We start from the raw sequence: 72,089 nt of genomic DNA, 5'->3' as shown, positions 1-72,089 counted from the left end.
CCTACCCACATGGTGGGTGATTGGCATTAAGAATCCGCCGTATGGCCTATCAAATTAGAAAGCTATTCAAATTCATCAACTTTTGACTAAACTGACTGATCCATCAACTAATGAGGTAATCAACAATATTGCTCAAATATCCATGGTTTTTAAAACCGGATCGGACAGGCTGGTTCAATCGATTGAACTATAAACTGGTCGGCTAGACGGTTCGGTTTCATTACTGACCCGAGCTACCGTTCGGCTCAGCGGTCAGACCGTGGAACTGACGAACCAGCGTTTGTTTTAAAAAATTGTCTAGTTCAATTTAAACAAAATCTGAGCTATTAGAATTACATCAAGCATTTTATGAGAAAAATTTAGGAAAGAAAAAACCTAATATTCCTATTCAGCTATTTCAATCCCATTTGCCTCTTCTTTGTTCGCATGAATAGGTTTCGAAGTTCCATTCCTATTCGTCTCGGCATCCCTCTTCGTTCGCGAACTCAACGGGCGGCTAGCTATAACCGTGACCAAGGTTCCTCTCACCACAGTCTTATATTCCTTTCTAGTATCACACTCCCTTCTCCTGCTTCAAACCGTGGGATGCAAGTTTTTTAGGAACCCTAATTTTTCTAGGTTTTGTTTTGGTACTTTTTTTATGTTTGAGCTTGTGAGTTGAAGACATGTTAATTTTCTCCTGTTTTTACTATAAGTTGGTGATATATTTGTTTGGAACTTCTTGTGAATTGCAACATTGCATCTTGATGTGGAAATGCTTTTGTTTTTGAAAATTGCATTATGTTAGGTTCTTCTAAAAGATATTCCAAGTGAGATGTGTTGGTGGGATAAAAAATAGAAAATTCAGAAATTCAAGACAGTTAATAGTGAATCAAGAGAAATCACTTAAGAATTTCAATGGATTTATATGAGGAACCTTTGATCAATACAAAAGAATTTTAAAAGTTGAACTCTTAAGGCATATATTTTAATAAGAAAATGGAAATCAAATTTATAAAATGCATTTTTTAATTGAGAAGACATCATATTTGAGAAGTTAGACATAAGTTTTCAGAAGGGACAAAAGTAAATTTCTGAGTTATACACCAAAATTGTAGATTGGATATGGAATTTATCAATATTGAGTTTAAATTGAGAAACTTGCAAAAATTAATTCACTTAGGCTTTTTGAGTTTTTTAATGCAAAAACTAGAGTGAATGATTAAATGAGGACTATTATTTATTTTATAGCTTTATCTTTATAACATGAATGTGTGGTTTTATTATCTTCAGAAATTTTATAGTGTTCATGCATTTTTCGCTTATTGCACTTTACATTATATTACTTATATTAAATACTTGTTATTGGATGTAAACTTTCTTTTCTTCATTTGATTTTTAGAATTTCATCTGCTAGAGAAAAGGAAATGGATATTAAAATTAAAAAAAGAGATTATAAAGAGGTATGTTACTCAATACTTAATGCATTTATGTTTAAAAATAATACATGTTGCACTATCCTACATATTTCATAATTGTTTATGTTGTCACATATTTTAATTAATTGCATCATTATTACATCAATTATGTTATATTTAAATAAAATTAGTATTTATTACATCATCTGGTTCAACCCCGGTCATATCTTCGAACCATGAACCTCTCATTTATTCGATTCATTGGCCTGTCTGATTTTCAGAACCTTGCATCAGCTACCATAACTCTTATGTTATTTAAGGCTTTAGAATTTTTGTAATCAAGGAATATAGCTGTGAATAGTTGTGTTTTAGGAATGCACATATAGATTCCTTGTTAGGTTTGATTTAATGCTAAAATCACTCGGATATTATTTTATATTATGCTATTATTTTCTATAATGATGAGCCCTTTGTATAAGGGCTATGATTCTGATTGATTTGATATCATAGCTACATTATTATGGACAATGTTACTCGAGATTGAGGACCTCGTCTCTCTCAAGTTCCATTGATTTGTTTGTCTCGATGGCATTGACTTTAGATAGTTACTTGTCTCTCTCACTTTCACATTTTGAGTCATCTTTTTTGTTGTTTTATTGCATCGCAAACTACCTAATATATTCATAGTAGCTTGACTAATCTCTCACTTTTGCACCAGATGTTGCTTCTTTAATTTCATCTTCTTGTTGTATGGAGTAATTCCATAATTTTGCTCTCATCCTAACTATCTTAGAGCATTTGATACCAATATCTATTTGAGTTTCTTGATGTCTTTCAAATCTCCTAGTGCTTTAGATGATTTTATCTTCATCCTATATCCTTCATTCTCGACTCTTCAATGTTTTTTGAGTCTCTTAGGATCTTGACTATTCTCTTGACGCTACTTCCAAAATGGTAGTTTGCTATTTATGAAAAATCATTTTTATGATGAGCTTTGCTTCTGATATCACAATCATCTCTATCGGTTTAAGAAACTCGAAAGTGATTTTTGACACCAACTTATTTATCTAAAAAATTCTCTTGCAGTAACCATGTTAACTATATCAACTAACAATTTAAATATTTTTATTGTATGCCTCCCTGACAAAACAAAAAACTATCTAAAAACTTTAATTTTAATTATTTGACAATAGATTGGATTACATCAAGGATCAGCCTTAAGCCCATATCTTTTTGCTTTAGTCATGGATGTTCTCACTAGACATTTGCAAGAGGTTGTACCATGGTGTCTGCTTTTTGCTGATGATATTCTTCTTATTGATAAGACTAGAGAGGGAGCTGAAGGTAAATTTGAATTATGGAAATCAACCTTAGAGTCTAAAGGCTTTCGTTTGAGTAGATCTAAAACTAAATATATGGAGTATAATTTTTGTAATAATAGATCTAGTGGGGGGATTGTGACTTTTGGTGATCAAGTCATTAATAAGAGTACACATTTTTGATATATTGGGTCTATTGTTCATAGTGATAGTGAAATAGATGGGAATATTATTAGTAGAATTCAAGTTAGATGGTTGAAGTGGAGGAATGAATCGGGCTTGTTGTATGATAGAAAAGTCCCCCTCAAACTTAAGGGAAAATCTATAAGATGGTGGTTAGACCTGCAATGTTTTATGGTGCAAAATGTTGACCATTAAAAAAGAAGCATAATATTAAGTTAATTGTTGCAGAGATGAGGATGCTCAGGTGGATGAGTGGCTTTACTCTTAGAGACGGGATACGAAATGAGCATATATGTGAAAAGGTTGGAGTAGTGTCAGTGGAAGATAAGATTAGAGAGAGCCACCTTAGATGGTTTGGTCACATAAAATGACGGCCTTTTGGTGACCTGGTTAGGAAAGTAGATGTATTAGATTTAAGGTAAAGGTAGACCTAAAAGGACTTGGTTAGAAAATATTAGAAATAATCTTTCTTTATTAGATTTAAATTTGAATTTAACTCTTAAAAGGACACAATGGAGAAAAAGGATTCATGTAGCTGACTTCACATAGTGGGATAAAGGCTTCTTGTTGTTGTTGTCAATGGAAAAGAATTATGGGCATGACCTTAATGACAAATCAAAGATGTAAGAGTCTCAATATGGATCTTATGATCTGATGATCAAGTAATCTTGGATGATGTTTGATTTTGACATCGCTAGGCTTATTTGGACTGTTTCAACAAACTAGATATGATGGTGCAATTCATTTTGTAAAATAAGTTATTTTGGTTAAAACTTTATGCATTAAATGTTCACTAACATTATTTTACATATAAATCCTTTAGATCATAATGTGGTATCACTACTGAGTTATTATTTATTTGCGACAAGGTTTATGATCGATGGCATGGATCATTCACAAACTTCTAATAAGTCAACTATAATGCGCTAGGTCCCATTTCATCCTATTTCTTTCCCCTCTCATCTACTTTCTTCTTACCAATTGCAACTATGACTTCCTCCGCCCATTCAACGTCCAGGTACTTCTCAACTATCACTTCCTTCAACTCTCTACTCCCTCCTTAGCTCCTAAGCACCTTCTCTTCTTCTCCCATGCTAATGATGTCCGACTCACTCCCCATGCGCCCGATCTCTCCCGATCTTGTCATGCCAATTTATGGACTAATGGTAGTTCAATAATAATTTATAATGATTTTTGTAAAATCAAACGAGAGGTGTTTCATTATTGAGCATGGCTATATGAGAAGAGAGGACATAGAAGAGCATGGAGGTAAGGGCTTAAAAAGGTCTAAACCATCATTATTTCATTATATAAGATGTAAATTTTATTTTGTACAACATAATTTGGATTCTTCTTTTCTGTTTGAATGATGGTGAGTTTTAGGAGTTTTTAGGATTACGACTCATGAAGAATAAGAGCAATGATGAACTTATATGAAGGAAGAATTGATCTATCTGTATTATTTGGTTTTGTAGTCCAAATATGAAAAATATGTGTATTGTGATATTGTATGGGTACATTGATTTTTATATATTTGCAAGTGTAGAAAGTTAAAACAAAACATAAAAAAGCAAACAAATCTTGTCTATTTAATAGGCTTTTACCACATTATTTATGATTGATATGAGTTGTAGAAGTTCAACCTGGAGCTCCATCTTCAAGTGTTCGTTGAAGCTGTTTGCAACTTTTTTTTTTTTTGCTATATTTATGTATTTCAATCTATATTTGCAATCAGAGAACCTTGTTGCAAATGATTTGCAACCAACATATTAATGGCTGGCGAAATGTTTTGCGATTATATTATACACCGTAAATAAGCTGTATTCTAGTAGTTTTTTTACGTATGTTAGGTGCAAATCATGCCTAATGAGATTGATTGATACATATTCCAAATGTGTTTAATAGGTTCAATGGAGATAGAGTGAGAATATGCAATAGAGTGAGAATTTCTCATCTCAATGTTGCACAAAGATTTGCAGAAAAATATAGATTAAAAGAAAAGGAAAAAAAAATATGGGGTCAAACCTAGAAGAAATAATCCATTATAAAAGTAAGATTATAGAAGCTTACTTTTCTACTCAATCGAGCAAGGAGGGATTACAAAATATGAAAGACTAGCTTGGCCTCTTATGGATATAGTAGAAAATGTTGGAAATACAAGAAAGAGTGATGACAATGGTCAAAAGATGATTTCAATTAGGTAGATATTTGTGTTGTTGATGGAAAATGGCAAGCAGAGTCAGTATCTGGTGACAACGGTCGAATGATAATTATCAGGTTAGAGTTGTTAGGTAATGATGGTCGAGTGATGATGGATAGACGACAACATCCGAGTGATGGCAATCGGGTAATCAATATTAGCTTGAACGGCCGCGACGGTGGATTTTGACATCTGTTGTTGAATAAGATTTTAAAGTTATTTTATATTTCTAAGCTCTTGATTTTTATATTTTTTGTATTATTTTGATAATTTTAGTCAAAAATCTCTAACAGTCCTTTAGGCGGCTTGTATTGATTTTTATGATCATAGGTTGTTCCTTTGGCATATTAAACATGAGCAATCTTGGGTCGTTGGAGTCATCTCATTGAGACACTCATTCTATCTATAAGCATACAAAATTCAAATATCAATGAGTCCTTTAAATTATTTCATAAAGTTTTCTACTGCACTTGAATTTGTATTTCTTTGGATTCAACTCAATCAAAATTTCTGTGTTATTAGGTTTTTCATATTAAAATAATTTTTTGAGTATACATTTGCTGATATTAAGGCTTAGATGGTTCTGAATTTAATTTTGGTAGTTTTAAATTTGAATATTACATCAAAATTTTTGCTTGATCATGGATTTTCTAACCATTAAAACTCTACAACCCTCTTCCTCCACTATTTATAACTCTCTTCTTCTGAAATTTTTAACTCCTCTTTATTCCTCAATTCATAATTTCTCCTTCATAGGCTTTTATTCTCCACCTTAAAGTGGCTTAACATTATCCTATATAGGTGGAATTGATAATCCCCTTAGCATATGTTGGTTCCCCTTTATAGAGTTGTATGATAAGAAAAATTATTTTGTGCGAACGCTGGATGCAGAACGTCGTCCGAAGACCAACCAAAATGTGCCACATCAGCGTTACCAAGCCGCAGTACCAAGCAAAGGGGTGATATGACGCATTCTGATTGGTCTCCGGATGACGTTCGACATCCGCACATAATAATTAATCATATGATACAGCCTTGTACAGGTGGAACTGCAATTTCTCTTTTGTAGGCTTTGGTTCTCTTATTTAAATAATCTTGATGTTGTCCTGTATAAACAGAATTATATATGAATTGCTCTTAAGGGTTGCAATCCCTTTAGCAGAGCTATATTATTTCTCTTGAACAGGATCGAGCATCCCCATTAGGATGAGAGGTGAGAGGAATTTTTTTCTTGTTTTGAGACTCGAATTTTATGCTCTAACAGATGATTAATTATTCTGTGCGGATGCCGAACACCGTCCATAGATCAACCAGAATACATCATATGACCCCTCTGCTCGATACCGCAGCTCGGTACTATTTAGTACGACGGCTTGGTACCACTGACGTGGCGCATTCTAGTTGGTCTCCGAACGTCGTTCTGCATCCGATCTCCGTACAAAATAATTTCTCCTAACATAGACAATTATCCTCAAAATTGAGTGTACTGTACAAGAGATAATGATTGATACAATAACATGCCTTTAGAGACTTGAGTAGTGATATGAAAATGTTTTGACAAAAGGAAATTCTTCTAAAAATACCAAAAAAAATTGTTTGGTTCCTTGACTTCTCCATTTTTTAATAATTTGCATGTTTATTTTAGCACATCTCTCGTATTTTTATTCTATTTTGTATGGTCATTCAGATGTGTATGTTTCTCCTAAAATTTTGTCGCAAAACTTTGTCATTTTGATTTTTGAGAAAATTTTTGTTTTTGAATGTCTTGATACTGAAATTGTGATCTTTCTATCTTCCATGAGTTTTTGCAATCAAACCAATTGGCAAAAAATTTTAGAATATTTTATGAAGATAGATAACAACAACATATCCATCATCATGAATTTTTTCAAATCAAAACACTAGCTTTTACTAGTGGAGGAAAATCAAGAACTGCATCTTTTTTGAATGGCATTTTGCCTATTACAGAATTCAAGAATTTCATGTGAGTTATCCGCTTATTTAAATTGGCTGAAATATTTTGTATGCCTTTTTCTTGATGTGTAGTTTCTTTACAAAATTTTTTAGAATTTTTTACAAAATTATTATTAGTTCACAATTCCCACACCATAATGTTGCCGTAGAAAAATCCTTTTGAGGCTTCATAAAAGTGAACTTTTTAGCAAGTTTTGCCTTTTGAAATAGAACTCATTTATCTATGTCATTTTCAGGGGTGTCAATTTTAGGTTGCGAGTCGGGTTTGGGTTAAACCCCGAACTGACCCGAACCCAAGTTTTAACAAATGGGCCAGTTTGTTCAACCCGGGTTCAACCCGTTGGGTTTTCGGGTTGACCTGACCTGACACGAATTTACGAGATTTGGCTGAAGAAGCGTGAGCAGAGCTCCCGTCGCTACTTCCAGTTCAACACACACATTTCTTTATTTATTTATTATATAGATGGAACAAATGCTGACTCTATATATTTGTTTTAGAAGTGTGTGTTGCTTTATAGATTTATTTTAGATAAAACGAGTATGACTCTATAGGTTTATTTTAGATAGAGAGAGTGCAACTCTGTAAGTTTTTTAGATTGAGTGAGCATGACTCTATAAGTTCGTTTTAGATGGAGCGAGTGTGACTTCATAAATTTATTTTAGATGGAGCGAGTGTACCATAAGTTTCTTTTAGATAGAACGAGTATGACTTCATAGATTTATTTTAGTTATAGTGAGTGTGACTCCATAAGTTTCTTTTACATAAATACATAATTGTGTAGGAGCATTAAGATATACAATTCTATAATATGGTATAACTATAATATGATTTTTAAATATATAATTAATTTTAATTTTGAGTAAAGTAAACTAATTTAGTATCACCTCTATGACTGAAAATTTAATTATTTCTCTGATAGCAGAAGCTTTCTTAAAATAGGACTAATTACATTTCATTTGGATGTAAAAAATAAATAAATAAATTATTTTGCAAAATAATTTTGTTAGGTATTTTAAATTTGGAGCTCGGCCAAATCAATCCTACAATGAAAAATTGAAAATGCTGAGGGCTCATTTGATTATTTGAATTTAGAAATTACGTTTTATAAAAATGATAAAATTTGTTAAATATGTTATTTGATTTTATATAATTTAGGAACAAAATTGGTTTAAAATTTTACAAATCTTCTCAATTTTTGTCAAGAAAATAATTAGTTATATTTTTGAATTTTAAATTATCATAATCTGTTAACGAGTCAAAAGCTCTCTTTTGTGGCGAAGTCGGTGGATATGTAATTATTATAAATAAAATAAATAAATAAATGTTCTTCTCTGGAAAATGGAAACACGACCGTCGTCAACCCGTTCAACACTCTTTAGTTCTGCCGACATCGATGGTACTATTAAGACTCTTCCTTAATAGTTAAATAGTTATGGTTTTACTTTTTTTGTTGAAAAGTCTATGGTTTTAATACTATCTCTGGTTCTTGCTATTGACTTGACTTTCCTCCACGTTTTAAATTAACTTTTGTTAATATATATATATATATATATATATCATAAAAAAATTATCTTCATCGGGCATGAACCTCGATGCAAAATTAAGTTGGATACTTCCGAAATTAAAATTGGGACCATCTGAACTCTGATTTTGAACTCTCATTTTAGCAAACTTATAGTCGAACTGCTTCAAATTTAGCAAACTTAAATTTGAAGCATATTTAAATTGGGACCATCTGAACTCTGATTTTAGCAAACTTATAGTCGAACTGAGCGTCTCAGAATACGAACCCAACGACACTAAATTCAACACATTTCGAGCCCAAACGGGTCCAAATCAAGGGTTAGAAGCGTTGTTGGAAGGTTTAAACCAAAATTTGGATTACCAAACGGTTTTCAAACATAACGTGCTTATAATCGAATCGAGAGGGTCGACGAGACGAATCCAACGAGCCCAAGATCACCAAAATCTGATATCACTAAGACATTCAAATGTCCATCAAACAGTTCATGATCAAGTGATTGATCAACATCTGTCGTCCATCCAAGCACTCCCTATTTATCCTTGATCTCTCACCTATTTACGGGTCATGCCACTCCAGAAATCTATAACCTCTCATTTCTCTTGAAAGGGGACCCAAGCAAGAAGAGAAGAAGAGAAGGAAGAAACTCCTCCTCGACCACTGCCTGAGTTTTGCCGGACCACCGCCTGTCATCATTGTTCTGTCGGACCATCACTTGAGGTCCTCACCCTCGCCGGACCATCGCCTGAGGCCCTCAGCTTCGCTGGAACACCACCTGAGGCCCTCACCCTCACTGGACCATCACCTGAGGCCCTCATCTTCGCCGGACCACCATCTGAGGCACTCACCCTCGTCGGACCACTGCCTGAGGTCCTCACCTTTGCCAGACCACCACTTGAGACCCTCACCCTCGCCGGACCACCGCCTGAGGCCCTCACCTTCGTCGGACCACCACTTTAGGCCCTCCCATTCGCTGGACCACCACCTAAGGGCCTGAACTCCGCCATACCACCACTTGATGCCCTAAAACTCCACTAGACCATTAACTGATGCCCCAACTTCCAAGTGACGTCGGATTTAATACTAGACTTCAACCATACGGTTGACATTTGTAATATGATCGCCCTCAAGGACAAGTCAGCCCACTGTACTCAACTCAAGTTCTAGTGAAATCTTTTCAACTGGGCTAGGCCCCCGTGGTTTTTCCCTTTTAAGGGTTTTCCACGTAAAAAATCTTGTGTTCTTTATGTGTGAGCTGGATATCCATGCAATGCTAAGGCGTAGAATCACAAATCTATCGTCGTGTATATTCTAGCCCGTATATATATATATATCATTAAAAAATATTTTGATTGGACACGAATCTAGAAGCATATTTAAATTAGAAACCTTCAAAATTAAATTTGGAGCAATATGAACTCTCATTTTAATATACTTATAGTAGAATTGATCAGCTCAACGAGACAAAACCAATGATATAAAAAATTGGTTCACTCCAAGCCTTAATTAGCCCAATCAAGGACCATAAGCATAATTAAAAACTTTAAGATATCGATTGGACAAGCAAATGATATCTCAATATAGCATGCGTATAGTCGAATCAAGTGGCTCGATGAGTGAGTCCAACGAGTTCAATATCCCTAGATTCCTATATCATTTAGGCGCCTAAATGTTGAATAAATAATTTATGATCAATGCAAGCCGTTCGATGGAGTGGTTCGAATTTTCTTCATATTTATGTGGCATGTCACTCTCAATACTTATAAATAACCCCCCCACCTACCGATAAGTGGCCACTATTAAACCTCCACCTAGATGCCATCACCGAACCTACACCCTAATTCACCATAGTTGGACCTTCGCCCGACCACCACCAGCAGACTTTTGCTGGCAATAGTGCTTAGGTGGAGCTTAGGGATTCTTCAAGCCTAAGAGCTCTCTTAAATCTCTAGCCAATGGTCCTCATTCATCTAGGGAGAAAAGATTTATTTATAAATTTTTTGGAGTGTCATGTTCTATAAATATGAAGAAAATTCAGAACAAATTCGAAGCACTCCATCAAACAACTTTTATTGATTCCCTCGATCATAAATCATTTCTTCAACATTTAAGTGTCTTAAAGACTACTAAATTAAGCAATCTTGGCCTCATTGTATTCTTTTCGTCGAGCAACTCGACTCGTCTACAAGAAATCTAAATTTGGAGATCCTTTAGTCACCCAATTAATGTCCTAAAGCTTCCAACTATGCTTCAAACCCTTGATTTATGCTCATCTAGGTTCAAATAAGACCATTTTTTATGCGGCTGGGTTCCTCCCATCCAGATGCTCAATTTGACTATAAGTTTGTAAAAATCAAAGTTTAGATGTCCATGAACTTAATTTTAAATTTTCTAAATCAAATATGTCTCAAAATTCGTATTGACTAAGGATACCAAGTGGTCTTGTAGAGATCACTATATGTGGTATGTTATTAATGTACTTTTGAATTTTGAAGCCAATATTATTCCGAAGTAAAAAATCCCTGAAAAAAAGTCATCGGAATTACCCGCAGTCCAGCAAATTTTTGACCGGTAAGACCAACGGCCAGGCTTCCATAAAAACTTTCAACAAGATTTTTCCAATCATAATTGTGAGCCAAAAAAAGTCTAATTCTCCGATCAATGATTATAACACTTTAATAAATACAACATAACATGATATCAGAGGACATATTTTTTTATAAAAACTACATTAATATCTCCATATCATCAACAGATATATCTTCATATCCATCATAATTTAAGCTCCCATCACCAGATGGTCCAAATCCATCGCCATTACTGCTCTCTTCTCTCTCAAATATTTGTGACGACTGACCAATCAACTTCGCATCAAAATCCATGCCGGATTCCGACGCCACTCTCTGCACAGACCTCGGCGACAAGCTCACCCATTGCATATTAGCCGCTCGATCAGGGAAGTTCAGTCCTTTGGAAGACGGACCGCGAAGAAGAAAGAAGGCGGTGTCGTGAGCCACCGCCGCCGCCTCCGGCGATCTGTAAGTGCCAAGCCAAAGCCGGTCTCTTGATCCCGGCACTCTGATCTCCGACACCCATTTGCCCTGTTTCCTGCACCGAACGCCCTTGTAATTCCTGTCGTCGCCGAGGATGTTACCGTTAGAGCTGCTCATAGTTATTCGACCGTTGCGGATTCTGAGGAGATTTTCTTTGCAGAGAATATATAGAGGGAGGAATATGTGAATTTGTAGAGGTTTGAATGAAGGGTTTGACAAGGGCTAAAAGTCAAGAGCGTCACTGGTCAGCGCTTGGGGGTTGTGTGGGAACGTGTTATCCGGATGATTATAGCTGGGATTTTGAAGATCACGTGGTCAAAATTGAAAAAAAAAAAAAGGGGTCAAAGGGGTTTGTGAGTGACGCAGCTGCTTTGGTCAGCTAATTTGGTCTTAAGAACAATCAAAGATTCAAATTTGATTTGCAATTTTTCTTCAGTTACTAAGCTGACTTTTTTAATAGCAAATTCAGAAGAAAATAGTATTGATACGTCATTATAAAATAATCTTGATCGGGCACGAATCTCAAGGCAAAAATCAAATTGGGAACTTCAAAAATTAAATTCGGGAGCACCTGAACTCCGATTTCAACGAGCTTATAGTCAAACTGAGCGTCTCAAAAATACGAACTCAACGACACTAAATTCGACTCAATCCGAGCCCAAATGAGCCCAAATCAAGGACCCGAAGCGCTGTTGGAAGCTTCATATCACAATTTGAGTTACCAAACGGTCTCCGATTTTGACGAGCTTATACTCGAATCGAGCGGCTCGACGAGACGAATCCAACGAGCCCAAAATCACCAAATTCCTACATCACTAAGGCCCTCAAATGTCCAACGAACGGTGCATGATAGTAGGATTCAATATCGGCCGTCCATTCGACCACTCCCTATTCGCCCATGATCTCGCGCCTATTTACGAGCTATGCCACTCCAGAAAATCTATAAATAAAGCCCTCATTCTTCACAAAGGGGGATCCAAGCAAGAAGGGAAGAGAAGAAGAGAAGATGAGAAAGAAGAGAAGAAGCTACCTCCTCGGACCACCGACGGAACCTCGCCGGACCAGCACGAGAGAGCTCGCCGGGACTACCGCACGGAACCTCGCCGGGACCACCACCGCTGAGCTCCGTACCACCGTCCGAAACCTCCGGACCACCACCGAAGCTCGCTGGACCACCGCCGGACCTCGCCGGACCACCACCTCAAGCCCGGACGTTCCAGGACCCGACATTCTGGCGCCGAACGTTCTACGAAGGCCCGGACGCTCTGCGTCAAGGCCGACATTGTGCCGGAAGAGCCCGACGCTCTACTCAAGGCCCGACATTGACTGCTCAAAAGGCCGACGTTTCTGCCTAAGGCTCAAACGATCTGCTCAAGGGCCCGACATTCTGCTCAAGGCCCGACGTTCTGCCGAATACCCGACGTTCTGCCGAATGCCCAACGTTCTACTCAAGGTCCAACATTCTGCTCAAGACTCTATATTCTCCTCAAGGCCCGACGTTCTGGCCCGACGTTCTAGGCCCGACGCTTGCTCAAGGCCCGACACTCTGCTCAAGGCCCGACATTTTGCTCAAGGCCTGACGTTCTGCTAAAGGCCCGACGCTCTGCTCAAGGCCCGACATTCTGCTCAAGGCCCGACGTTCTGCCAAAGGCCCAATGTTCTGCTTAAGGCCCGAAGTTCTGTTCAAGGGCAGACTACCAACTAACACTCGAACTTCAAGGTGACGTCGGGTCTAACACCAGACTCCTATCGAACAGTTACTAGTTATAATCTGATCTCCCTTGGAGGCGATTCAGCCCTTTGTAACCGACTGCAAATTCTAGTGGAATCATTTTCAACTGGGCTAGGCCCCGTGGTTTTTCCCCCTTTTTAGGGGTTTTCCACATAAAAAATCTTGTGTTCTCTGTGTGTGTGCTGGATCTTCGTACAATGCTAAGACATTAAACTATATATTTCTCTACCGCCGCGAATATTCCAGGACACAACAAGTATTTCTTTTAAAATCCTTATGAAAAGATTAGCGAAAATATTATTTCTTCTAAAATCCTTGTGAAAATTGTATTCTTCTAAAAATAAGAAAATGTATTAGCCAGATTAACTCTAGACATAAAGATTAATATATTATTGTTGCATCCTCGAATATTCGTGGCGGTAGAGAAATATAAAGTTTAACGTCTTAGTTTTGTACGAAGATCCAATACACAATTAGATAAAACAGAGATGATGCAGCTTTCATAAGAGACACTAAAGTTTTTACTTGAAAACCCCTGAGGAGGAAAAATCAAGAGGCATGGTCTAATTTGAATGAATCCACTAGTGTTTGAAGTCAATTACAAATGAGGCCCTTCCTTTGGGGGAAGGCTTTGATTTGATGTAGCAAATATACATCATATAGAGTGCACTACACGGTGGAAATTAGAAGAACAAACAATGATATGTTCGTTTGGTTGGCGAGACCATAGTTGGCGGGCGACAAAGGTCGGAAGGAGCATAGTCGGCTGGCGACAAAGGTCAGAAGGACCATTATATGGCGACGGATGTCCGGAGGACCATAACCGGCTAGCGATGAAGATCAAAAGGACCACAGTCGGCGGACGACGAAGGTTGAAAAGACCGTTGTCTATCGATGGAGGTCTGAAGTATCGTAGTCGGCGAGCGACAAAGGTCAAAAGGACCTTGGTCGGCGGGCGACAAAGATCAAAAGGATTGTAGTCGATAGGCGATGAAGGGAAAAAAATTGTTGTTTGGATACTGAGGTCGGAAAGATAGTAGTCGCGGGCAATGAAGTTCGGAAGAACTGTAGTCGATGAGTGATGAAGGTCAAAAGGACCGTAGTTGGAGGGAGATGGAGGTTGAAAACCCCATTTTCTGGCGGCAGAGGTCGGAAGGACAGTAGTTTGCGAGCGACGAAGGTCAGAAGGACCATAGTCAGTAGGCGACAGAGGTCGAAAAGACTGTTGTCTAATGAAGGAGGTCAGAAGGATCGTAGTTGGTGGGCGACGGAGGTCTGAAAGACCATTGTCTAGCGATGAAGGTCGGAGGGATCATACTTAACAGCCAAGTGAAGGACAAACAATGGTTGGTCACGAGAGGAGTTCCAATGGCGGTTAGGTTGAAGTCCGGAGGCGGTCGGCTGTCGGGTGGAAGTCTGGAAGCTGTTTGCGGCCGGGCAGCGATCCGACGACGATCGGGCTGAAATCTGGCAGGAGTCAGCGGCCGGGCGGTGGTCCGATGATGGCTAAAGTCTGGCTGCTGGGTGGAAGTCCGGTAATGGTCGGCATCTGGGTGATTATCTGACGGTGGTCGACGGCCGGGTGGAAGTCTGATGACGATCGGCCTGAAGTCTGGGCAGTGGTCCGACGACAATCGGGTTGAAGTCTAAGGGCGGTCCGGGGCCGGGCAGTGGTGCTGGAGCTCTTAAGGCTTCAGAGCTCTCTCCAATCTTTAGCCCAGGAGTCATCTTCATGTAGAAAGTGGAGGTCTATTTATAGATTTTCATGAGTGGCACAACCCGTAAATATAGAGAAGATCTGGGGGCAGGTTCGGAGTGCTCCATCAGATGGCTCGTATTGATTCCCCCAATCATAGAGAGTTTTTCACCTGTTTAATTGCCTTAGTAGTGGTGGAATTCAGTGATCTTGTGCTCGTTGGATTTTTCTCGCCGAGCCGCTCGATTTGACTATAAGCATGCCATATTATGATATCATTTTGTCATCCAAATAATGCTTTGATTCTTCCAAATATGGTTCGCGCCCCTGATTTGGACCCATTTGGGCTTGGGTTGGACCGATTTTGGCGTCATTTGGTTCGTCTCTATGAGATGTTCAGTTTGACCATAAGTTTGCTGAAATTGGAATTCAAATGATCCCAAGTTTAATTTTGAAATTTTACAACTTGAATATGCCTTGAGATTCATGCATGATCAAAGCAATTTTTAATGACGTATCAATTATAAAACAATATTTTGTTTGTATTCCTAATAAAATTACCAAATGTAAGTACGTCCCAACGAAAAGTTAGGATCCACCAATTCCAATCAAATATGGTCTACAAACTCAGTTATGATTCTTACAACCCACCTACCCTAATGCAACACAATCATAATTAATTTAGCTTCAAGTAATATCTTAATTTATTAACACAACTACTATTAGATTTAAGATTATTTTATGGAATCTAGCTAAACACTACTTTAGGGCATGAGTTTAAATTAGGGATGCAAGGATGTGCTAGTTGATTTGGATCCTTAGATATCTCATAAGAACCATTTAAACATCAATTTGGAGTACATTAATTCACAGAGAGAGAGAGAGATAGATTGCTTCAATTCCTGAGAAAATCTCACCTCAACATATTAAGAATCATCACAGCTCACCTTAGCTTGTTCGTTGAGAGCTTAGGCTGCCAACTAAGAGGTATTGGGTTCAAGTCTTGAGTATGCGATGTGCGTATGAGTCTGACTTAATTGGCCTAAATGTCCCAAAAAATAGAACAAATTTTAAGAAGAAGCATGACCAAAGTTTAAATTGTGTGAAAGAGCAAAATTTTATAAAAAAATAAAAAGAAACAAACTAGCCAAACTATTCAGCATTTTTCATTGAAAACGACAAATAGATTGGCTAATTCTAAAAAAGTCAAACTAATTGGCTAATTTTGAATACACCAAATAGAATTAGTCAAACTATTTGGTTAGTTCTATTGAAACCCACATTTTCACAAAGCATCATTAGCAATGTCATTAGCTGATTAAAGACACATTAAAAAATTTAAACTAGGTTAACGAGACATTAGCTCTCAGATTAACTAATCGCCCATTTAATGGGCTATTAGTTATTTCACATTCATTAATTAATTGAAAATTGTTTTAATTTTAGTAAATTAAATAATGTTATTTTTTCTTTATTAGTTATTTCAAATTTATTACAGAATTTGCATAATTTTAAAAATGATAATTTGTAAATTTATAAGATACAAGGACACGCTCCTAATATTATTTACTTTAAAAAAACAACCTACCTGATTTAAGTAGTATTTTCTTTAAAAATGCCTAACATAAGTTGATCAATGAACAATTTTAAATTTTATATAAAATATGAATAACTTTATATTTAATATTAAATAAAATAAATAATAAAAAATATTAAAGTCAGGGCCAAACCGCCTGTTTGACAGGCCATTTATCCAATAATGGCCCATTAAGCGGGCGATTAGTTAATCTGAGAGCTTATCATCCGTTAACTTAGTTTTAATTTTTTAATGCATTCTTAATCAACTAATGATATTGCTAATGAGGCTTAATGAAAATGTGGGTATTCAATATATAGAATTAGCCAAATATTTTAACTAATTCTATAAAATTTGGTAGAATTAGTTGAACTATTTGGTATATTCAAAATTAGCAAAATAATTTGACTAATTTTATAGAATTAGTAAAACTATTTGGCTAATTCAATAGAAATCGTCAAATAGTTTGGCCTTTTTAGAATTAACCAAATTATTTGACGTCTTCAATGAAAAACGCCAAATAGTTTAGCTAATTTGATTCTTTTTAAATTTTATAAAATTTTGTTCCTTCACTTAATTTAAAATTTGACCATGTTTATTCCTAAAATTTGCTATAATAGCTATAAATTTTTTATCTGTTAATGAAGCTATCACATAAGTTATCAATGCATGTTATTATTGTTTTTTATTACTTAGCATTTTTCATTTGCAAATGATTACATTATTCAAAATGGATGGAGCCGTTACAGCTGACGTATAGCACTGTGCGCATCTTATCTGTCAAATCCTCAAAAAGGAAACATGCATCGGCCCCCCGCGCTTCCAGGACTTCTAGATCGGTATAACCCTTTCATCTTCAATTATTTCTTCTCCTCACCGTCTTCGATAAAAGCTTTTGCTGCTTTTTGCTAATTTTGTATAGGGTTTATGTCCTTCTCGTTACCAACCTCCTACATTTTCTCTTTTCATTTCCAGAAACGAGAGAGAAAGAAGAGAGAGATGATGATGAAGGGATCCCAACAGGGAGAAGGGATAAGCCAGTATTGAGCTAGAAACACGGGAACAAACCCTCATTCTGAAAATTTCGGCGCAAGGTGGGATTTTGATCCGATTCCGACGATCCTCGATTGGTTTCTGGCTTGGATTTTGAAGAGCTGAGGGTTCTGCTGTTGATTTTTTGAGTAATTGTATCTGCTTGGCCTTCTGTTTAGATTCTGTTTTAGGTCGTCTGCATATTGATTCATAAGTCATTTAATTCTTGCTTCAGGATTTGAGACACATATTCGAAAGGGGGCGATCTCTGATTGAAGTTCTAGGAATTAGAGGTTTTATAAGGTTCAGAAGAATGGTCTTCCGTAAGAAGGCTTGATGAATCTACATATTCAATTAGCAATTTTGATTTTTTACATTGAGAGAAGGGTGGGGCTTTCTAGTTCATATGGGCTGCATTTGTTCTAGAGGGATTGAAACAGATGAGATTGTTGAAGGTATAAAGAAGTGCTCAAGCAGATCCCTCTCACGGCTAGTTACTCCTTTGAGGAAGGATGTTTCAGCTATATTGTTTGATGCTGATGCTGCCACTAGAAGCTGCGGGAGTGGTAAAAGGCCTGCAACAAAATCACAAGAGAATGTGGTTGCTCCCATTCCTGTGCAGACAGATGAAGGAGATAGGGGTTCTTTGGCTCCTGTTGATAGGAATCAGAACTTGGCCGGGCACCATAGGAGGGCTACAGTGGATTTTAGGGTGCATGGGGCAGATACTGATCCGAAGATGGGTGACTTTGGATTGGCTATGGAAAATTTTAGTGTGCCCGATGGGTTCTCTGGTGAGCATGTGGCTGCAGGTTGGCCTGCATGGCTTACGAATGTTGCACCAGAAGCAGTGAATGGCTGGCTCCCTCGCAGAGCTGAGTCGTTTGAGAAATTAGACAAGGTGAAGTTTACAGGTCTAAACTGAGATGGATTTCGTTTTATTATTCTTGCATGATACGCTTCAAGAATCAATTTTGGATTCTATATTACCGTTAGGAAGTCTTTGTTCTTTGCTTTATGATAAGTCTTTTTTCCAATATTGATCCAGTTGTTTTTTTTTATTATTATTTTCTTTTCTTTTCTTACTGTCATAACATTGATCTTGTATTAATTGCAGATTGGACAAGGAACATACAGCAGCGTGTACAAAGCCCGTGACCTTGAGACTGGTAAAATTGTTGCACTCAAGAAAGTGAGGTTTGTTAACATGGATTCTGAAAGTGTCCGTTTCATGGCAAGGGAAATTCAAATTCTGCGGAGACTCAATCATCAAAATATTGTGAAGCTTGAAGCAATAGTTACATCAAGATTGTCATGCAATTTGTATCTTGTATTTGAATATATGGATCATGATCTTGCAGGACTTGTTGCAACACCTGGAATCAAGTTCACCGAGCCGCAGGTAATGTAGTAGAGTGCTTTTACCCTCCTAAGCCTTTTTCTAATGAATTTTTTCACTATTTAACTTATTCACAATTTAGACAAACTATATATGGTTTCCAGGTTAAGTGCTTTATGCAACAATTACTTCGTGGCCTCGAACATTGCCATAAACGCAAAATTTTACATCGCGACATCAAGGGATCTAACCTTCTGGTTGACAGCAATGGAATCCTCAGAATAGCAGACTTTGGCCTGGCTACGATTTTCGATCCTGATCAGAACCAGTCCTTAACAAGTCGTGTGGTGACTCTATGGTACCGGCCTCCTGAGCTTTTGCTTGGTGCTACTGAATATGGTGTTGCTGTTGATTTATGGAGTGCTGGTTGCATCCTTGCAGAATTGCTTGCTGGGAAACCTATCCTGCCAGGAAGAACAGAGGTATTCTCCCTTCAGTTATTTGGTATAGCAATTTGACAAAATAATCACTTTTGACATGGTGCATCATAATCATATTCAATGATCAGGAGAAAATTGCATTTAAAATGATGATTGTATAAATTTTCCATCATATTGATAGAAATCAATATTCTTTCATACATAGAAACTTGTCTTTTATAATAATTTCAAGCAATCCTGTCTTTTTCATTCTGCAAAGCATTCCCCAAGCTGGAGTTGGAGCTGCTTTACTTCTTTAAGGAAGTGCTTTAACAAATGACATTTAGTTTTGGTTTTTGGTGGATATTTCATATAGGTTGAACAACTACATAAAATCTTCAAACTTTGTGGATCCCCACCAGAAGACTTCTGGAAAAAATCTAAGTTGTCGCAGTCTACTATTTTTAAACCTCATCACCCCTACCCTCGGCGTATTGCAGAGACATTCAGGGAGTTTCCTCCTTCAACATTGTCTCTTCTTGATACCCTTCTCGCAATTCAACCAGAGGATCGAGGAACAGCATCTTTGGCTCTGCACAGGGAAGTAAGTTCTTTTATTTGCTTTGTTCTTTCCTTTAGTCCATCTTGTTGCCTCTATACTTATCCTCTTCTTTCTTTAAAGCTATTTAAAAAACTACAATGTACTATAGCTACTGTGATATATGTGCAGGACTATAAATGCACTCGTGTGTGTATTTCTTCTTTTTTAGGGAAAACGTATTTCAAAATTTCAATGTAATCCTTCTATGTAATGGCATTAATGAGCTGTAATCCTCAAGATGATTATAAAGACATCACGTTTTGTTTATGAAATGTCAGTGGAGTGTTATATTTTCACATGATTTTGTCCCTATGAAGGGCAATCTTTAAATCACTAATATTGCAGCTTTATTTCCCAGTTTTTCTCGACTAAACCTCTTGCCTGCGATCCTTCTAGCTTGCCTAAATATCCTCCAAGTAAGGAATATGATGTTAAGCTTCGAGATGTGGAAGCAAGGAGGTACTTTTGCAATGGATTTTTCCATAAATATTGTGAAATGACATTTTCAAAACTTATCAGAAGAGCTATTTCTTTGGCACCTGAAATTCCTAACCTGAAATACAATGTTTGGTAACAGGCAAAAAGCTGCAGCTCTTAAAGGCAAGCCATTTGATTCTGGAAGGAAAGGCCCATTGGATAATAAACCTATGACCGGGCAAGAAGCCAACGGAGACCCAAAGGTAATTTGAAAGAAGAGTTGAAGCAATGGGATTACAATCATTTATATTGATAAGTTCGAGCAGAAGCAGAATTTCTTAAAAAGCTTCTCTTTCTTATAAGTTCATTACTCTTTTTCTTTCTCATTTTGTATTCCAATTGCTGCAGAAGTGGCGTGAGCAATCAAATACCAAAAGTACGAGTGAGAAGTACAGTCCTTTAGAAGAAGTTGGTTCAGGGTTCCCCATTGATCCTCCCAGAGGAGCTCCACATGGCTTGTCTCATTCCAACACTACATTGCACCCCAGTGCATTTGGGAAGAACGATGATATCAGGACGATTCCTAACCAAGCATCTAGTACTATGTGGGCACCCAACGTTCCACGATTACGATCTCAGAGATCATATATGCCTCAGAATAGTGGTGGCATGGACTTTGCCAATTCAAAGAGCAATATGAGCTCCACGTATAATAGGCTTGATGTTGCTGAGTCATCTGAGAAGCAGCATGTACTAGATAGACCTTCTTCTACCTATAGGGGAGATGACAAGGTTGGAGCCAAGGAAGCTGTCATGGTAAGGGCCTATGCCATGAAATTCTCCACTACTAGTTGCACGTGCCCCCCACTCCCCCCCACTACTAGTTGTCATGGCTAAAGCTAAAACTGAAAGCTTAAAGGGGTTTAAAGCTAATTTTTTTAGTGGCTTAACAGAGCAACAAGTTCGCCAACGAAAAAACCTGCTCTAATTTTTATAATTCTTCCTTTTAAAGTTATTTATTAATCCAGAGAAGCCACCAAGATCTTTTTCTAGACACCTGAAATGCATCAATAGTTTGTTTTCCCCTTTGCTCCTCTCTCGTGACTCATGACTCACGACCTTGTTCATGGCTTTCGCTCCTTTCTCTCCCCCAAATGAAGATCGCCACTCTCGCCCCCAAACAAAGACCGATTGTGGTAGATGTTTATGTCTTCTAAGCTATAAGGGCCATGTTATTTTCATTCTTAATTTTGATCTTACAACTCCTATTGGCTCCGGTAATGAGACGGAAAATGGAACTATTTTAATATATTCTGACCTTTCAAATGAAACGACAAATATAACTATTTTAATTTAGTGGCCCCCCTAAAATTTCTAGCTCCACCATTGTCTAGAGTAGTGTATCATTGAAGATTGTTGGACGAAAGTTCTAAAGCTGCTGAATCTCTTGAATGACATTAATTGGAATCTGAGTCTCTTGCCTTTAATAACAATTGAAGATTTTAAAAAACATAGAACAAATTTTTTATTCTTGCAAACCTTATCTATACACTTGTGATTTTTTTTTTTTTTCTGGATTAATGTTTGCTCATATGCTTTAATTCTGCATCTTTACAGAGTTACGGTGGAAAAAACAAAAGAATTCACTACTCAGGGCCATTAATGCCCCCAGGTGGTAACATAGAAGAACTGCTTAAAGAGCATGAGAGGCAAATCCAGCAGGCTGTGCGCAAAGCTCGTTTAGACAAGGTAAAAACAAAGAAAAATTTCTAACAAGAGCCTGAAGATTATCTCCTCCAATGTAAATGTCCCTTTTCCCACAGAATTTACCATTAATATAGCAGTATATTTGCCTCTTCTGTCTAATTTCCGAGATTCTTGGGAAGTTGCTTCTAGTGAATCAGAATCCATCTATGTACTGCTTGCACAGCTAGAGCTACCCATCTGTAAAAGTTTATTTATGCTGCTAAATGCACATTTAGTGTGCAAGTCTGAGTTATATTCTTAGTAGAAAGTTTCATTTGTCAGTTGATTAAAATTTATTGTTTTGTTAACATTGCTGTTTTATTTTCAGTATCTTTCCATGACTGTTTTAGCCTCTTCAATATCTTATTGTCTCTTCCTGCTATGTGAGATTGATATCATTCGATCTAGGTTTCACTTTGCTCATTAGCCAGAAGATGGCATTACTGATATACGTTTTGTGTGCTTAGAACGAATCACTGAAGGTCTGTTTAAACAAAGTCAGAGCACTAGAATTTACCTTCAAAACGCATGGGCCTCAGATAATTCCTTCAAATTCATCAGATTGGCTAAAGAAATCTGTAATTAGGTTAATTCCATCAGATGGGTTGGCTCTTGGCCTTTTGTTAATATTTGGGAATCTGGGGAGCAATTCTTCTACGTCGGGTGGTTAGATTCTAAGGTCATCTCCAACCGAAATTCCTTTTTTTTTCACTCCAAAAATACAGTAAAACTCAAAAATGTCATGATTCATCTCCAATGAAACTACATTTTGCACGCTTCTGCAAACGTAACCGTCTTTATACTCTTTCGCACGTTTCTTTGCCAAATTTTCGGTTGAGACAGAAAAATCACGTGGGTGAACAGTGCAACATCAATATTGGTGTCTCACTGTTCACCAGCAAGCAAATATGGGAAGATTTGACGTTCGCTGGAGCAACCAAACAATGACATGGGCATTCTCCTCTTGTTCTAAATAGATGAGCAATCTTACAATTTGTTATATCCAATATTATTCAATGGAGTCAAATGAGCATTTTTTTAGCTCCCATGTAGCTAATGTGTAGGTGTGCCTTGCACGAGCACTTTGATCCTGTACTTTGGGTGAGCAGTACTAGTTAGGTGCCTCTTTAATTTTGTTGAACTAATAGGATTCTGTGGCTGTCAATTCAGGTTAATAGATTGGGCCAGTCTAACTCGAGAATTAACCCAACACATATAAATCATCCAAACTCAACTCATTAATAAATAGTAATTTGAGCTCAACAAAACTAAGAGTCTATTTGTATAATTTTTTATAAAAATAATTATAAAACTACCATGAAAAAATAACTTTTTTTTAAATTGCCTTAAAAAATAAATCAATAAAAAAATTATCTCAAATGAAGCCTAAATATAAAACCCATCCGACAAAACACGAAAAAAAAAAAAAAAAGTCGAGATGGAATAATATCAACCTAATTCGAAATAGGTATGATTATTTGATTTGAAAATGATAATTTCATAAACATTAAAAATATGTTTAATTTAATACAATTTTTAATTAAAAAATAAATAAATATTTTTTTTTGTTTGCTGTGAGCTGATTAAAAATATTTTTGAAGCACGTAATCTGACTAGAGCTTCCTTTGGAACATTTTTTGGGCTTTTTTTTTTGTTGTTCACATCAAATTTTTGTGCTAGAAATCTACTTTTTACACAATAAAAAAATCATCCCAAACGAAACCTCAAATCCCATCCAAATATAACACAAATTCATCCAAAATCAATACTTTCACGTACGAACAATCCTGAAAAAATAATTTTTTTTATTATATTATTTTGTAGATAATTTGTCTACCGCTATCTATTTTTTGTCTTTATTAAAAGGGTCGAACACCATTGCCCCCTTGGACCCCCGACATATCTATAAAATCTCTATACTTTTAGTTATAAGTTTGCCCCCATAAAAATTAAAGCTGGTTCCGCCCCTACGTACGAACCAAGGTTAATAGTAACACACCCCTACATACAAGTGTGGAGCGTGCACTGAATCGCATCTGCATCAGAACTCAATTCTTAAAAAAAAAATCTGGCAAAAAAAGATGAAAACTTTCAGCAATTAAATCCTTGAAATTAATTTTGGGTTATTTATAAATATTCGATGGAATAAAAAGCTCTAATCCTGCCTAAGCTCATAAAAACAGTAATGTTTGCTGATATATTCCTTACAGCAATACAAAACAGTAGCGGAAAGGCATTTAGTTGACACAATTTAGTGTGTACAATACTCAGTTTGTCTGAATCGATAAAAATGGCGATTCCTTACCATCATAGCATGGCTGAGAGGAGGTAAGATGTGCACGCCTTCCCTCAATAAATTTCTTACAAAATAAATCAAATTTGTCTATCTTTATTGCTTCCCTAATTGAGCGAAAGAACCCCAGATAATGATGAGTGTTGTGGCTGCAAGTATTGACAATTTAGAGCATTGTTTTCATTGTATGTCATGTTTATGAGTTCTGAATGGAAGAAAGTTGGCCTTACATTTCTAGAAGGATTTGAGCTAGCATTTCATGCACATTAAGTAGGTGATTGATGTAGGCTCGAGTGTGATTCTGGCATGTGTAGCAGCTACAGTTGTCGACAAGAGGTGATGTATCTTTTCTGAAGCACACAACATAAGTATAAGAATGAGGCTCAAGTAATTCCTAACAATCTTTAGAAAACAGCGAAAATTCTCCACAAGAATCCACACGAACCGAGAAAACAGTAGAAATTTGTATTATTTGATGAAATAGAAACGGAAAATACCAAGATACAATTGATCCTCTATTCGAGAGGAGGTTCTATCCCTCCCAAATCTCTAAACGCTGCTAGAGCCCAACGGAAAACCTAAATCTATGAGATCTCAAATTTCAGCCAAATTCAAGATGCCCTAAACCCTAAGAAAACAAACTATTTAAGGCATATAATTCAAAAGGAAATCTCTAAACAATCCCTACATTCAATTTCCCTCCTAAACTTCCTTCAAAATCCTTCCTAAATGGTTCTGTAGAAATAGGGCGGTCAGATCCCGCGTAACAGAGGCGGAAGAGTTCCGATCTTCTCCGTGAGCCAGTCCCTTATGGACCGGTCCAATGGACCGGTCTAACACTTTACTGCTACAATCGACCAAAATTTTGGTACAATCTTGGTCAACCACATGTTAGGATGGGCTAGCATGTGCATGCCTGAGCCTTAATGATCTTTACTAAAGGGTGGCTGTAGAATCTAGATCATGCAACCTGAGGTAATGGAGAAGTTTTATGTAAAACTCGTTCTCATTTCTGAAGCAGAACAAAAAGCTGATGCTTAAGGCAATTTCATGGAGTGACTGAACCATATGCAGCTCAAAATGACTCATTACATACAAGGGCAAGTTAAATACCATACTCGAGATATAGGGATGTGAGTGCTGCATGGAGGATTATAAGCAATGGGCTCATAAATCTGTTTGCTGGGCTGGGTGAGGAGCAGTGGATGGGTGGAGTCTAGAATGAAAACTTGCTACTTCCAGTCAATTCTACCGGAGTAGGAGGAATTGGACCAATAGAATAAGTTAAACGGGAAAATCTTGGATTAGAAGCTCTTGACACAGATGTAGCAGGAGAGCTTTAATTTGTCTACACTGTTCCTGATTCCTGAATCAAACTTTTGGATCTAAAAGGTGTAAGTTTGTGTAAGGCTGGGCAAGAGTGTACCTGTACACGGTTGCTCGCAGATTTATCTTTGTGACATCACCAAAATTATGCAATTGAGTACTGAAAATTTCTCCCTCTAGTACGTCAAGTGGGAAGACAAGTGCAAGGCCTCCAAGAGTAAGGTGATAAATATACCTGTTTTTATGTACAAACATTGTAAAAGCAATAGAGATAAGCAATGGAATTCACATGATAAACTTCACAACATACGTTGAATCAAAGAGATCAATACCCGCAGCCACCCCCTGCAAGACCTCCTCTATGGAAGGGTAGGAAAATGCAAATAAATATAAAGTCAGGGTATTATAAATATTTGAAGAAAATTTAAAAGACTTGTACTTTAAAAAGGCACCAAATAGCAATGCAAGTCTCAGACTGGTATAATTATATAACTTTTTCAGGGAACTAGCAAACTCTAATTCCACCATGTTACAAAGAATCACATTATCACAACAATGCTCACACAAAAATAGTCATAGCAAATAATCATAATTTGCAATAAGAGTAGAATATTAATGGAATTATTATTTTACATGCCTAAGGTCTCATTTTTATAACCACAACTCTCTTAAAACTCAAAAGATAGAATCGAGTAGTTCAATTAGTAAAATCCAACAGATTAACATCACTGGAAAAAACATGGCCCGTTTAATAGCCAAAAATCTACGTAACAAATCTAAAAGGAATCACAACTCATATGTAGCATACACAGTACCCAAATAGTAAGGAACTACAATTTTGAGTGCCACTACTACAGTACTCAAATCACAACGTTAGTCATAATTCCTCAGGCCAAAGGTTGGAATAGAGGTCTTGAGTTGACCTCCACATATATCCCACAATCATATAAACTATGTGCAACGAAAGCAGAGTTCGAATGATGCAATCCCACATGCGTAGCAAATTCAAAATGCCTTGAAAGATGGTCAGAATCACTCAAACGTTGTCCAACTCACAAAATAGACCGTGCCAAAGCACTAGGAGTACAAAACTATCAAAAAAGCACCTTCCGCATGAAATGCGATCGAGCGCACACAAAAAATGACAATCTACAACTGCAACATTGCCCAAAATCACTGAACGTCGTTTGTTTGTGAAATGGATTGCACTCTTGTGTTTAGAACGTCAAAAATACTCAAGAGGGATCTCTCGCGATTAAACCAAGCAAATGCGGTCAAAAATGATGAACTACGAACATAATGTCGTGTGAAGTTTCTTCACACTCAAACGACGTGCATTTGCAAAAAAGACTACAAGCAAATGCATCAATTATCCATAAATGACACTTATATTGCTTGAGTGGTCGCACGAATCAAAAAATAAAATTTCCTCGACAAAACTTATGAATATATATATATATATATATATTATAACTTATCCCTACTAAAAATCTCTGCTATCACTGGTCCCACTCAATTACTCTATCATCCACTTGCTCTTTAAAAAAAAATTGATGATATGATTCTAAAACTAAATCCCCTCAACTCTCCCAACCATATCAGACCAATTCACACACAACTCAAGTGTGTGCTCAGCTCCCGTTCCATCTTCTCTCTTTGCACGAACACTGTAATTGATTTTGCATACTTATATTAAAAATTTTAATTTGTCCATCAGTTAGTTGCTGATAAATAATTGAGACTTAAAAGTTTTTAATTGATTTCTCATCTTTTTTCATAAAGTTTTTCATAAATAACTCATGAATTTCATATTTACGTTGGACACAATAATTTTGGGTAAGCCATATAATTGAACTACTTCATTGAAACATAAAAAAATATATTATATAAAAAAATAAATAAATAATAAAGAATTTTATTATATAAAATAAAATGACCAATTTTAAAGAAAAGCTCTACGAAGACAGATAAAAGGGTCGTGTTTCTAATAAGTTTTTCATTGTCCTAAAACAAAATACATGTTAACAACTTTCTAAGGCTAGGAAAATGAGTATAATAAAATGTTTTTTTTTTTCCTTCACACATTAAACAAGTTTTGAATTGTGGCATCTTTTAAACTTGTCTAGTAATATCAAGTGCAAGGCTTTCAAGGGTAATGTGATAAATATACTTTTTTAATGTACAAATGCTGTTAAGGAAACAGGTGAAACACAAATCATGAGTTGACCCCTATAAGCAAAAGCATGCAAAATGAGTCAAAAGCACTTGAAGGGTCAAACGACCTCCGATTGCCAAACGAAGTCGTTGCAATCAGAAAGTCGAATTCGCTTAAGAGAGAACCCCTCGCAGTCAAATCGGACGAGATCGGTCAAAAGATACGACCGTCACCTGAAATTGATGCGTGACGTTGCCCAAACAACGTCCGATCGTAAAATGGATTTCGTTGTTGTGTTCGAAACATCGTCAACACCCAAAAAATGACTGTCAATTTGTTCAATAAAATTGGCGCGGGAAATCGACATGAATCCCGAGGCAACGACACATAAATCGAGGAAATTGATGCGCGATGTCGTCCAAACGACCTCCGATCACAAAACGAAATGCGTCGTCGCAACGGAACGACGGGAGTACCCAAAGTTAGATGAGAAATATACTGGATATTAGAAAGAGACTTATATTTCCAAACAGTTGATTTGTGACTATATGGAAAACCTGGTAATGCTAATCCGGATATCTGGCGTGGCTTCTCCTCAGGTAAGATATCCTGAAACATGCCAAAAACATTATCAACATTCATATAACTTCAAAAGATTAAATCAAAGATTTTAAATTTCACTATGCAAAACAATGAAATGTAGCCCTGACTGACTGAAACCAGCCATAACGAAAATTTACACTTACTAAGGTAAAAAAACGGTAAATTGCACCCTATTTCCACTGTCTTTTACGACTAATGCATTGATGTGGCAAAATAAGCATGCAGATAGCCCATAAAACAGATCAAATAAAAAAGATCATTTTTAACAATTTGAACATTCTGAATTGGACATGTTCTTTCTGCTTTGATGACTGAAGAGTACACACGAATTAAAAAGCTTTATGCAAAGTTTCCCCAACCAAACTTCTACCCCAAAGAGAACTAAACAACACGATCTAGCCTCGTTTTCACCTATTTGTTCTTTGGGCTTTCCATAGTAGGTACTAGAAAATCTTCCAGTAGCTAGCTAGGTCGGACTGTACAAGTATACATACACACCTTCGCATGTCAACAATGATATATCAAATATGATGCACAACCTAATATAATGTAAGCTTGCACTATAATCCTTTACCTTCAAACAAGGAATACAACTTAGTTTCAAAATGAGTAATCCTAATGTGACTCATTTACTCACCACAACTGTATTGAGTAAGCTGGGGCGCTCTTCCATGCTCTCTCCAAGCCCAAAACCTCCAATGTAAAAACCTAAATAAAATATTACACAAGAAAAAAATGATAAGGACGTTAAAGTTTATATTATGCCTCAGATTTACTTTAAAAAAAAAAAAAACATCAATGCAAGAAATTTCCAAATGTGTAAATATTCTTATTTATTTCAACTGTAATAATAAATAAATAATAATTGATGGTTGCTATTTATATTTCTTATGCAACATCATATGAAATGATTTATTTAAAATTCTAAAACTGGATAGAAACTTTAAGACTATCAATTACCGACCGCCTAATCAGTAAATATACTTTAAATTGAACTCTAAAGTTTAGTTAAATGATGCAATTACATAGCAAAGTGTTACTAAATAGCATGCACCCATACAAACACATACTCATTTATACATAAGAACATAAGGAAAAGTAAACACAATATATAATGGGATGGACTTATCTCATCTTAGGAAAATAATCATCTTCCACCGAATTATATTTCAACAATATGAATTTCAAATGTAAGATCAAATCTGCTCATTCTTGTTAACACCATTAAAACTAGTGATATGCACAATTTTAAACTTTTAAAATAAATTGATCATCAACTGTAATAGCACCAAAATTTTTCAAAGGATTCCTCTAATTGCATGGGAAGATAAGTGTCTGATTTCAAAACATAGAGACTTTCAAATGGCATAAAATTAAATAAATTGGTAGATGATATTTAGAGGTTATTTGATAGTTTTGATTGATGAATACATGGCAAAACAAGACTTATTAAGAAAGCTTCCATAATTTATATATCATCTAATCATCCTTATTTTTGCCACATCTTGTATGAGTGATTAAATTGTTATCAAAATCTATGAAGTTCATTCCATAAGTTTAATATTGTAGAACACAATCAAAAGCACGATCTTGAACATGAAAGCCATATAAAAATGATGGATAAAAAATTAATTAGGCAAATGCAAAAAAATATCAAGGCCATGAATTTTTACATGAACATTCAAGTGAAAAGCCAATAAACAATATTTTTGGTATAAAAAAATGTAAGCAATCACTTTAACATGAACTGTTAAAACAAGTATGTAAACACTTAAAACTACCTCGCACATTTTTCTTTGCAACTTCAGTGGCACAACGTTTCCGTTCTTCTACACTAGCACCACCAACAATGGCTCCAAAAATATTACTTCCACCTGTCTAGAATATAGAAATAATGAAATAAAGAAAATGTATAAAGTTTAAAGAACATCAAGATAATGAAATATTTATATAAACTAGAGGGCAATATGAAAGGCCAAATACTACTTAAACATAGAAATTACGTTCATGAGTTCGATAATATTAAGCATATCAAGAACTATTCTACAAATCAAAATAGACTTTATAGTAAAGTCTTTATAGTAAAGTCTCTTAGGCTTCATATTTTTAAATTCAATTAACCGCAAGTATACTAAAATCATAAAGCTTGCCAAATAAGACTATTTAGCAATATAATTACTGCATAAAAGTACAACTTGTAACTTGGATGTCATGCTATTGGGATTTCTACATGGAATCAAATCTGTATTCCAAACTGTGTGAAAAAACATGACTAAGCAAATAAGAACCGCTCAGTGCCTAGAATGCCAAAGGGCAAAAACATGCCTTTATCTGATAAACATTTAGCTTAAGAAAAAAGATTCAGAAATACAGAAACTAAGAAAACAAGTTGAATAAAATGAACATTAAAAAATATCATTGAAAGGTTAGCCTCCATTTTCAGGTGTAGAACAACTCAATGTCCTTAGATTATAACGTCTCATAGCAATCAAGATTTGGGGGAATCAAGAAAATTTCCTTGTTCTCCCTATATTAACAAACAATAAACCAAAATAATATTTCACATTTCAACCAGAAATCTGATCCAGAACTCCACAGACCTTGTCCAAAGCAATACAGTCATCTAGCCACCGCACAGTCCTATCCACCGAAGCCTTATTCCTCTTCTCAGAAACCCTTGCAGGAACCTCATCAGCCAAACTAGCCCAAAAGTCGGGCTTCAAGGAGGAAATAATCTCCATATAATCAGACGGCTTAACCTGACAAAAAAAAACCCATCAATCAAACAATGTAACATTTAACGAACCGTAACCAGTATCACTACCAGCCGACGCCCTCCCGGTGTCTCAAACGATGCACCGAGCTTGTTAGCGGCAACACTCTCCGGCAAACTTTCGATAGAATCCCTTGGCGAAGCCACCAAGACACAATTTTGCAAGGCCAACATTTCATGCAGACCTCCAATGCTTGAAATAATCGATGGAGTAGGGCCGTGAATGCTGTGGATGAGAAGTCTTTATGAGCTTAGACTTAACCGAATGGTTTAGAAGAAGAAAAAAATTAAAAAGGCGTTTTTTTTTCAGGCATTTCATCGAACGATGGGAGTTTACAAGTCAATGGGGCTTATGTGCAGCGGGTGGGGGCCTGGAAATGGAAGATTGGCGACAAGGTCTCGGGAGAGGAAGGCTGGAAGGCCCTTCATGGTAGAGAGAAGGAGAGCAGGAGTCTCGACGGAAATTGGAGAGTTGCCAGCAAAGAGGGCGCCGACGCGAGCTCCGCCAATCCCGCCGCAGCGATGGTTTACTGCGAATCTCATCCTTCTCTTCAGGCTTCCGCTGGAGATTATCGGCTTCTACCTCTCAAAAATATCAATTTCTTAGCCAGCGAAGTATAAAGTGAAAGGACCGGTGAGATATTTGTGTGAGAGTCGAGCAATATATTTTGTAATTTCGTACTCATTAGGGTGTTGGATTGAATCCGAACTGACTCTGGGCTAAATGAGTTGACTCAAATTTAACCTGTTTTGCTATAAGAATCAACTTCTTGAATCCAAATCCGACCCGGTCAACATGACCCGCCAACCCGACTTTCCTTTTTGCAATTTTTTGAAATTAAAAAATAAAAATACAAAAATTGTGCAAATTCTGAAATTAAAATTGTAATGAAACAATAAAATTAAAATTTTACTAATTCTTTATACTTAAAAAAATACAATATAAATTACAAAATCATTATAACTTTTTGAAATTGAAAATACAAAAATACATTATGGACCATAGGGGAAGGCGGGAAGCCTGATTGCTACTGCTGGAGGAAATAGGAATCACGAGAATATGAGAAGTCTAGAAGACGAGAACGCCAGCGAGCTACGACTGCGGGTGAAAGTGAAACCCTAAATTCCAAAAACCTTAAAACGAGCTCAAAGGTAATCAGGCAGAGCCGCGAGAGTTTATCAAATGGAGTCGCATTTCTTCGCCAGCAAAGTATAATGTAAAAGGACCGGTGAGATATTTGTCTTAGAGTCCAGCAATATAATTGGAAAATTTACATACATACCACTTTATTTTTTTTATTTACATATCTAACACTTAAAATTTTAATTTATTTTAATTAATTTAAATATATTTTATAATTTAGTATCATCATTATCAAAATAAATCATAAATTATAGAAATCTATTTTGTTGAACTTGATTCTATTGCAATTTACACTATTTTGGCTCAGCTAATGACTTCATTATATGCATCTAAATTTAGATAGACTAAGCATTATGTTTTCGCATATTTCATCATTGATATGATTTTAGATATTAATAGGTTGTCAATATTATTTTCAATACTTCATTATTATTTTGTATGAGTAAGTAGATTTTATTTATTGTGTTCATAATAAAATATCCATGTACAAGAGATTTTTTTTCTTAATTTATAGTTCCACATGCCCCCATCCAATTTCAATGCAATTTATGGGAGAAAGAATTAATTTTCATAAACTTTCATTCTAACAAATGTAATAAATGATATCCCCAAAATATAAAATTAACATGTATAATACATTGTTGTGTTTTGAAATATTTAAGGCAGTATAAAAATATAAAGTTTAGCATCATAGCTTTGTATAAAGATCTAATACAAACAGATAAAAGACGAGTGTGCATCATGCTTAAGAGACACCAAATTTTTTACAAGGAAAACCTCCAAAAGAGAAAAGAATCACGGGGGTCTTTGTCCAGTCGAATTGATTCCACTAGTATTAGTGGTTGATTACAAATCATGTCTTTGCTCGGAGGAGGGTGTTGGCTCAATGTAGCAAATACATATTGTATATAGTACATTGCATAGTTTGAGAATAACATGTCAGTTATTCTCAAGAGAATGTTGGTTTGTTTGTTTGTTCGGTGGGACTGTAATTTAGCAACGAAGGTCAGAGGGAATGTAGTCGACAGGTGACAATGGTTGGAGAGCCGTGGTAAGCGGGCGATGGAGGTCGGAAATTGATCCGATGTGGCCTCCGAAAGAAAGTCCGACATAATTGGTCAAGTAGAGGTTTAACAGCGATAGTTTGTTGGTGCAAATTCGTCTACAATAGTGTCGAGGTAGAGCTCTAGGATTCTTCAAGCTTGAGAACTCTTCTCTTCTTCCTCCTCTCTCTCCTCCCCTTTATGTAAAGAATGAGATCCTATTTATAATTTTTATTAGTGGCATGCTCAATAAATATGAGAAGATTAGGGCAATTTTGAAATGTTCTATCGAATAACCCACATTAATCCCTTGATCACAGAGAGTTATAATGTCAAAATTGCGTGAACATGGGCTCGCTAGATTTGTCTCATTGAGCCATTCAATTCGATGATAAGCATTTCAAATTTGAATATCATTTAGTCATTAAATTAATGCTCTTAAGCTTTGAAGTATGCATTGATATTTTAATTTAAGCTCATTTGGCCTCAAATTGAACTGAATTTGATATTATTAGATTTCTCTCCTTGAGATGTTCAATTTGATTATAAGCTTGTTAGGACGAGAGTGGATAGTTTTGAATTTGATTTGGACGCTTCCAAATAAAATTTGGATCAAGATTCTTGCCTGATCAAGGCTATTTTTAGTGAAGAATCATACATATCATAAACTAATAAAAAACACACAAAAAATTATACATATTTGTAATGTTATGCAGGTCAATAAACTTTTTTTTTTGGATCTTGTCTAGCCGAACCAACAAACTCACATAATAATTACTCCATAGAAAATCATTAGATTTTTAAAACTTGTGTTTAACTTTCAGGCGCAGGGAGTTTGATAAAACTATATATATATATATTAAAAATAATGAATGACTAAAACACCATATTTTGAGATGTACGATAATAACTAATATGATTGCATATGAAAATATTTGAATGAAATTATATGAATGAAAATTTAACATACATAGTTATAAACTTATAACTGTCTTAAAAAATACAATATATTAAAAATATGATGACCTATTGGCTATGATAATCAGAGCGAGTGAGATAATCAAAGTGGAATCCGTTATAAATATAAAGGTTAAAAAAAAATGTCTTAAACAAAACCTAAAACGCAGAACCGAAACACAGTTAATAGAAAAGCTAATAAAGCAAGAGGTAAAACCCGAAGTAAGAGCAATGAAGCCTAGGTAGAAAAGTACAGATATATATTCCTTTCGCTTGTTAGAATACAAAGACAATTGAAGGAATCTTACACAAAAATCCAGTATAGTATAGCTACCCTCAAGTTCAAGGAGAATGCATATCTGACACCTGCACCTCAAAAAGGAAATTTACAGAAAATCAAATAAACATAGCACACTGAAAGTTCATTACGAATATCAAATGATTAAACATACATGACTACGCTGCACCCGAAGCTTTAAGCAAGCATGAAGAATAAATATTACTCAAGCAGAGCAGCATTGCTTCTTTGTATTATTTGCCTCTGATCCTGACACCAACACAGTCTTCCCTTCTTTGATCCCTCCGGCTGGACCAGGCCCAGGTTCTGAAGAGGCCAATGTCTTCTTACTAATGATTCTATATATTTCTCCCAAAATCATCTGGAAAGCTTTTTCCACATTTATGGCTTCGAGTGCTGAGGTTTCGATGAAAGAAAGGCCTTCCTTCTCCGCAAAGCTCTGCGCATCCTCAGAGGCCACCGCCCGAAGGTGTTTGAGGTCAGTCTTGTTGCCAACAAGCATGATTACGATGTTGGAGTCGGCGTGATCGCGAAGCTCCTTGAGCCACCGGCTGATGTTCTCAAAGCTCGTGGGCTTGGTCACATCGTAAACGAGAAGAGCGCCGAGAGCTCCCCGATAGTAGGCGCTTGTAATAGCCCGGTATCGCTCCTGTCCGGCTGTATCCCATATTTGTGCCTTAATTATTCTGCCTTCCACCTGAATAAAAGCAGACAATAAAAACACAAGAAATCTGAAGAGAGAATGCCATCATCATATATTTAACCTTATTAATTAATTTTGAAAGTAATAAGCGCGTCAATATGACTGTCAGCATTGGGGGGGAGGGTAATTTAAGCTCAGAAGAGAGCAACGAGGTTAGCTCACACAAAGGATAGAGCAACAGCCCCAAGGGGATGCGAAATGTCATTGCCACTAATCCCAAATCAACAAATCCAGCCATGGATGCATCGACCAAACTGCCATTGAATCTCAATGCAGAGCGAGAATTGGGTATTGGACCCCTCTAAGTTCAACTCCCTGGCCATTCTTTCCCTCAAGAAGTGCAAAGACCTTACAAGATCACAATAAAATACAAAGAAAAAAGTGGATGCTATTTGATGGATTAGTCATGGAAAATCTAGTGCAACTAAGGTGAAACCAAAAACCTAAACCGAAGGAGAAAATAAATATATTTGATTGGTTGGCAGTGAAAAAAAGGTGTTTTCTGAACTCAGGTGTGGACCGACCTACATAGAAGGTCAAAGAGCATCAATATCTACTTTAGTTTAAATTAGGGATATCAAAAATTGACCCAATCTGAAAAATTCAGGATTTGGGTTAACCCGTCTAACAAACAGGCTCGGATCAACCTGCCAACCAAAAAGTAGTCCAATCTAAATCCGGATCGAACCGATTTACGATTTTGCCGAAGAAGCGCTTGGTCCAATTCACGGATTTTATCGAAGAAGCGCGTGGAATTGAAAATCCCGCCATGCGATTTCATTTTATTCGCGCCTTGCGGTTCCCAGTTCGGGTCAGTGGCTCAGCGGGCGAACACAAATTGGCCAAAGCGCGCGAAAGCAAAAAAACAAGGTTACGGGCGGAGATTTACATGAATTGGCCAAATTGCGCAAAATGGGAAGACGGGGCTGCATGGCTCAACATGCAAAAGGTCAAATTTCCAAACGAGAAGAACAAATTTACAAAATTTGGCCGGAGAAACCTGTTGAATGCAAAATGGAATTAGGAAAAAGAAAAACAAGTTGGTGGGTCGTGTCAGGATGACCCGGACACCAATAGATTCAGGTTTGGGTTTATGACTCATTTTCTTAATCGAATCAGATCAGGTGATAACGGATCATTTTAGAATTAGATCCAAACTAGACCCGATAACTCATTTTGACATCCCTAATTTAAATAATAACATCAGTCTTCAACATATACTGGCAAAGTATTCCAGACAAGATAGCACGCCTTTTATGCATTTCATGCCACAAACTTCCACCCAAAAAACATCTTGATATGGAGAGAGAAGATACTCACAGGTGGCTTTAATAAACAAAGTGTCACAACCTGGAGATGCATGTCAGGTCCGCATGTCCATTTAAAGGAGATGCGGTCCTTCTAACCCATGATGAGAATATTACCTGAGGATACTGAGAAGTTCATTCAGAGCAAAAGGAATGAAATGTGCAAGCATGGAGAGGAGAGGGGATGCTCCTAGCACAATCTATTATCATGGAGAAAGCTTTAGAGCGCTCTGAAACCCTAAACTATGAGATATTGGAGTTTCCAAATATCATAAAAAAGATCCTCTCATCAACAGGAGGGGGTCAAAATGCAAGTGGCCATCTTTGATGATATCTTCAAGTATAGGCTTGATCTTCTGGATGGATCTTAAAATTTAAGTCGCTAAGGGATTGGAGGCCATTGAAAACTAAAAATGCATGCACATCTAGGCCTAAAGACTACCACATTTATGATTTTTTTTTTTTGGGCGACCCTCGCCTTAGAGGCAAAGCCAACAAGAAATCTCTTGATCTAATCCTTTCAAATGCAAAATATGAAAATAACTTGGAGTGAGAGATATTCGATCAACATGGAATTAATCCAAAAAAATAATTTTAGAAATCCTCCTAGGTGCTCTTCAACATTTTTCTAAATCAAATAGACTGATCTATCCTAATAAATTCAACAATTTAACTCCTTAATAGTACCTTCAAAGACTGGACTTCATTTTTAGTACAAATGGTACAGTCAACTTCGCAAAAACATCTACACACAAAGGAGAAGAGTAACAACAAAGCCCAAACCGTGCCTATAAGATAGGCAATGATGATGAGACAAGCAAGGTATGGAAAGAAATATACAGGAGACAACATCAAATAATGGATCTTAGATATTGAGAAGGAAGCATAATGTGGTGCGAGCATCGGTTGACAACATAACAGTGGCCCATGATAGATGCCTTGTCCTCGACCTTCTTATCCTCCTGGGCCAGCCCTCTCCCCAACAAGGCAACTATCAGAGAGGAGAAGGGGATGGATATCAAGCGCACTCGAGCATTTTCGCATCCACTACTCCAACTGCATCAACTTCATCTTGGTCTTAAATCCAGCCCGTGTCCATAATCATTACCATCTACAATGCTCTGAATGACCTCATCAACAACTTCTTCACTGACCCCTGAAGCTCTGCTATTCATTGCATATCCTTCGTAGGCTAGTCGTAACTCATGGGCCCATAAGATTGATGAAAATCAAACACAATGAAATGATAGTTGACATTATACGAGTAACTTGGGGATTAGGTACACAACCCAATCAAGTAAAAAAAAGGGTACACAACCCAAGGGTAGGAGAAAGGGAGGGAGGGAGGGAGATGCCAGAGACCTTTTCAAAAACTTAAGAAGGGTACAAGAAAGACCTTGGCATGTTGTAGTAGAGGATATTTGGTTGTTAGCACTTGAGTTTGCTTGATTGATCAAAGATAAATGCTTGTAGCATAAGACTTCCTAGAGGTGGAAAAGAGAGAAAAATATAGAGAAGGAGAGACAGAAAACAGGTATGCAAAAAGGAGAAAGAGATGGCTAGACAACATGAAGAGAGAGATTTGGAGACAACTAGAATATAATGTTTTTTGCATTCATATCATTGAAATTATCTCCCGATCATACTCTATTTATAAATAGGATTTTACATTGAAGGAAAATAAAATGAAAATAATATATATCTAAAACAAACAATAAAAATAAATATTATATCTTTCATTAAAAAAATAATCTTAATAAAATAACTATTGACTAAATATTTACTACATAATAAATCTAAATAAGGTAGTTGATCAGGCAATGACCATGTCCAAATAAGATAGGTGTGATATGCCAAATAACAGATATTGCATCAACTCTCTCAAACTACCAAAACTATTTCTTGGAGAGTTGGAAAGACAAGACCAGTGGACAAGAATGGAGGGAATATGATCGTGTACTCTCTTAATAGAATAAGAGGCAAATAAAAACATGGAGGAAGTTGACGTCCATCCTAAAGAACATTTCTACTGAGAGATACTAAACAGACAATTTATAATCAAATAGCATCAGAGCTGAAAAAAGCTAAAGATCACGCAACTAGAGAAACATGAGCAAGTTCCTATATAACTATGACAATAATGGCAGTACATCAACTTATGCTAGTAGGGAGAAAGTTGCAACTCAGAATAAAAAAATGGAGAATATGTAAGCCTCCACATATTAGATGCAGAATCAAACTCAAGTTCAAGCGCATCATCACACTCAATTTCAAGTACAATCTCTCACTCAAGCTCTTGTTTATGTGACAAATCATCATCTCAACATAGATAAAATGTAGCAGGTCTAGTAAAGCTAATGAGGTTGTAAAATTTTTATGGCTAATAAAATATGTGGAGTTTATGGAATTGAATAAATGTCATCTGCTGGATCTTGTAGGATCGGTGGATGATACAACCTAGTGTCATGATCACATGCCTAACAATAGAATGAATAATCATGCATTGATGCATATAGTCATTATATTATTTGTAACGATGGTGTTGGTTGGAAAACCTCTTGAAGAAAGAACTTTTATTGGAAGAGATTTAAATGGACATGTTGGTAGAGAGGTAGAGGATTTTAAAAGTATTCATGGTGACTATGGGCTTGGAGCAAGTAATGAAGGAGGTAAGACAATTTTAGATTTAACTTTAACTTATGATTTTGTAATTGCTAATATCTTATTAAAAAAAAAAGATGATTCTCTCATCAATTATAAGAATAAATATAGTAAAACTCAAATTGATTATTTTCTTATAAGAAAAATAGATTGTTTAGATTGCAAATATTGTAAAGTTATTCCGAGTGAAAATTTATGTGTCTAACATCGCTTTTTAGTTCTGGAATTTAAAATGAAGGGGTAAAATATGAAAACTATAGTAAAATGTTATTCTAAGATTAGATGGGAGCATTTAAAGAATACTAATAAAAATATTTTTGAAAGTAAGATTCGAGATCTTAAGATTTTGTCTGTGCATGAAGAAGCAAATGTTATGTAAAAAAAAAGTAACTAGTAATATTAAGAATGTTGCAAAAGATCTGCTTGGAGTTTTAAAAAGAAAAGCTCTTAGTAATAAAAATAGATGGTGGTTGAATCAAAATGTGCAAGAAAATATCAAAAATAAGAAACTTTGTTATAATAATTGGTTTAGACGTAAAAACTCTAAAAAACATTATAGATATATAGAGGCTCATAAGGTGTCTAAGAAAGCAATCTACGATGCTAAGAATTTAGTTTTTTATGATTTATATGAAAGATATAAGTATGAGCTAGTCAAACAAAGAGATAGGAGTCATAAGGATTCAGTTCAAGTGAAGTGCATTAAGGATGAAGAAAAAAAGTGCTTTTATTAAAATAGGATATTCAACAAAGATGGATGAAAAATTTTACTAAATTTTTCAATGAAAATTGTGAGAATACTATTGACTTTAGCGACCTTAGCACTTTAATGAAAAATAGAGATTTTTATTTTTATCGATGTATTAGTAAAACTGAAGTTAGAAAGGCTTTAAAGAAAATGAAGTGTTAAAAACTAGTGGACCTGATGATATTCCAATAAAGATGTAGAAATGCTTAGGAGATGAAAGAATTTCTTGATTTACTAAACTTTTTAATATTATTTTGAAGACAAAATATGACAGATGAGTGGAGAATGAGTGTGTTAATTCCTATTTTTAAGAATAAATGTGATGCACAAGATTGTGCGAATTATAGAGGAATTAAGTTGATGTGTCATACTTTAAAACTTTGGGGAGAGTTATGGAGCATAGGTTATGACGAGTTATTAATGTTTCACAAAATTAATTTGGATTCATTTCATGTAGGTCTATTACGGAAGCTATTCATTTATTGAGAGGGTTAATGGAGAAGTTTAGAGAGAATAAGGAGGATCTATATGTGATATTAAAAAGCATATGATAAACTTTCAAGAGAAGTGCTATGAAGAGTTCTAGAAAAGAAAGGGGTTAATAATGTTTAAATTCAAGTCATTAAGGATATGTATGCAGGAGATGTTACTTGTATTCAAACACAATGTGGTTTAGTATTTTCCTATTTCAGGTGGATTGCATCAAGGATCAGCCTTAAGCCCTTATCTTTTTGCTTTAGTCATGGATTTTCTTACTAGACATTTGCAAGAGGATGTACCCTGGTGTATGTTTTTTACTGATAATATTCTTCTTCTTGATAAGACTAGAGAGAGAGCTAAAGGTAAACTCGAATTATGCAGTTCAACCCTAAAAGTTTTTGTTTGAGTAGATCTAAAACTAAATACTTGGAGTGTAATTTTAGTAGTAATAGATCTAGTGGGGGGCTTATATTTGAGCGATCAAGTCATTAATAAGTGTACTCGTTTTAAATATATTAGGTCTATTATTCAGAGTATTGATGAAATAGATGGTGGTGAAATAGATGGGGATATTATTAATAGAATTCAAGTTGGATGGTTGAAGTGGAGGAATGCTTCGGATTTGTTGTGTGATAGAAAAGTACCAATCAAATTTAAGGAAAAAACTTTATAAGATGATGGTGAGACCTACAATGTTTTATGGCACAGAATGTTGGCCATTAAAAGAGAAACATAATATTGAGTGTTGTTGAGATGAGGAAGCTCAGGTGGATGAATGAATTTACTCTTAGAAATAGGATACAAACGAGCTTATCGTGAAAAAGTTGGAGTAGCTCCAGTGATAGATAAGATTAGAGAGAATCGCCTTAGATGGTTTGGTCATGTAAAACGGCTTCCTTCCAATGACCTAGTTAGGAGAGTAGATGTATTAGATTTGGCTCATGTTAATAAAGGTAGAGGTAGACCTAAAAAGACTTGGTTAGAAAATAATATGAATGACCTTTCTTTATTAGATGTAAATAAGAATTTGACTCTTAAAAAAATACAATGGAGAAATAGGATTCATGTAGCCGACCCCACAGTGGGATAAAGGTTTGATGTTGTTGTTGTTATTGTTGTGTTGGCCGAAAAACAAAGCATGGTATGAATCTCAGTGATGTCTTCCATGTGAAGTGTGATGTGATAGTCTAACATATAAAGGGTGAGTGTGATCATGAGTATCATAATAATGTGTCATACGAGAAGTATGAGAAAATTGTTGATAATATAAAGGATGAATGCAATTACCAATATTATAAGATACGAAGCATGTGAACTAAGATACCTTTTGCGGGGATAAAATTCATCACGTTTTTAAGGATTTTTTGAAGTGGTTGGTGGTGATACTTTTTGTAGGGGTTTTAGTGATGGATGATGGCAATCATATCCAAAACAACTGGAATTTTACTGTGATACCAAATGAAGGGGACATAGAAGTGGGAAGACTCTTTTTAAAGCGAGATTGTTTGGCTTTTTGTTCTGCACTTTGTTGAATGTAGAGGTGTAATCCTCACACGTTTGTGCATGCCTCATTCCACTGCCTGCCTCGTTCCACACTCGCTTGCCCTCATTTCGCGAACAGTATTGAAGAAGGGATTTGACTCGCGAGCTCCCACGCGACCACCTTGTTCCGCCTGCTTGCTATTTTGATATCACTAATTTTTTATATATTTAAATTTAATAAATAAAATAAATTAGTTTAAAAATATTAATAATTATTTGAGCCGACTCGCGAGCTCACGAGTTGAGTGTCATCAAGCTCAAACTCGATCTTGTTAACTGCTCGAGCTCGACTCATGAGGTCGATAAGCTCGGATCGCAAGCCCATAAACGAGTTAAGATAAACGAACCGAGCTCAAGCCGGCTCGACTCACTTACACCATAAGTTGAATGTGCTTGAGTTGCTTGATTGATAAATGGAAGATAGGCTTTCATTAGAAGGCCTGCTTGAGGTGGGAAAGAAATAAAGAATTAAACCAAACAAAAAACAAAAAATTACATGAGAGAAAAAAAAAGAAGAAAGAGGTTGCTGAGTTGGTTGCTCACCTAAAGGGAGGGAGGTTTGGAGCCAATTTTCGTGAAACATTCTTTTTGTTCATACAATTGAAATTCTCTTCCAAAAGTTCTTTATTTATAATACATATAATAAAATTAAATAAAAAGACATAATATTTAAAACATTTAAGAGAAATAATATTGGATCTTTTATAAAAGGTAAGTATTTAAGAAAGAATCATATCAAGGAGGAAACTCTCGATTACACATTTCTTACATAATAAATCCAAAGAAACTAGATGATAAGGAGTTTAAATAAGATGGATAAAAGATTGTCTAAAAAAAACATGTTATGACATGTTGCATAGAAGATCCTATATCAGGTACACAACCCAAAAAAAAAATAGGAAAAGGGATGAAAATTAAAACAAACATGCCCTAAATTGGCTATTTTCTTCAATGATTGCATGCACGGCTATACAAGCCTTTGCATAAACAATGATCTCCTAATACATACCTAAAAACATCAACAAACAAGCAAAGAGATAAGGTGTCCTAATCAAATAACTATAATCATGAATATACTTAAAGCAAGATTGAAACTATTTTGACATGCAGGGAATATGGACAAATATAGCTTGTGATGATATGATCGAAGAACAGATGAACATGATGGTGATTAAGGTGAAACTAGAATGCAGGCATCCAGTAAAATAACTTCAAAGAAAAACTTTATGATAAAAGAATCTAGGTATTTTACTTTCGTCCATTTATGAGGTTGTCATATATGATAAAAATTTTGAACAACAATCTAATCATGGCTAGTAGTGGTAGTAGTGAAAGTCCAAAGTCAACATATAATTGGTAATAAAATAAACAACAATGATAGAGCCTTAGTATACTGTATCTCCATCGGAAGATGATGGTGGAGAACTATAGTGATCAAGCGCAAAGATGTAATGGAATAATACCAATATATAAGTACTGAGCAAGAATCAAATGCACAAGTTCAAATATGATCTCAAACTTAAACTTAAGAATTGAAATCTTAGACATATGAGTTTGATTTCATCAATATGATCATCCTCAATCTCAGATGATTCATTAACATCTATAATAGCTAGGGGTGGATTTTCTAGTAGGGGTATTATAAGATAATAGAATAATACATAGTAATTAAAAGATTCAATATCATTTCAAATATGACGTAATGATTTGAGTATTAAATAAAATCATACTATTGATTTAAAGTTTTTAGGGTATCTCAATAGATCATAAACTTGTCCGTAGAATGGAAGATTAAAAAGCAACAATGAATATGAAGGGGGGGGGATCAAGGGGAAGCTGTTTATGAAGGTGCCTAATCAAGGGTAAGTTATTTAAGAAGGTTCCTAATAAATAGGGAGTTATTTAGAAAAGTTAATAATCAAGGGGAAATTATTCAAGAAGGTTCCTAATCAATGGGGAGTTGTTTAGGAAAGTTTTCTAATTGTGTTTATGCTATTGAGGAAGTGTTTAATTATTTAGAAAGATTTTTTTAAAAATGTTTAATTGTTTATGAAGATTTCATAAATCATGTTTAATGGTTTGGGAAGGTTTTCAAAATTATGTTTAATTGTTTAGGAATATTCTATTTATGATTTTATGTTATAGGGCTATTTAAGGAGGAATTATCTAGGGTTTATAGTATGATATTGCTGAGTTTATTTTCCTAACTACGTCTTATCAAAGAGCTTATCTACCTCTTGAATAGCAGATAAATTGTATATTGCTTTATTATTGAAGGAGAAACAAAAAAATCAGCCCTATCATTGTTTTTCCATACTATTCTTCTCTTTTATTTATTGTTTCTACTTCCAAGACGCATCAAATTGATATCAGAGCGAGGTTTTGGAGAAATGAAAACAAAGAAGGTTGATGCGTTCGAAGTCAAAGTGGAGTAAATCAATCGGATGGAGGAAAAGTTCTCAACCATCGAAGAAAGGCTCTCATCCATAGAGAACCGCTTTGAAAATTTGGAAGATATGATGAAGAAAATGATCGAGATGCAGTTGAAAGCTTCACTAGTGATTCCTAGGACTGAACCAAAGGGAAAGGAAATTATGGAGGAGAAGATGAGAAAGCTCATGGGATGTAATCCAAAACCCCATAAACAGTCTAATTGCTAAACCAAAATAAGATTTGATCAGGATTCACTTGGTCGAATCTAAGGTAAATGAGATCGACACGAGGAGTTTGATGAGGGAGAATCTGGAGGTGAAAATTTTGAAGGAAGAAGAAGAGACCCCACCTTTGGAGCCGCTTCCAAGGAGGGGAATGTGACGCCCCAAGATCTAACTTGAAAGAATTATTCAGTCGATCCTTTAAACCATCAACTACCAGAGTTATCTATAGTCATCAATCAGTATTAAACAATCTAACAAAAATATATAATTAAAACATCGTTTAAACATTTCTATTCATTCCCAAAAGTTCATTTACAATACTCAGGATCTTCAACAATGATCACACATCCATCTTGTCATGAGTACAAAAGAATAACTATAACTAAGAGGATCAAAAACTTGAACAATCTTGATCAACCTCACTCTCATGCTCCCTTGCCCTGACCTGAAATTATTAACCCATATAATGAACTTAAAAAGCCCAGCAGGTCACCAAAAACCTACAACTGAAATCAAAGCACAGTACATAAGCAATATGCATGTCAATCAGTCAAATCATAGCAATCACTTACACATGATTATTGAGTCAATGCAGAAACAGTAATCAATGTATAAACAATAATCAGTACAGAAATGGTAGTCAATGCGTAAACAGTATCAATATAGAAATAATAAAATCCTCAATCGACAGTAGAAGAATCAGTAAACAGTATAAAAGTTCGTAAAGCTCAATGAATCAGTACGTGCGTTAAATTTCTATGGTAATCGTCGTATCTATAACACAGTCAATTCAAAAGAGAAATTGTTGTGTCGGTAATATCAATCGAATCAGTCAATAAATGATCGTGTCAGTAATATTAGTCAGTATAAAACATCAAATCATTACCAGTCACTTGCACATTATCATTAAATCGATGCGGATACGAAAATCAGTACAGAAACAGAAATCAATGCATAATCAGTAGAATTCAAAATCATCAGTTGAAGAATCGGTAATTGATAGAAAAATCTATAAATATCAATAAATCAGTCCATACATCAATTCTTAAAAGAATCCATCATATCTTTAAATATCGGTCAAATCGATAGAGAAAAATCGTCGTATCAATAATATCTGTCAAATTAATATCATATTAATAATATCAATCAATCATATCACTAAAATCAATCAGATCATTAAATAAAGAAATCAATTCCGATCAATAATATCAATCGGTATGGAATCACATAAAACAATCAAATAAATATATATCGATAAAAATAGTTGAAATCATAGCAATATAGTAAAAGCATATTCTATATCACATGCAATACATTTAATCTATATCACTTGTTCGGTGAATCACATGTTATCAGTCTTATCAGTGTATCACTTGTATCAGTCAGTATTCGATGTATCAATGAAATCATGGTATCAATATCCGTATCAGTATCAGTAACGATCCAGTGACATAAACAGTATGCAATATCAATGAAATCGTGCAGTGACAGTAAATTCGTAAATCCGTCAGTAAATCCATTCAATATCAATAAATCAATTCAATATCAATAAATCCGTCGATATCAATAAATAAATCAATATCGATAAATCCATAAAGAAATCATAAGAACAATACTTTACACATGCATTCCAATACGTTAGTCTTACTTAACAAGTACAAGCGCTGGCTATTAAGGCATTTTTCAAGGTTAGTATCCATGTTAGTAATTTGTTGACTCAGTAAATAGAGTCGTCACTCTTTGCCCGTCGGCACAGTAATCTCCTTATAACTCCCATTAGTAATCACGTGATCAGTAAGGGATAACACCAAACCCTTTTTAAAGGAAAGCATGTCGGCCCACCATCCTGTACAGGTCAATCTCCAACCAACGGTTTAACCAGTCCTTGTCTTTCAGTAATATAATAGTAGTAGATTCAATTATATATTCATATTCATATACATCTCATTAATGTATTGAAAACAACAAGCATGATTAGCTCAAATGAAGATAATCCTTAAAATATCGTATAGTCGACAGAAATCCCAAACAGAGTCAAAATACACAGTTTCAGAAAACTACCAAATTACCTGAAATCGTGTAAAACATCATTTCAAAACTTTACTTATACTAAAACAATATTTTTCAACATCCGGATAATTTTCTATTCGATAAAAATCTCACATAATTCAAAATACCCGGTGAAAAATCTCCAAAAAATATTCAAAATGTGCAAAATCATCATCTCTACAACATATCAAAAGTTATGTGGTAAAAGTTTCGCCAATACAAAGATATGCATGTTTTTCAGTAACATAAACACAAATCTGAGAAGAAAAAATACCAAAACACGAAATCTTCGAAATCAGAAATAGGATTCGGATTCCTTACTGCGAGACAAACAATTTGTCCAACTGCGTCGACGGCCGAAACCAAGCTTTTCCTTCTCTTTCCTTCTTTTTCTCTCTCCAGCTTTCTCTCTCTTCAAAAATATCTCAAACAATCCTTTAATAGAGAAAAAGATATTTACGTTCGTCCAGACGATGTTTCTCGTTCGTCCCAGGACGATCTCCTCTGTACACTGATCGTACAAACGATAATGGATTTTCGTCCCTGGATGATGCTCTCTGGCAAAAAAATTTGTTCAGTTCGTCCAGACGAACCTCCACTTTACTCAGTTCGTACAGGCAGTTCGTACAAACTAACCATACAGATTTTCAACTGTTCATCCGTACTAAGATCGGTTTGTACGAACTGCACCTAAAAAAATGAAATCTGGATGGGGTTTTACAGGGAAAGGGTGAAGAAGAGGGATTTTTGGTAGAGCTCCAAAATTTAGAAGGAGAAGAAGATGAAGACTTTTCACCAACTACATTGGAAGAATGGTAAAATATATATATCTTGAGCTTAAATATGGTTTATGTGGAAATTCAAGCAAGTATCCTTTGGCACTTCGCCAGGAGGTATTTCAGAAGGTGGAAAGAATATATTCTGAACCTAAGAGCTATGGATCCAGGAATTAGATAGCAGTTCTTATTACTTTACAACAACGCATTTGAGAAAATCCTATTCAGGACCGGGAAGCTATGAGTGATGTTTTTTGGTTGAAGCAGGGACTTGATCTTGTTGGCAGTCCTGATGGAAAACGAGCCAATCAATCTTGCTCCAAATTCTGCACAAGTGCCACCACTTATGGCATCAGGACCGATCTGGACCATTCAAGTTTTCTGCCGCAGGTTGCTGATCTTGTGATTCCTTTAAGGGAATTAGCGTATGCTGATGCTAATGTTGCATATCATTTATAGGTATTAATTTTCCCAATAGTTTGGGTCACCCTTCGGAAAGATGAGCAAGTTTCACAGGCTAGACCCATTATATCACTTCTGTTTAAAGACTACCACAAGAAGAAACATGCAAGCAGGTCTACTGTTGTACAGGCATTTCTAGAAGGAATCAATTTGTGTCATCATCAGCCTCGAATGCCAAGTGAGCAAATCAAATATATTGGGAAGAATAACGTCTGGCATATCTCTCTAGCTCTGCTTGAGAGTAATGTTGTGAAATCATAAATGAACAAAAATGTTCTGAATCACTTACTAAGCTTCATTGATTGCTTAATAAAGAAGAGCCGGCCTAGCTCTTGTCCAGCATGAGAACTGACAGCATGCTCAAAACCTCTTTTATCAGGCAAGGATCAATGCCACACAGGGTACTTACAACAATACAGTTCCCAAGGCTGAAATGTGCCTTTGGGAAGAACAGTGGCTTTATTGTGCTAGCCACATAAGTCAGTGGGATGCATTGGCAGACTTTGGAAAGATTGTGGAAAACTATGAAATTATTTATGGTTGCCTTTGGAAGGTTCCAGATTGGGCTTATTTGAAGGATAATGTAATGCCAAAGGCTCAATTAGAAGAGACACCAAAACTTTGTATTGTTCAAGCATTTTTTTCTCTTCATGATAGAAATGCAGGTGGTGTTAGAGATGTTGAAGGTATTGTGTCCAAAAGCGTTGAACTGGCACTAGAACAGTGGTGGCAATTGCCTGGGATGTCCGTTCAGCCCCGCACACCACTTTTGCAGCAGTTTCAACAGCTTGTTGAGATCCAAGAATCAGCAGGAATTCTACTTGACATTGCCAATAGAAACAAATAAGCATATGGAAATTATGGTTCTGGTGTTCACAGTAGGCATGCAAAACTCAAAGATATCTTTGAGGCATGGAGGCTTAGAACTCCTAATGAATGGGATAAACGCATGCAACAAACTGTCTCAGGACCCAATGGTATACCTGATGGAAAAAGAAAGAGGTCTGAATCATGGCGGTAGTGCTTTGCCTTCTGAAAGCCATATTCATCCTGGCCCCCAAAATGGTAGTACTTCTGTTTCTCATGATGGAGGTGGTACTCCAGCGCAAGATCCCGAAAGACCAGCTAATACAGGAGCTGCAGTTAATAATGAACCTGAACAACCTCCACAAGCTGCAGCTGCTCAAGAAAACAACCAACTTCCATATAGGCATAATAATGCACTTGATTGTGCTGCTTCTGCCGCTACTACATTGGATGTTGCAAAGGACATAATGGAAGCTCTCAGGAACGAGCACCCAAACTTGGCCAGTGAACTTGAGGCATTGTTATCAGAATTAGGCTCGAGATTTGTTACTCTCCTAGAGGAGCGGCTTCTTGCTATTCTCAATGCATCACTTCATCATTGTTACAATTATCCAACTGCTACCACTGCTTAGGTTCCATAATATCTTAAAAGGAGCTATACAGGGTTTGTAGGGCTTGTTTCTCGGCAAATGGTGTGAATAATCATGTTGATTTTGTGAGGGAATATAAACACAATTTAAATGCCATCTGGATCCTGGGAGCACAAACACATTTTTGGCTACCCTTTTAGAATTAACCGGTAAGCGAAAGCATTGGAAAAATATTCTTCGGCAGCAATTTCCTTCATTCCACCTTGAGGACAATATGGCTCTTTGGGAACGAAATATTCATACAACAAGGGGTGGGCATGCCTTGTGGGGCCCAAGGGAACTATAATTCATTATGTAAGGAGGAGGAATCAGAGGGGAGCTATTTAGAAAGATTCCTAATCAATGGGAAGTTGTTTATGAAGGTTCCTAATCAAGGAGAAATTGTTTAGGAAAGTTTCTTAATTGTGTTTATGCTATTTAAGAAGTGTTTAGTTATTTAGAAATGTTTCTTAAAATATATTTAATTGTTTACAAAGGTTTCCTAAATCATGTTTAATTGTTTAGGAAGTTTTCCTAAATTATATTTAATTGTTTAGGACTATTTATGATTTTGTGTTCTAGGATCATTTAAGGGGGAATTGTCTAGGGTTTAAAGTATGATATTACTGAGTTTATTTTCCTAATGTTTGTTGTGAGTTCTTAGCGGCGTCTTGGGTTTATGCGAGACTTGATCTACCTATCAAATAGTAGATCAATTGTATCATGCTTTATTATTGAAGAAGAAATAAAAAAGTCAGCCCTATCTTTGTTACACTGCTCCTCTTTTATTTGTTGTTTTTACTTCCAAGATGCATCAGAATCCTTTGAGGCTTTGATGAAAACTTCCAACAATGCCCGGTTATAATTTTGCGCATAAATGTTCAATCATCAATCCACAAGGAAAACAGTAATGGGGAGAGCCGAAACAGTAAAGGGGAGACCCAAAGAGGAAAACTTCCAACAAAGCCCGATAATAATTTTGTGCAGAAATGTTCAATCATCAATCCACAAGGAAAACAGTAATGGGGAGAGCCGAAACAGTAAAGGGGAGACTCGAAGAGGAAAGAAGATTAACTTATGTTCTAAATCATGGTGGGTGGCTACATGCCAATAATAATGATCACCTATTCTTTGTGATTCCCATAGCCACTGGCTCAAAACCAACAACATAAGTAGAGTCTTCTTGATAATGGCAGTGACTTCTCCATAGCAAGAGGCTGCATCGATGGTAACTCAATCAAGTTCTTGTGAATGGTTCTCTTCCTTATCATCCATTATGTATGATTTATCATAGTCTCTAGTAAGCCAAGGTCATGTAACAATGCCACCACCAAAAAGAGAAGAATTAAGACCTAAACTCAATAAATTTAGGTTGGATATGGAGTCATGGGATAGGCCAATGGATTCATGGGCCTTCAGTGCCCCCACTATGCCTCCAATTATGCCAATAACATTGGTTTGTGTAGGCTGTAGGAGGAGGGTGCATGGAACTTTTTGGATAAGATGGATTAGCTATGTAGATAAAATTTTATAGGACAAAATAAGGTCTTTATTTGGAGTTTATAATGTTAGGGAGGCTTGTGAAATAGAGAGGGTTGCCTCTATTCTGAAATGCAATAAGTAACGTTGTACACAAATATATTGAAATATCAAAAAGAGTTCTTAGTTGGCTTGAATGTGTTAAAATATAAGAATTACTGAGAAATATGCGTAGATCGATCAAAGTGATTTGAGACATCATACAAATTATGAAAGATTTGTAATTGTTACATAATAATTATATGATTTATAACAATCGCGATTTTTAAAATATATATTATATCATTCATCCGAATGGTATTCTGAAGGATACTGATCATAGGCACTACAATAGGTTATACAACAGCATGAATTTTAATACCTATTATAGTCATAATGATCATCACAATGATCATAAAGAGAATAATGCAAATAATATGATTTGGAATACTTACATAGGTTGTTGTGACTTCTAATTATTATGATAATTAGATCTTGAATTATTATAACACTTTAAGCTGACAATAAGTAGTTAAATCATGAATGTAGGGTAACTTTTTCAAAATTTTCTAAAAAAATATGAGATGTAGGAGCCAATTCTAGGAAGTAACAAAAAACATTGAGTGAAATTTTTGGCCAAGTGATTATAGGCATGTATGAAAAAGGATTAGGTAGGCAAAAATATTTAGTACTGGGATTTGGTCTTAAATAAAGAGAATCTTGGGTAGGATAATTTAAAAGTGAATAATAGGGTGCACCAGTTTTGGATTAACAAAAAGGATGGTTTGGCCCAACATGGGAAGTTAAATTTATTTTATCACAAAACAGGAATCAAATTTTTGAAAAGTGTTAGGCAACTTGCATGGAGATGGATTGTGATAGGCACATAACTTACTGAGGCGTGGAGATGGATTGTGATAGGCACATAACTCGATGAGGGGGTCATTTTACGTGGTAAAATAATATAAGATGAATTTTGAACTGTCGATATGGAAATAAGGTTTAAAATGTATATTGTATTCCATTTCTGGGAGAGTTTTTAGGAGATTTATATGGACAGAATATTCCTTCGATGTCAAAAATTGAGAGCAGCGATGCTTTGCATTAGAGATAAAATCCAATATGGAAATCTGGTGAGGTTCAATAACTAGAGAAAAAGTGAAAGCAAAATTAAGATTTATGTGTTCAGCTCATAACGGATCAATTCTGTTCTAATACCACAAGATGGAGACACAATAGAATAACTGTTTAATGGTTATGTAGCATGAAAAATAGATACAAAACCCAGAGAAATGAGGCGAAATAGTGGAGAAAAAAATAAATAAAAGGTTCCACAACCCGGGGGGGGGGGGGGGGGGGGGGAAGGGGAAAGGGGGGGGGGGGGGGGGGGGGGGGGGGGGGGGGGGGGGGGGGGGGGGGGGGGGGGGGGGGGGGGGGGGGGGGGGGGGGGGGGGGGGGGGGGGGGGGGGGGGGGGGGGGGGGGGGGGGGGGGGGGGGGGGGGGGGAATGAGTGCAAAAGCTTAAGGGTTAATAATACATTAAACATTTAGCACTAATAAGAAAAGATATGTTACATGAACCTTAGTTAAAGCATGCTTTAAATTATTTTGACATGCAATAAATTCGGACACATGGAGCTTGTGATAATCTAATTGAAAAAAATCGACAACTATGATGTCCCTACATCATGACACTATCTTCATCAAAACATCCTGCATGCAAAATTACAATTCTCCTTCCACATGCCCATCATAGGAAATCTTTAGTCTACCAAACCATTTTAATCTTTTTCCTTCCACAAAAAGCACTGGACAAAAATGGGAAAACTATTGCCCTTTAATAGATCTTAATGTATAATTTAATGAAAAATGGTCATTATTTTAAAACTTTGAAGTTTAAAGGACCGTCATGAAATGTTCAACTAAAATGCAATATTGATAAAAAATGAAGGACAAAAATGCAATACACTCTTAGAAGTTTCTAGATATAATAGAAATATTGCGTGATAAATAGTAGAATGTGAGCTACTCTATTCATTAGTAAATACTGTGTAAAGTTTGATTCCTTCATTTCAATGACACATCTTTATATTTAGATTTAGACATAATTAATCAAAATAGAAAATAAATTGAACTAATAAGTGTCACTGCGCTGAAGATTACCATCCTGACAAGATTAACCCAGCCAAATCATACAGCCAAGCCTTCCTTGTTCACCTTCTAAATGGCTTTTAACAAACAGGCAAGAGCAACAGAAAAATCTTAACGTTTTCATAAAAAAATGTTGAGATCCAAATTTTTTATCATGGTCCATCAGTCTTCTAAATATTAATTCAAGAAATCTAAGGTTAAGAATTAATTGGATTGAGTCAGTATTAGCACATGGCTAAACTACAGTTCATAAGGAACATCAAAAATACCACATAAGATTGGGTCAGCATCAGCACATGGTTCAACTATAAGTTATAACTTATAATGAAAACCAAAAATGCCATGTATGATGCATTAGAAGTATCCGTTTAGTTGAATCAATACTCATACACAACCTAATTGTAGTATTTAAGTTCAATCTGAAAGCACAGTTACATTGCATCTGAGATCACGGCATTAGCTAGAGAAAGAAAATGAGCACTCGATCTTTTGGAGATTCCAATCAAGAAAAAATAAGTAACAAGAAAATAACTAACATTAGAAGTGAATTTTAGTTAAACAATTCCATTATAAATTATGGAAAAACTAAGAAACAAAGATAAAATAAAAAAGGCATAATAATCAATTTAAAAGACTTCATAAAAAAGCAACGTAGCTAGGTGTGAGAATGAACAGCTAGAAAGTTTACAACCAACTTATTAGTTCATGGTGGGCTAGCAAAAGAGATGGCAAATCTTACTACTTGATTTAAAGTGTAAACTTTAATATTAATGGAATGCTTTCGTCCTCAATACATCAGTGCAGTTTGAAACAGATGGAGGCTCTCAACTTCATCATCAATACGTATGCCAAAGAACTTATTATAAGCAAACCCTCAATTGAACAATCTGATTAAATACTTCAAGGAATCTTCAGTTAGCAGTTCAATGTTCAATTGAATTTTGTTATTCAAATTGAATTAGACAAAATGCTCTGTAAAAGGCAAGTCATATCATAGAAAAGGGACAATAAGGTAGAATAATATACCATTTTTAACCCAAAAAAATGGGAGGTGAGTTAATTAGATTTAAGGTGATTGTTTAGCATCAATATAAGTAATAAGGATAGGCTTCAAGTTAACAGATACGCAGAAATGCAACAAGGGAAGCGTTAGATTTACATAAATAGACATCTGTGATTAAAGAACGAAACAACAGGTCATGAGCCTAGACAAAGTAAGGGTCCAGAAATGGTGTGTGTGGACAAAAGTCCAGGCATTCCAACGGGCCAACCTTAGAAAGCTTAGCCACAGGCCCAACATTTGATATGTTAGGTTTCAAGATATAAATAATAGCCTAATCGAGGGAAGTTCTCCAACAACAGCTTATAAATCTTATAAAAAAAATGAACAAACATAAAGTCTTTAAAAATAGAATATCATATTTCACGTGCTTGTAATACTTGCACACAATTATAATGAACCTTAATTGGATTTGGGGATCGAGACGATCATAAAATTTTCACCATTAATGTTGATTTTGGAAGCTAAAATGAAGAAGTATCTTAAAAGTACCAAGTTACTATCATGAAGGTAAAATTAATTGTATAAAATTGTAATTTGATGGAATACATTATATGGATATAAATATTTGCAACAAAGAAACTACTAATGGCTAAGCCCAATGTCAAAATACGAAATGCAGAGGGATTTATGGTAAAAATAGAAAGAGAAAGAAATGGTTATATTAAACGGAATGATGAAAGTAAGGGTTAGTAATGATAACCTATTAAAGAATAAACATATAGTATTTTGACATGCAAAATGGAAAAGCCAAGAAACACTGGAAAATTGTACAAAACAATGATAAAAGAAGACAAGCACTTTGTATCTAGTAATTAGAGTTCTTGAGGACTACAAAATTCAGAATTCTCTAAACTATTATTTTCTTGAGAGAGGAGAAAAAGGACAGCAGCTACGAGGAGGGTTGAAAACCCATGCCGAAATGCTGGGAGAAAATAAATGGCAACAGGAAGGGCAGAAAGACCCCTGGCTGCTTGCTGGTTGGGCTGTCCTAGGGGCTGGAAAGCATGGAAAGCAGCAAGAAAGGGACTTCTTGGAAGCATTACAGCAACCATCTGGCCAGCTGGAAGGCAGAACCGAATGCTAGAAGAAGAAAAAAATGGGGCTGGAGTGCAGGTCTTGCTGGTACCCGCAGGTTGCCAGCTTCTAGGGCAGGAAGAAAGGCTGGCAGTGCTGGTGAAAGGGCTGAAGTTGGCTAGAAGAGGGCTGGCAGTGAGGGAGGAGGACAACCGACGGTTGGAAGAAGACTTGGCGGGTGGCTGGAAAAGGAAAAACCGGAGGAGGAGATTGTTGTTGCTGTGGGAGAAGAGAGGAACCAATGGACGAAAGAACAGCCACCTATGGCTGCCGAGGAAGGAGGATGAGGGGTAGCCACCGCCTGGAAGTCATTCCAGGATTAAAAAAGAACAAACACAAAAAACCAATTTCTGATATTTTAGTTCTAATAAAAAACTGAACTACAATAAAGAAAGGAAGCTCTATTTATAAGAATTGAGCCCCTTGATGACTGGGATAGGATAAGAACTAATCCTATTAATCCTATTCATGACTAGGATAACTACCAATGGGATAAAACAAAAAAAAAACCCAAATTGGGTTGATTGCTGAACCGGTTAGCTGAAACAACCGGTCTTGGTAGCACCACCGTCACAAAGAGGGTTTAAGATGCACTAATGCATTGGGTGCATAGAACTAATATGCAGAAAATAGGAAGAAATCATAGATGGACCGAAATACCATGCTTAGAAGTTATGCTAAATGACTTGCAATAAATCTACCATCTCATACATTACTGAATGTAAAAACCAACCCAAAATATATCAAATAATGAGGGCGCTGATGGAGTGCTAGCCAGCCTTGGCCTTCTTTTATGAAATCAGAATAAGCTTAGATTATAGACCAAGAATAGATTATAAAATTTAGAATTTCAAAAGGAGATAGATCTATGAATATTGATGACAACTATATGGAATTAGTTATAAATTCACAATTAAGAGAAAATAATCAAGGAGGTCTGAGGAGGCAATTTTGACTTTGAATTTGATGACAATAGTTGAGATTTATATGGAGTTAGTTAAATGTGATGAGGTGGATGGCAATGGATTGATGATCAATTAATGTAAAGAGTGGTTAATACGTGGGGTAAATATTAACTTTCTATTATTACTATTCATGGAACAATATTTTGCATTGCTGCTGATAACTGAACAATGAAGAAAGCATACTACAGGTTCACGATGAAGAGAAAGAATGCAAAAAAAAAAAGATCATAGGCACCTTAAATTATCAGAAGATACAAAATTAAAAAGGAGATATCATTAATTCTTTATGGAATGCATGATCATTCACGTTGATACCAATAGATGTGATCAATATAATGGAAGCAGTGATTATGCTGAACTTTTAATATTTGATTTATCAGGAAGAGAAGAATTTGGTGTAAGGGAGAATAGTAAGATAAAGAGAAGGGGAATAAGAATATTCAAATAATAAATGCCTCAAAGGAAGGCAATTGGAAGGTAGAGATAAAGAAAGTTCGAAGAAATCCTAACAGAAGAGAGGAATCAATTTCAAAAGATAGCAAAAAGATAGGCTTACGTTATTCCATCATCAGACATATGAATTGCAGATCAATACCTACTACTCTAATAGAACAAATAAATTCATGAACCTTTCAACCCTACAAAATTAAAATAATGAAGAGCATATGATGAGCCCATCTTACTCTTTCTAGTTTCAAAATTACAAATGAGAAAAGTTGATACAAAATAACTACCTAAATATGATTATTTTGACATAGATGAAATTCAGTATCGATATATTGAACTAAACTTCTCGCATGGCATCACTCAAGTACCTAACCTTCTATTTAAAGTTAGCCATCTCAAGTAATTGTAAACTGAGCAGTATAATGAATATTGATGACCGTGGTTGTAATGGGATTAATCTCAAAAACAAATAAAGTCTTTATGCCTGCCAATATATTCTTTTACTTTCTCATTTGTTCTTTTTTTTCATATAAAATGTAAGACAATGAAAAGGGTACTACAAAATTATTATTATTATTATTATTATTATTATTATTATTATTATTATTATTATTATTATTATTATATATAGACACACACACGCATGCACTCCTATTCTCTTCTTTCAGGGCATCTCCAACCGAAAACTTCATTTTTCACGGCAAAGTAACGCAAAACTCCAAAATGGCGCGGTGATGCTCCAATCGAACGCCATTTTAGGTGTTTTTGAGAAGGTAACGATCGTCCTCCCTTTCGCGTGTTTTTCCGGTTGAGAGCAAAAAATGGCGTGAGTAAACAGTGCGATATTGGCGTCGCACTGTTCATCCGCGATCAAATGGCGTAAAAAATGGCGATCGGTTGGAGCAAAACAAGAACGGCAAACAAGTGTTTGCCGTTCGGTTGGAGATGCCCTCCCAATGGCAAAAATCAGCAAGAACTTATGCTCGTCTTTCACATTATAATAATAAAATTCATAGGTTAATAAAACTAGGAAAGGTCGTATATGGAAAAGAAATTCACAATAGTTGACATTAATTTTCAATAACTATATATTCGCCATTAATCTACATGAATATGCGTTCATCCTGTATTACTGTTTCTAGTTGCCCTAAAAGAAATGGCATCTATTTCCAAAAGCAACCGCTACTATAAGCTCAGAGCCTCAGAGCAATTACAAAACATTCGCATCTTAGCTTTGTAGCCTATAAACCATTTAAGTTCAGATATATTAATGCTGAACGAATACAATATTTTATAGATCTCGTGTATTAGATGCATAGCAATAACCTAGAAAATGAATAACAAGCATTACAGGAAAAAAAACCACGGCATGCTTAAGCCAGTGGAAGCAAGTAACTGAAATCCAACTTCTGATCAGATCTCAGAACTTGAAGGCGAAATAAGAAGGAAAAAAGTCGGATTCGGAAGATACAACTCGAACAGACATTCCAATGAGTACAACCTAAAGTACCCAACAAAAAACCTTGAGTTCTAGCCCTATAAAGGGCCGAAAGCATGTGGCGGATAAAAAAACACGATTAATCAACAGAACAGAGCTAAAAAAATGCGAGGGACAAGAATTTCTGAAAATAGATTCGCAAACAAAGACTGGCGCCAAGAAAACTCTCCAGGCCCGATCGAGAAAATAGCTGACATAGATGGATATGAAAAACAATAGGAAAGGGCGAAACAGACTAGAGAGAGCGGATACCTGGAGGGTACGCGTGGCAAACTCAACGCCGATGGTTGACTTGGACTCGAGGCAAAACTCGTTGCGCGTAAAGCGGGAGAGGAGATTGGACTTACCCACGCCGGAATCTCCGATGAGGACAACCTTGAACAAGTAGTCGTACTCTTCCTCCGTTCTCCTCGCCATTCGTTCGCCTCCCGTTAGATCTCAATGTCTTCCCTCCCAACCTCCTCTTCTTTTCCCACTCACGAACTATCACTCTCTGACTCTAGCTCCCGCTTCCTCTCCCCCCTCTCCCCCTCTCTCTCTCTTTGCTTCTCTCCTAGGCGCACCGTTGCGCTTTATAAAAGAATTATCATGTTAGGACAGTTGCATATATTTTTTGAAAAAAAATAATAATTGCATATTAAAATTAATTTATTTAATTTGTTAACTAATTTTGAATACAGTTTTAAAAATCAAGATATTAAATATATGAACTCAAATATTTACTTATTTTATTTATTTTATGTTATATATATTTATTTATTTATTGCCAGTTAATAACATCTTCAAACATCCATTTGATAATGAATTATTTATTTGATGACATATTATATATTATTGTATTTATTTTTTTATATCTTATATAAGGAAATTTTGACTTTATATACTCCATAGAGAAAATTTTCAAAATAATCTCTCAACTTTTGTGAGGGACCAAAATGGTACATAACTCTTTTGTGGGATCAATTTGCAAGGTTTAAAAAACTAGACCAAATCGGTTGATTCAACTGATTGAACTGTGAACCGATCGGCAGGCCAGTTTCGTTAACCCATAAAATCGATTTCGAAGTAAATCAGGAAAAAATCGGTCATCCAGTCGGTTATACGGTGAATCGTAGAACCGATGTGGTTCAAAATACGAAGGATTTGCATCGTTGATTGTAGATCAAAAGACCAATTAGCAAATACATGAAAATAACCTGAAGACGTTCGATTCAAGCCATTTTAATTAATTTTGCTCATTGCGAGTTCGTGTGTGAAGTCTTGTTCATCTCCTCGATAGCCCTAGTTGCAACTATCATTGGTGATTGGCAAACTAGACGACAACATGTGTGCGGTGCCTCTCATGTTGCCGGTATTATTGTTTTAACTTTGAATGAATGATATGTTATATATATTTAGTTGGTTACAATTGAATATGATTTTTTCATGTTATATTGACTGCCTACAAATTTTTAACACTTATTTTTCATAATTTTGTTATATAACTTATTTGACAAGAAGATACATTGTCTTGTCATTTTGCAATTGCCATAGCTTCTTCATGCATTTTCTTCCAATTTTAAAAGCTTATATGGTTTTCTACCTTCATTGTCATTTCTCTTTTGCTGAGTTCAAGTGTGATTACCACATTTTTCTTTATGCTTTGAACTTCATTTTAAAGACTCAAGAATAATATTTTATTCATTGGCATAATGTAATGTCTATTAACGAGAATATATCTTATGCAGAATTTGACTGACTATAGTGGAGCATGGGTGTCAAGGAAAAATATACCTTTGCTACTAAATCTTTGTACCTTCACTTGTGTTATAATTGGCATAGCTATGATCAAGAGATTAGTACCCTTTTGCATTACTTTTTTTTTTTGCTATTTATTATCTTTGCTATTTATTTTAAAAATTATATCATAAGCAATTAGAGTTGCACATATTGAAATAAGGTTGTGAAAAATAGCCTTAGCATCTTTGCACACGCTCAACAAGGATAACACATGGACAAATATGATGGTACATGAAGTCAATGTAGAAGAAATAGGATAAAAAAGAGATAAACTAAAGGTAACATGGCTAGAAATGGTGGGGAAAGATTTGTGCAAAATAGATTTTGAGCTATAATAGTATATTATTTTTATTTATTGGTTCGCTGAGTTTTTGTTTGCTAGTTTTTTACATAAATTTGGTGAGATTGAAGCAAGAAGTTATACCTTAATTCATTAGACCTTTATAAATTAATATTTTTAAAATGCACCCATCTTAAAATGTAATCACTGGAGTGCTTGAATCTTAGAAATGCAAGAGTTTTTTTTTTTTTTTTAAGATGTGAATCAAATGCAATGATATTTATGTCTTTTTGAATGTTGTGTTTGTTGAAAACTTTTATGAATTGCTTTGGGGCACTTTGTTTTGCTTCTAGAGTTACTTTTGCGTATGTCCATTTCATTGCAAAATGAATTATTAACTTATCAACTGATTCTTCTTCTTTTCACTCCCCTTTATTCTGGATTACATAATATTTATAGATATTAAAAAAAAAATCCTATGTTCAGTCAATTTAAAATGGTTTCATATACTTGTTTGCAAAAAAATTAAGATTATAGAAGGAGCTCATTCATGCATTTTGTGTTGGTTCAGTGAGTTTTGCTCGTGGTGTACTTTGTGTGTTTGACCTGTGATAGGAGACATCTAGAACGATGTAATGCAGCATTGAGCGGCATTTTAGAAGTGGTTGGATTGGGCATAAGATAGCGGGTTAGTTAGAAAGGGGACTAAAGATACAATCTGATGCTCGAGCAAAGGAGTATAGATAGAGGAAATTTCCACCAAGAGTTTTTAGTGATGATCTTTACGTAAAGGTGGAGGAAGGTCTACTAGGAGACAAAAAAGAGGAAGCAATAAGTTGCCCCAATGCCCTTAGCTATGAGAGATTATTCTGTACGGACATCGGATGGAAGAACCGTCCAGTACAGCTTAGTACCAAGCGCGGTACACTTTTGGGATGACGTGGTGCATTTTTATTGGTCTCCGGTTGATGACGGGACTCCGCACAGAATAATTTATCCTTAACACCAGTGAAGGCCTCAGTAGGAAGATAAGGATGCTATTGACGTGGCGACATGTATGACTTCTAATTTGCTCATACATACGAAGCTTTATTTGATTATGAAACTAATCATTAATTTACAAAGCCTCTTTAAGTAATTTTCAATTATTATCATAAAATATATTCCTCCTCCCATAGTTGCAATTTCAGATGGCCCCCAAATATCAATGTGTATTGTATGAACTCCAAGGTACATTTTTTGTTGTGTTTTAACGGTTTAGAATGCTATATTTATCCGCCTTTCTGTCACGCTTCTTTACGTTTCCATGCCAACTCTTCCTACCCGCAACTCTTCTTGAAATATCCTTCTTAGCGGCAATGGAAATATTTTCTTTAAGTCTTGAATTTGAATTTTGATCTTCTCTGATGGTTCTTGTTGAAATTATTGTCTCTGAAATTACGTCTCCTCTAACCAACAGCATATCACCACTTCTCTCCTTCATTTCATATTTTCTTTGAATTTGTTCTCACATCAAAACTATCTTCACCTCAATCATTGTCAAAGTTTACTTATCATATAGAATTGGTAGAGAGATTAGAAGAATAATGCCTTGATCTTCTTCTTTAATTTTTACATCTACATTCTTGAGATATAATATAATCTTGTTGAATTCAACCATGTGCTTCCTGAGATCCTTTGATTCATCCATTTGAAGAGTGTATAAATGTTTCTTAAATGTATTCGAGAATCAAAATGTTTGAATTGCTCCAGCGTATTCAAAAAGCCAGAAAACTGAATTACACTAACATATTCAGGAAGCCAGATTTTGAAAAGCTCCAGGGTATCCAGAAGCCAACAAACCTTTACCGGAATTTAAATCTTACACCAACAATCTCCAAGAACAGAGAAAATAAGAATATTACTCATATCCAGGAATCAAACATCCCTCTATATTTATACATCCTAAAGAAGAAAACACAAGCTAAGGTGTAATTAAGACTTCGTTTGAGATGGTTTTTTTAGTGCTTCTTAAAGTAGTTTTCTCGTATTAAGATTAAAATTTTTGTACTAAAAAACTGCTTTAAGAATAAGTAATAAAGTCATCCCAAACGAAGCCTAAAGACTACAAGAAACTAAAGAACCATGTTATACTATCACCTCATGGCTACAGGGAAAACAAAAAACCTGGAGAAACAAAAAAACAGTAAAAAAAAAGTACTAAAAATGAATCACCATAACTAACAATAAGAAAGCAAAGGACAAATTAAGGCCTATATTTCTTAATCAATACAGATACAAGTACATAGGGTATTATACCCTCAAAGTATGCAACATGCAGGATACTGCAAGAATTATTGGGAAACACCCATGCTGTAATTTTAAGGGTCTTTCCAACATGAATAGTAATAATTTAACAACTAATGATCATATCTTTAAAGCTGTAATTTTATGGGTCTTTCCAACAGAAATGGTAATAATTAACAACTTATGATGTGGAATCAAGAAATGGGTAGTCTGTATATCCAACGACAGGATCAGGAATGTAGAAAGTTTCTCTATTATAATTGTTAAGAGGAGCATCAAGCTTGAACCGTCGAGGAAGATCAGGATTAGCTAAGAATACTCGACCATAAGCAACCAGATCTGCATAACCAGTAGCAATGGCCCTATTTCCATCTTCTCTGTCATATCCTCCCGCAACTATAAATGTTCCCTTGAAAGCTCTCCTCATTGGAAGGAGAGAATGCGGAGTCTCTGTCTTTTCTCCCACTGTAATCATCCTAGGCTCCACCATATGACAGTAGAGAATCCCATATTTGTTAAGTGAATTGGCCATGTAGAGGCCAAGTGCTTCTGGGTTTGAATCCCCGGCCTCGGAGTAGGCGGCAAATGGCGATAGCCTTATGCCAACCTTGCCAGCTCCAATCTCATCAACAACAGCTTCTACTACTTCCAGCGCAAAGCGGCAGCGATTCTCTAGGCTGCCTCCATACTTATCAATTCGATCATTGACTTGATCCTTTAGAAACTGATCAATCAAATATCCATGAGCTCCATGGATCTCAACTCCATCAAAGCCTGAGCAATTGAAAACGTTTAATTAGTACAGCAAGTTTGCACTGCAAGCAAGTTGCAAATGGAACTAGAACATGGCATTTGGCTAAAAAAGGCAAAAACTAAATTGAGTACCAGAAGGCTAATGAACACTAACCGGCCTCAATGGCATTCCTTGCAGCCAGTCTGAAATCATTGACAACATCTGCAATTTCTTCTGTTGCTAAACGCCGAGGAGGAGAAAAAGTTGAAACATCAATACCATTAGCTCGGACTACAGGTTTTATTGGTTTGTCAGTGGACGATATTGGAGCTTGCCCATTAGGCTGGAAATCTGTGGTAAAACATAGTCATGATAGTCAGATTTTCATTAGAGATATCATTGATGCCTTAATTTTAGCAACGAAGCTCTGCAAATCCAATCTTTATTTAACCTATCGTTTTGATTTGCTAAGCATTCAATTAAATATGTATATGATGGAAAGACTACAAATGAGTTGCAGGTCTCACACCTTAATTAGGGAATTTACAAGAAGATGAAGCTATCAACAGAACCAAAGCTATGTAGAATACTAAATGACAAAAATAAAATTTTTCAGTATCGGTAGGTAAGAGGTACCGTAATTTGAAACCCTTCCGACGTGCCAAATTTGACAAAAAAAGATGCCACCCTTTTCATGAACTGCATCTACGATAGGTTTCCATGCTTCCACCTGCTCTTTGGACCAGATTCCAGGTGTGGATGGATACCTAATACCACAAGCGGGATAAACCAGCCACTTAACAAGCATTACTGGAATTTTTTTTTTAAAAAAAAAGGTAAAAACTTTACCTAAATGGAAGTAATTTAAACATTTAAAAACAAGAATTTTGCTAGCAGATAAGTGATCAAACAAGTTAGGGCTGGCAAAACGTACCCCTGAGCCGTGTCGGAAATTCCAGTGGCTTCAGCTATTAGAAGGCCGCCTTTGGAGGTTCTTTGAGAGTAATATAAGATCGCAGGGGGTTGAGGAACATTGCCAAAGGACCTTTGCCTCGTCAGTGGCGCCAGTACTACTCTGAAGATATTCAAGGAGTCAAAACGAAATCGGAAGAACAAAGCGTGGATACTGAAACTTCTTAGAGAAAGAAAATCACCATTGTTACACTTCAATTACTTTGATTCACTAAAAATTATTCATGAAAATTGCAAAACTCCACCAGATAATGCTAAAACATAATATGATTTGCTTAATATTTATCTACAAAGCATGAAACCAAAAAACCCAAAAATAGATACAGAAAGATTCACAGAATTGCCCCTTCGATAAATTCTAGAACTATATGGAGATAGACCAAGAACAAGAACATAGCTTGATAGCCACCATGGATATAAAAAGAGAAGATCTTTACTGACCTATGAGAAAGATCGAAAGCTCCCATTTTGTAGGGAGTAAGGAGAGGCGCTGGAGCCATAGCCTCATAAACAAGAGAACAAAGCAAAAAATCGTATCTTTGAAATTGTTTCTTCCCTTTTTCTTCTTTTATATTGGCAGGAAAAGATTCAATCTCCCGTCATTGCATACGCTATAAGGTCGGTTAGGTTAATAAATTCTTTTTCGTAAAACAGAGTGCATTTCCAAGCATGTCCACGTTCATTGAATCATGTGATGAGCAACGCCGAAATGATTTTTATTTAAATTTAATCCCTCAACAAAATATTAGAGGCTTAATAAATTAATTCCTATATTTATAAAATATAATACAAAATGCTTAATAAAATTATTCATATATTAATAAAATATATAGTAAAAAAGCCTAAGATGTTTTCATCCTCAATAGTTATTATTGTTTAAAAAATGAGTGTTGAGCAAATTGGTTTAGCCATCTCTATATCTCTATATTAGCTTGTTAGTAAAGTCAAATTTTTATTGTTGATTTTTTTTAAATAGTAAATATCCAAATGACAGATCAAATTATTATTTTTATATTAATTGAGGGATCAAACAATGACCTTCGAGAGAAATCTAACAATTCAAGTTGATACGGCATCACAAAATTATCTCGATCGGGCATGAATCTCGAGGCAAAAGCTAGTTGGAAACTTCAAAAATTAATTTTGGGAGCACCCGAACTCCGATTTCAGCGAGCTTACAGTCAAACTGAGCGTCTCGGAAATACGAACCCAACGACACCAAGATCAACCCAATCCGAGCCCAAATTGTTGAATTCATGTCTGTCATCATACTTCTCCCCGATGCTGGAAGTTTGCTCCGTCATTCCAACCTCTCTCCTTACAACGGTCTATCCGACCTCCATTGCCAACCACCAAACATCGGAACTCCACAAGATCTCTCGAAGAAAAGAGAGAAGGAGGGGAAATCTCCGGACTTCCTTGCCAAGAGAGGGGCCTCGAAAAATCGAGGGAAGGCCTCAATAGAAAGGACAGAGGGAGAAGAGAATGAGGGGAAATCTCCGAACTTCCTTGCCAAGAGAGGGGCCTCGAAAAATCGAGGGAAGGCCTCAATAGAAAGGACAGAGGGAGAAGAGAAGGATGGGAAATCTCCGAACTTCCTTGCCAAGAGAGGGGCCTCGAAAAATCGAGGGAAGGCCTCAATGGAAAGGACAGAGGGAGAAGAGAAGGAGGGGAAATTCTCGCGAACTTCCTTGCCAAAGGAGGGGCCTCGAAAAAATCGAGGAAAGGCCTCAATAGAAAGGAACAGAGGGAGAAGAGAAGGATGAGAATCTCCGACTTCCTTGCCAAGAGGGGCCTCGAAAAATCGAGGGGAAGGCCTCAATGGAAAGACAGAGGGAGAAGAGAAGGAGGGAAATCTCCGAACTTCCTTGCAAGAGAGGGGCCTCGAAAAATCGAGGAAGCCTCAATAGAAGGATATGAGGGGAAGAGAAGAAGAGAAAAAAAGAGAGAAAGAGAGAGGAGGAGAGATTTTCTAAGGCCCTGGTCTATTTATAGACTGTTTTGGAGCAGAAGGAAGGAGAAGTTTCTAGAGTTTTTCTAATTCTTCTAAAATTTGTTTTCTGAATTTTTTTCCAGAATTTTTTTGGAATTTTTTTGAATTTTTTTGTATTTTGATTTTTTGAATCATCCATGTGGGTCCCACTTAATTGAAACAAAAAATTAATATAACGTCGGGTTACCAGAGCGCGGAAAAAAGGATCGGCCTCAGTGGCGCTCACAGGGCCTCACGCGCCTCCAGCCGCCGTATGCCGTGCACCGCGCGGCGGCGGGCGCGCCGGCCGGGCCGGCGCCGGCCACGGTCGCCGGTTTGGCCGCCACGCAGTCCGGGCCCGATTTTCGGCCCGGACGGTCCGATTTCGGACGTTTTTTGGGGTGCCTCGGACACGTTTTTCGACGTTCCGGATCTCGATTTCGCACTTTCGGGAACTCACACGGGGCCTCTACAATCAAGTTTGTGCAAATGTTCAACTTGGAACGCTAATTTTTTGAGCAATTCGGCGAATGTAAAATTTCGATACAAGTATTGTTTCGAACTTCTGGAGCATTCGAGCCGTCGAAAATAGGTGGGGCACACGGTCCTTCAGGCCAAACAAACATGTATATGTAACTCTTACCATGTAATGCAATCTATATGATGTACATTTGCTACATCAATCCAAGGCCTTCTCCTAAGGAAGGGCCTCATTTGTAATCGACTGCAATACTAGTGGATTCATTCAAACTGGGCTAGGCCCCGTGGTTTTTCCCCCTTTTTCAGGGGTTTTCCACGTAAAAACTTTGGTGTCTCTTATGAACGCTACACCCTCTCACTTATCTGATTGTGTGCTGGATCTTCGTACAACGCTAAGACGTTAAACTATATATTTCTCTACCGCCGCGAATATTCCAGGACGCAACAGTTTGGCGCCGTCTGTGGGAAAGTGATTCCCGACTGGGGGGCAACTTTTGCTCCAATCTCAAAAGATCGCTCTTATCAACTTCCTGCATCAGTCATTGTTGCATTAAATGCGGACTGGGGGGCAACTTTGACTCAAACCATGGTCAAATAGATCCTCCAATACCTTCAACACCAAGTTGATATTTCAGGAATATCCGAGCAAATGCAAGGATACTTCAAATCAATTGCAAGCTTTATATAATCCCTTGTTGGACTTCTACTCCTTGGGCAAGGTCTTAACCTCGACCTCAAAAAGGCAGTAATGGTCTAAAAATAGACCATTCTTCACCTTTGATTCGGGATACACGCGGCATTCGCCCCCTCCCAATCAAGGTAAAATCGATCCCAGGGGGATCCGATTCGACCTCTTCCACACAGGTTAACGTCGTCGAGCAAAGGCTCCGACATATAACCTCGGAAATGTCTTACATCTTTGGTGGATTCTCTCGGCCTCTTCCACACAGGTTAACGTCATCGAGCAAAGGCTCTGACATATAACCTCGGAAAGGTCCTATATCCTTGGTGGATTCTCTCGACATCTTCCACATAGGTTAACGTCGTCGAGCAAAGGCTCCGACATACAACCTCGGAAAGGTCCTACATCCTTGGTGGATTCTCTCGACCTCTTTGACACAGGTTAACGTCGTCGAGTAAAGGCTTCGACATATAACCTCGGAAAGGTCCTATATCCTTGGTTGATTCTCTCGACCTCTTCGACACAGGTTAACTTCGTCGAGCAAAGGCTCCGACATACAACCTCGGAAAGGTCCTATATCCTTGGTGGATTATCCCGACCTCTTCCACACAGGTTAACGTCGTCGAGCAAAGGCTTCGACATACAACCTCGGAAAGGTCCTATATCCATGGTGGATTCTCTCGACCTCTTCCGCACAAGTTAACGTCGTGGAGCAAAGGCTCCGACATACAACCTCGGAAAGGTCCTACATTCTTGGTGGATTCTCCCGACCTCTTCCACACAGGTTAACGTCGTCGAGCAAAGGCTCCTACATACAACCTCAGAAAGGTTTCACATTCTTGGTGGATTCTCCCGACCTATTCCACACAGGTTAACGTCGTCGAGCAAAGGCTCCGACATACAACCTCGAAAAGGTCTCACATCCTTGATGGATTCTCCCAACCGCTTCCATATATGTTGACGTCATCAAGCAAAAGGCTCTGACAAACAACCTCGGATAGATTATACATCCTTGGTTAACATCACCAAAATGCCGTAAATAGACTTCCATCGGACTTCTACACAAAGTTAAATTTCTACCTGATGTTGAATTTCCTCCTATCGCTGAACTTTTGCCTTGCAGGACTTTCAACGGACTAATATCTAATGTTGTACTTCTACACGACGTCGGACTTCTACTCGTAAGCGGACTTCTACTCGTCGTCATACTCCTGCTCGTCGACAAATTTTCGTCGGTCTTCTACCCGACGTTGAACTTCTACCCAACGTCGGACTTCTTCCTGTCGTCGAACTTCTGTTCGTTAGCGGACTTCTACTCGTCGTCGGACTTCTGCTCGTCGACGAACTTTCGTCGGTCTTATACCCGACGTTGAACTTCTACCCGACGTCGGACTTCTCCTTGTCGTCGGGCTTCTGCTCGTCAGCGGACTTCTACTCGTTGAAAAATTTTCGTCGGTCTTCTACCCGACGTTGAACTTCTATCCAACGTCGGACTTCTGCTCGTTAGCAGACTTCTACCCAACGTCGGACTTTTGCTCGTAAGCGGACTTCTACTCGTCGTCAGACTCCTGCTCGTCAATGAATTTTCGTCGGTCTTCTACCCGACGTTGAACTTCTACCCGACGTCGGACTTCTGCTCATCAGTGGACTCCTACTCGTCATCGGACTTCTGCTCGTCAGCGGACTCCTACTTGTCGTTGGACTCCTGCTTGTCAACGAACATTCGTTGGTCTTCTACCCGACGTTGAAGTTCTACCGGACGTCGGACTCCTACTCGTCGTCGGACTTCTGCTCGTCGACGAACTTTCGTCGGTCTTCTACCTTACGTTGAACTTCTACCCGACGTCGGACTTCTCCTTGTCGTCGGGCTTCTGCTCATCAGCGGACTTCTACTCATCGTCAGACTCCTGCTCGTCGATAAATTTTCATCGGTCTTCAACCCGACGTTGAACTTCTATCAGACGTCGGACTTCTGCTCGTCAGCGGACTTCTACCCGACATCGGACTTCTGCTCGTAAGAGGGCTTCTACTCGTCGTCAGACTCCTGCTCGTCAACGAATTTTCGTCGGTCTTCTACCCGACGTTGAACTTCTACCCGACGTTGGACTTCTGCTCGTCAGCGGACTCCTACTTGTCGTCGGACTTCTGCTCGTCAGCGGACTCCTACGCGTCGTCGGACTTCTACTCATCGACGAACTTTCGTCGGTCTTCTACCCGACGTTGAACTTCTACCAGACGTCGGACTCCTACTCGTCGTCGGACTTCTGCTCGTCGACGAACTTTTGTCGGTCTTCTACCTGACGTTGAACTTCTACCCGACGTCGGACTTCTTCCTGTCGTCGGACTTCTGCTCGTTAGCGGACTCCTACTCTTCGTCGGACTTCTGCTCGTCGATGAACTTTCGTCGGTCTTCTACCCGAGGTTGAACTTCTACCAAACGTCGGACTTCTCCTTGTCGTCGGACTTCTGCTCTTCAACAGACTACTACTAGTCATCGGCTTCTCGCTCGACTGCTACTTGTAACGCACACTCGAACTCTCCCCTTTGGCTCCACACTCGATCGTTGACTGCTAATAGGCTTCAACTCGATCGTTCATCACCAGTAAACTTCCGCTCAAATGGCATTAAAAATCCCGTAACTCCTGCACGTGAGAAGGGGCGCTAATTCGAGTAGGAGAAATTTCTCTCTCGCAAATAGCGGAAGCCTCAACCGTCAGAAAGTCATGGGGGAAGGAAGAGAAATCCTGTAACTCCTGCACGCGAGGAGGGGCGCTAATTCGAGTGGGGGAAATTTCCCGCTCGCAAATAGCGGAAGCCTCAACCGTCAGAAAGCCGTGGGGAAGAAAGAAAAATCATGTAACTCCTGCATGCGAGGAGGGGCGCTAATTCGAACAGGAGAAATTTCCCGCTCGCAAATAGCGGAAGACTCAACAGTTAGAAAGCCGTGGGGTAAGAAAGAGAAATCCCGTAACTCCTGCGCGCGACGAGGGGCATTAATTCGAGCAGGGGAAATTTCCCGCTCGCAAATAACGGAAGCCTCAGCCGCCAGAGAGCCAGAGGGAGAAAGAAAGAGAAGGTGCAATTTTTTTAAAGGCCTAGGGGGCCTATTTATAGGTTTTGGAGAAAGAATGGGGGAGTTATTACAATTTTTGGATGGGTTCGCATGAGCGGCCTTCAGGCCGTGCGGTGATCTTGCGAGGAACCACGCGAGGATCGCGGTCCTCGGTTCTGCGCGACAACGGTCCGCGGCTGCTTTTCTGCGCCGCCGCCGGCGCGGCAGCGGCCGGCCGGCAGTTCTGGTCAGTTCGACCGCCCGGTCTATTCCGATCCTGTTTTTCGCCCCGATAAGTCCAAATTCGACGTTTTTGGGGTCCCCGGACAAGTTTTTTTTACGTTCCGGACTCAATTTTGCAACTTTCAAAACTCAACGGGACCTCTATGAAGAAGTTCGAGCAAGATGTAAATTTTTGGAACGTATTTTTTGGCGTTTATACCAATGCAAATTTTCAAAGCATATATTTTCGAACTCCTAGAGCTTCGACGTCCGAAAATAGGGGGGCAACTTATACGGCATCACAAAATTATCTCGATCGGGCATGAATCTCGAGGCAAAAGCTAGTTGGAAACTTCAAAAAATAATTTTGGGATCACCCGAACTCCGATTTCAACGAGCTTACATTCAAACTTAGCGTCTCGGAAATACGAACCCAACGACACCAAGATTAACCTAATCCGAGCCCAAATGAGTCTGAATCAAGGGCTCAAAGCGATGTTGGAAGGTTCAAACCGCAATTTGAGTTACCAAACGGTCTCCGATTTTGACGAGCTTATACTCGAATCGAACGGCTCGACGAGACAAATCCAACGAGCTCAAGATCGCTGAATTCCAACATCATTAAGGCCTTCAAATGCCTAACAAACGGTGCATGATCAAAGGATTCGATATCGGCCGTCTTTCAAAAACACTCCCAATTCGCCCCTGATCTCACGCCTATTTACGGGCTATGCCACTCCAGGAAAACTATAAATAGAGCCCTCATTCTACACCAAGGGGACTCAAGTGAAGAGAGAGAAGAAGAAGAGAAGAAGGAAGAAGCTCATCCTCGACTACCGCCGGAGCTCTTCCTGCCGCTCGAACACGCGGGGATTCTGCGTGATATTCGGGAAAACGCAGGAATTCTTCCCAACTTCCACGTTATGCTGAAATTCTTCCCAATTTGCAACAGAGTTTCCTTCTGACGCTGAAACTCCGCCCAAGTGAAGCCGGAGTTCTCCTCTCCCACCAACAGACGTCAGACTTCTACCCGACGTCGAACCTTCACTCTTTGCCAAATTTCTACCCGATGTCGGACTTCTACTGGTTATCGGACTTCGCTGGACGTCTACGCGAAGATGGATTTCTTTCCATTGTTGGACTTCTACCCTATGTTGTGCTTATGATCTTCGTCGTCAGACTACAGTCTTTCCGATCTCCGTCGCCCGCCGACTACGGTCCTCCTGGCTTATGTCGCCTGCCGACTACGGTCCTCCTGACTTACGTCGCCCGCTGACTACAGTCCTTCTGACCTCC

General features: G+C 36.9%; 5 protein-coding genes across 5 annotated transcripts; 1 reads left to right on the top strand and 4 right to left on the bottom strand.

Annotated features, from left to right (window-relative positions):
* Positions 1–11,232: 11,232 nt before the first annotated feature.
* On the bottom strand, positions 11,233–11,809 carry LOC110096991 (ethylene-responsive transcription factor ERF020-like). The gene has a single exon (XM_020823171.2). It carries the CDS (start codon positions 11,764–11,766, stop codon positions 11,323–11,325), a length of 444 nt encoding a protein of 147 aa, XP_020678830.1. The 5' UTR covers positions 11,767–11,809; the 3' UTR covers positions 11,233–11,322.
* Positions 11,810–18,091: 6,282 nt separating this feature from the next.
* LOC110096978 (probable serine/threonine-protein kinase At1g54610) lies at positions 18,092–22,878 on the top strand. Its single transcript, XM_028698832.1, has 9 exons — positions 18,092–18,586; positions 18,803–19,087; positions 19,189–19,506; positions 19,820–20,047; positions 20,403–20,503; positions 20,622–20,719; positions 20,853–21,277; positions 22,079–22,210; positions 22,675–22,878. The coding sequence occupies exons 1-9, from the start codon at positions 18,092–18,094 to the stop codon at positions 22,876–22,878; spliced, it is 2,286 nt and encodes a 761-aa protein (XP_028554665.1).
* A 1,418-nt stretch (positions 22,879–24,296) lies between these two features.
* Positions 24,297–32,005, bottom strand: LOC110096979 (queuine tRNA-ribosyltransferase accessory subunit 2). The gene is made up of 10 exons (XM_020823158.2): positions 31,695–32,005; positions 31,409–31,583; positions 31,185–31,343; positions 30,366–30,462; positions 29,222–29,292; positions 28,539–28,590; positions 26,137–26,185; positions 25,927–26,061; positions 24,731–24,850; positions 24,297–24,649 (listed from the first exon to the last, which is right to left on the bottom strand). The coding sequence occupies exons 1-10, from the start codon at positions 31,898–31,900 to the stop codon at positions 24,475–24,477; spliced, it is 1,239 nt and encodes a 412-aa protein (XP_020678817.1). The 5' UTR covers positions 31,901–32,005; the 3' UTR covers positions 24,297–24,474.
* A 2,719-nt stretch (positions 32,006–34,724) lies between these two features.
* On the bottom strand, positions 34,725–58,893 carry LOC110096963 (ras-related protein RABA2a-like). Its single transcript, XM_020823138.1, has 2 exons — positions 58,588–58,893; positions 34,725–35,496 (listed from the first exon to the last, which is right to left on the bottom strand). Exons 1-2 carry the CDS (start codon positions 58,750–58,752, stop codon positions 35,005–35,007), a joined length of 657 nt encoding a protein of 218 aa, XP_020678797.1. The 5' UTR covers positions 58,753–58,893; the 3' UTR covers positions 34,725–35,004.
* A 3,727-nt stretch (positions 58,894–62,620) lies between these two features.
* Positions 62,621–65,013, bottom strand: LOC110096989 (putative 12-oxophytodienoate reductase 11). Its single transcript, XM_020823170.2, has 5 exons — positions 64,827–65,013; positions 64,348–64,488; positions 64,050–64,180; positions 63,588–63,764; positions 62,621–63,454 (listed from the first exon to the last, which is right to left on the bottom strand). The coding sequence occupies exons 1-5, from the start codon at positions 64,883–64,885 to the stop codon at positions 62,862–62,864; spliced, it is 1,101 nt and encodes a 366-aa protein (XP_020678829.1). The 5' UTR covers positions 64,886–65,013; the 3' UTR covers positions 62,621–62,861.
* Between the last annotated feature and the right edge of the window lie 7,076 nt (positions 65,014–72,089).

This window comes from Dendrobium catenatum, unplaced genomic scaffold (assembly GCF_001605985.2).
Source record: "Dendrobium catenatum unplaced genomic scaffold, ASM160598v2 fragScaff_scaffold_133, whole genome shotgun sequence".
In the NCBI taxonomy this organism is placed as follows: Eukaryota; Viridiplantae; Streptophyta; class Magnoliopsida; order Asparagales; family Orchidaceae; genus Dendrobium; species Dendrobium catenatum.
This window is presented reverse-complemented; position numbering and strand designations above follow the sequence as displayed.

What these genes read in the sequence shown, in the direction of transcription:
- LOC110096979 (XM_020823158.2), bottom strand. Translation starts at nt 31,900, where the DNA reads ATGAGATTCGCAGTAAACCATCGCTGCGGCGGGATTGGCGGAGCTCGC. An exon ending in CACCGGGAGGGCGTCGGCTG is followed by an intron (nt 31,344 to 31,408) that starts GTAGTGATACTG and finishes TTTTTTTGTCAG; the next exon opens with GTTAAGCCGTCTGATTATAT. An exon ending in CTGCGAGCAACCGTGTACAG is followed by an intron (nt 24,851 to 25,926) that starts GTACACTCTTGC and finishes TGTGTGCTTCAG; the next exon opens with AAAAGATACATCACCTCTTG.
- LOC110096989 (XM_020823170.2), bottom strand. Translation starts at nt 64,885, where the DNA reads ATGGCTCCAGCGCCTCTCCTTACTCCCTACAAAATGGGAGCTTTCGAT. An exon ending in ATTTCCGACACGGCTCAGGG is followed by an intron (nt 64,181 to 64,347) that starts GTACGTTTTGCC and finishes TTGTGGTATTAG; the next exon opens with GTATCCATCCACACCTGGAA. An exon ending in AAGGAATGCCATTGAGGCCG is followed by an intron (nt 63,455 to 63,587) that starts GTTAGTGTTCAT and finishes TCAATTGCTCAG; the next exon opens with GCTTTGATGGAGTTGAGATC.
- LOC110096978 (XM_028698832.1), top strand. Translation starts at nt 18,092, where the DNA reads ATGGGCTGCATTTGTTCTAGAGGGATTGAAACAGATGAGATTGTTGAA. An exon ending in TCCTGCCAGGAAGAACAGAG is followed by an intron (nt 19,507 to 19,819) that starts GTATTCTCCCTT and finishes TATTTCATATAG; the next exon opens with GTTGAACAACTACATAAAAT. An exon ending in GAGCCAAGGAAGCTGTCATG is followed by an intron (nt 21,278 to 22,078) that starts GTAAGGGCCTAT and finishes GCATCTTTACAG; the next exon opens with AGTTACGGTGGAAAAAACAA.
- LOC110096963 (XM_020823138.1), bottom strand. Translation starts at nt 58,752, where the DNA reads ATGGCGAGGAGAACGGAGGAAGAGTACGACTACTTGTTCAAGGTTGTC. An exon ending in TTGCCACGCGTACCCTCCAG is followed by an intron (nt 35,497 to 58,587) that starts GTATCCGCTCTC and finishes GCTTTTATTCAG; the next exon opens with GTGGAAGGCAGAATAATTAA.
- LOC110096991 (XM_020823171.2), bottom strand. Translation starts at nt 11,766, where the DNA reads ATGAGCAGCTCTAACGGTAACATCCTCGGCGACGACAGGAATTACAAG.